The sequence below is a fragment of the Carettochelys insculpta genome, chromosome 10 (genome assembly GCF_033958435.1).
Source record: "Carettochelys insculpta isolate YL-2023 chromosome 10, ASM3395843v1, whole genome shotgun sequence".
NCBI lineage: Eukaryota > Metazoa > Chordata > Testudines > Carettochelyidae > Carettochelys > Carettochelys insculpta.
Genome location: NC_134146.1, coordinates 28,478,479 through 28,550,567, shown reverse-complemented (window position 1 = coordinate 28,550,567; position 72,089 = coordinate 28,478,479). Strand labels below are relative to the sequence as shown.

Below are 72,089 nucleotides of genomic sequence, written 5' to 3'. Positions count from 1 at the left end.
TCTCCTAAACAGCCTTCATGAATATCCTGTCAAACTGAAAATATTTTGAAGTTCATAAAATTAGGTTAGCTTTTTTCCTCCCTCAAGATTTCCATATTGTATTGGAATGAAATAGCAGAAGTGCCCAAATAGTACAAGGAATGTTATTCTCATGTTGCTTCCAACCTGACATCTCAAATCAGTTTCCATAATTCTATCATAAATTTTCAGCTTCAGTATGTGAGTATAGTTTACTGAAACTTTATATAAGCACCTCAACTACTACACTGACTGTGTGACCCAATTCTCTGAAAACGTTTGATGTTCACCTATCATTGCTTTCAATGAGTCAAGTCTGCAGGTCCTTCCTAAGGTTTCATTTAATCATCACCCAAAGAGATTCCTTTTCAAGTCTGTGGAAATGTATCTGATTATCCCATGATTTGGAGTTATATCTACAAATCAGAGAATTGTCCTTTCCCATACATTTATCCGCTAGTTACTGGGACACTAAGCAGTCAAAGGCTGAGTCATTATAGACTTTTGCAAGGAAGTAACTTTCTGCAGTAATATTTCTTTGAGCAGAAATTATTAAAAGAGAATCTGTACCTACAGCTGGAATGGGTCTCCTGGTTAGAAAACTCATTTAGAAACTGGAAAATGTGTCACCAAAATACACATGCATTAAGGAAACACAGTAGATTCACAGATTTTTAAGGCCAGAAGGGAATAAAACTGGCCATGGAATTTCACCCAGTAATTTGTGCATCAAACAATCGTTAATTCAGTTCATAATAGATAGTAGTATGGCCTGAGAGAATAAAACAGGGGAATCTCCTTGTCTTGACTACTTCCAATCTTTGCTTTGTAGTACATTCATAGCATGCTTTGGAAATACCTTAGAAAGGCATTTTAGCTAGATGTGCTTGAGAAAATTTGGAGGAAATAGTTCTGTACAGCAGTACCTGGATCCTTTTGTGTGCTTGCTTTGTCTAATTTTCTGGCAGAAGAGTTAATAAATTGCAGTACTGAAAATCTGCATATTTATTTTTCATTTTCCGTGTGTAGGACGATTCTGTGCTGGTATAGCACTATTCTAGTCTTGAAGAATGAAATCCTATTTTGGGTCACATAATGTGCCTACAGAGAATAACTACTTTTTCCAATTAAGACACTGCATCCTTTTAATAAAAAGGGGATTCCTTTCTTCTTTTATGAAACAAGCTATGGGTTCTATCAAATCTGGCTTTAATAGTGACTGTAATAACATGGACCAAGGTTGGCTGGGAACAAGTGTCAGAAAAAATACATTATATGATTTTCTTATTCCATTTTCATAAAGATTGCATATCCCGGAAGTCAGGCCTCATTGCCTGAACAAACAGCCCTCTGCCTTGTTTGAGATCTCAGAATCAACTACCGTTGAGCAATGCATTATGGTTACCCTGTGCTTATTCAGATTTATAACTTTTGTTTGAGTCATTTCATAAAACTGCTTTACTCAGATTTACGGGGGATTACTTTTTCTGATCTGTAATGCAGTAATTGTCTCGTGATTATCTCCACAGTCAGAACATTTTTATTTCTGAAACATGTAATTTCCTTGTAATAAATGCAATCACTTTTGAACTAGCAAAAGGAATTCCATTTTTTATACAATTCTCTGTAACTGCCTGTTAAGAAAGTTAGTTCTTGGAGAAATGTTTATTGTTAGTTGTGGTGCATTCACGTTAGAAGCTGTCACCAGTGTGTTTTGTGTGTCCATCCTACTTTACTACGTTCCTAAATCACATTTGCAACCATGATAGCTGAGTGCCTGAGCCTCTCTGATGAAAATAATTTCTTAGTTATTGCCTACAGGTTATGTAAGTAAAAAAATACATGGAATTGTAACCGATGTGGTGCTTTTCTTTAAAAGTACAAAACCATCATATTTTTCTATATTTGTACTGAATTTCAGGTTAAATCTCTCTTTGAGAGGCGCCTGGATCCATACGTACCATCCTAAATAAGTGGCTTGATATTTAGAAGTGCTGGGTGTCCAGCTACTACCACTGAAATCAACCCTGCTAATAAACTTGTTCTTTAGAATATTCACAGGAAGGTTATGCATTTGTTTTTCAACTAGCAAAGGGAATTCCATTTTTTATTTAAGCAAATGTTTATGGAAATGTTTTTAACATTATTTACTCATCTGTATTTGATTTGACTGAATATTCACTTAGCCCATATATTATTTTTACTATTATTTGTACTACCATACCACTTAGGAGCCCAGACATGGGCCAGGATCCCATTGTGCTAGGAAGTGGGACTGTATAAACAGAACAAAAAAATATTGTCCTTGTCCTCTTTAAGAGGTCAGTTCAGCAAAGTGCTCAAAGGGCTTAAGGATGGGCTTATCTTTGGATATGTGCTTAAAACCCATTCAAGTCAATTTAGTCCTTTACTGAATAGGGTTGAATGGCTGAGTCCATGCCTTGCAGTATTGCTCTCGTTATTTATGCTAAGACGAAATAGCTGCTTATTCAGCCTGCTCTGTATAAGTGTAATGTGCTTGTTTAACAAAAAATGAAAAGCCACAAATAATCTAGAGTAGATATTATTACATCCGCAGTGAACTACATTAAAGTTATTTAGATTCCAAAATTGAACATCCAAAAGTTAGGATATATCACATTCATGGTTTTTTATGCAACCTTAATTGTTAGGGTGACCATATTCCCCCCATCCCAAATATGGGATGGAGGAGGAGGGGTGGCTCCCTGGCTGCCAAGGGCTGCCTCCCCAGGGGACCTCCCTGGCTACCCCATGCTTCGGGGTGCCAGGAAGGAGGCAGCAGCCTCACTGGTGTTTCTCCTGGCTCCCCACGCCACAGGGAGCTAAAAAACAGGCGGCAGCCATGCCAGTGCTCCCCCTGGCTTCCCCTAGCTGCAGTGAGCCAGGAGCCAGGTGGCAGGTGTGCTGTTCTGGCTCCTGGCTCCCCCTAAGCTGTGGGGAGCCGGGGGGCTGCCATGTGAGTGCGCTCCCAGCTTCCCCAAATACAGGGCAATTAGCCTCTTTTTAAAAATAAATCCAAATACCTTCCTGGTGCCCAAAATACAGGACTGTCCCAGTGGAAAAGGGACGGATGGTCACCTTATTAATTCTGTTCTTTTGTATGTCTGAACTGTACGCTGAATAAGGCAGGGGTTCCATGAAAAAAATAATATGCTATTGTGTAATTAGAGAATGTATCATAATATGTACATAGGAAGGGACAGAATTAAGGTTGCACAGCCAACCATAAACCTCATATTTCTTATCTTTTGAGCACTTCACTTTGCCACCAAAATTTTTTATTTTTATGACATTTCCTAGAATTTTTAATAAAGGAAAGAGGTGTATTTTTTCTCTTTGCAACTGTAACAATGCCTTCACTGTGTACCAGCATCAGGGCTTGGACCCTGAGCCTGCATCACAGCTTGTTAGTGCTCTCACGTACAGAACTAACAGCATTAACTGATAACAAAAAAAAAGACTATTTCCCAGATGGGGACTGGGCCACTGATAACAGGGGTTGGTTGGGGTGGGAGACCTGAGCCCGGAACTGGGGATCTCTTGCTGAATGTGGTGTGCCAAGTGGCAAAAGGGATTTATGATGAGGAGCTCAGCCTGACTGTCTCCCTGGCACCCAGCAGGAGTGGTGGAGGGGGCATTCTGCCCACTGTGATGCCCCCAAACTAGGATATGGCCCACTGGAACTACATGGTGGGTCCAGTATTGTTACAGAATTCAGTATGGCCGTCTTCCTCTGCCCCACCACTCCACCCTTACCACTGCTTGGCAGCCCCCAGACATTCCCAGTACAGCATGTTGCTGCTGCTTTGGGGTAGCCTCATCTCGGCTTTGGAACAATCATGCTTAGCTATTGTTTTGGCAGCCTGAGGCATGGAAGAGAAAGAGTGGTTTTAAGAGTGTGCATCTCTGCAAAAGCTTGATGGAATTTCATGAGTCAAAGAAAAGACACTGCTGTATTCTGACAATATTCCCTGGACTGAGCATCAAAGACCCATTACAAACAAAAGCTAATGTGAGAACTTCTCAAAGAAAAGGTTTGAAGACTCTTTTATGGAGGGCAGTATTAGGCATTCTAAATATTGGAGTGGCAACCAGCTCCCAAATCACAAATATTTGTTTTGTACCTAAAAATAACTGTAGAATGCCACCTTGCATTCATGTCAGTCTGAATGCAACAGAAGGGACTGGCTGCTTCCTGCTACAGATAAAGCCTGGAGTCATAAGGGCCTGCCTGATCTTGAGACATGCTAAGGCCCATGAGTTCCCACTAAAGTCAGTGGAACTCAGGATGCTCTGTACGTTGATGGCCGTAAGCACTGCCATGAAGGAGGATGTTTGCAAATATTATAAAGAAAGTTCTGCAAACCTTGAGCAAGTGAGAGCCACTTAGAAGAATGTACCTCTGAAAGGTACCAGTCCGTGAAAAGACTTTTCTCTTACCCACACAAACATGCCGCCTAGTGGGGGATAATGGAAAAAGTATACCTGGCTTTTTGTCAGTCTTCAGTTCCACTTCCTTCCAATACATTAAACTTCATGAATAGTAACAGAGAGGAAGCTGTGCTAGTCTATACACTATCAAAACAAAAAGCAGTCAAGTAGCACTTTAAAGACTAGCAAAATGGTTTATTAGGTGAGCTTTCGTGGGACAGACCCACTTCTTCAGACCTGGTCTGAAGAAGTGGGTCTGTCCCACGACTGCTCGCCTAATAAACCATTTTCCTAGTCTTTAAAGTGCTACTTGACTGCTTTTTGTTTTATTAAACTTCATGAATATCCTTTCCTTTTGATGAAACACACATTTTAATAACAACTTTAGACCCATTGCTCTTTTCTTCCGCATGAATAAAAATTTCATTGGCTCTCTGCTACTTTTTTGCTGCCTTTCTCACCTTTTCTCTTGCTGCCTTTCTCAGCCCAGTCCTGCTTTACATAAGCAGAGTTAACAGATCCTTTTCCTGTCAATCAAATTAATTAGGAACCCTTTCCTTATCAATAAATACATTCCATAGACTCTGAAAAATACTCTCTTAATGCATACACAAAGGTTCTTTCAGGGAGGTGTTGAGGGAATCTATTACATTAGGATGCACAATTTTTAGTGATTTACAACACAGCTATAGCAATAACCAGCTGGCATGTAACTTTTCAGCCCAAAATAATTTTAATGCCTTCTCAAATTAAGTTAGGCTACTGAGACAAAATAGAGCTTAAAGAAATTCATTGTGTTTTCTTATAACCTTAGATTTGTCTGTTATAAAATCTAACAAATACAATCAACCTAACTTACCATGTCTCTATTTTACTTTTCTGTTTTTCTTTGAGTTGTTTCCATTTATAGTTGGCTCCTTTTTATTATATTTTAAACCTAAAACTGAGCTTATCAGAGTGAGTAAATTTCAGGGGAATATTTCCATACACAAAATTTTGATTTGTCCCCTTTTTTCCAAAGGCTTCTACTAAGGATTAAGTTTGAAAAAAAAAAAGTACAGACTGAAACAACAAGGAGTCCTGTGGTACTTTAAAGACTAAAAGATATTTTGGAGCATAAGCTTTCTTGGGCAAAGACCCAGATGTATCAAATGCATGAGTGGTAGCGGCAGGCGGGGAGCGTTCCAAGGAGGATTTAAAAAGGGAGTCTCAGTAAAGGGGAGGGCCAGAGCTGACAAGGTCTATTCAGTCAGGGTGGAAGTGGCCAGTTATTGGTAGTTAACGTGCAGTTGTGAAAATCAAGAGAGGAGAAATCAAGTCAGTTCAGTCAGGGGGGATGTGGCCCATTGTCAGTTGCTAATGTGGAGTTGTGAAGTAAACTCAGTACAGACTGATTTAGTTTTTAAAATACCAGTAACTCCAGTTAGTGTTGTGTGCAGAAGCAGAGGGGCTGAAAGGGCTCACTGGGTGTACTCTACAACAAGTAGTCACAGCAAACTCACAGCAAGTCACAGCAAAATATGGCCTATGAGAGAGGATCAAAATAATTGGGTTTGTTTTGTTTGGAAAAGAGAAAGCTGAGAGGGGACATGACATCAACTTTCAAGTACCTAAAAGGGTGCTACAAAGAGGTGGGAGAAAAATTATTCTTCGTAGCCTCTGAAAATAGGACAAGAAGCAATGGGCTTAAATTGTAGTAAGGAGGTTTAGATTGGACATTAGGAAAAATTTCCTGTCAGTGTGGTTAATTACTGGAACAAATTGCTTAGAGTAGTTATAGAATCTCCATCACTGGAGATATTTAAGAACAGGTTAAATAAATATCTGACAGGGATAATGTAGGTGGTGATTGGCCCTGCTGTGAGGGCAGGGAACTCGACTTGATGACCTCTTCTGCTCCCTTCTAGTTCTAGTATTCTAGAGTTTTAAAGGTAAAGTCAACTCAGATGGGATTTAATTTTGTGGCCTCTGGAAAATTAGGTATTCCAAAAGTGGTATTTAGATCACAAAGACCACCTCTCTCAAGGCTTTCCTACAAGTATATTTATAACATACCATTTTTCTCTCAGGAAATAGGGCACAACTGGAGGGAGGGTACTCTAAAATGGGGTGACTTTATATGAGCCTGACATGAGGATGAAGAGCTCGCCTAGCATGTCAAAGAAAGGTATATACATTCCAAACTCCCTGTATATAAAATTTGATCCCTAGAGCTTTACACAGTCCCTAGATTTTAAGCCCACTTGTTGTAAATCCTAGGCCATGTCTACACTATCCCAAAACTTCGAAATGGCCATGCAAATGGCCATTTCGAAGTTTACTAATGAAGCGCTGAAATACATATTCAGCACCTCATTAGCATGCGGGCGGCCGGGGCACTCCGAAATTGACGCGGCTTGCCACCGCACAGCTCATCCGGACGGGGCTCCTATTCGAAAGGACCCCGGCTATTTCGAAGTCCCCTTATTCCCATCTGCTCATAGGAATAAGGGGACTTCGAAGTAGCCAGGGTCCTGTTGAAAAGGAGCCCCGTCTGGATGAGCCGTGCGGCGGCGAGCCGCGTCAATTTCGAAGTGCCGCGGCCACCCGCATGCTAATGAGGCGCTGAATATGTATTTTAGCGCTTCATTAGTAAACTTCGAAATGGCCATTTGCATGGCCATTTCAAAGTTTTGCGATAGTGTAGACACGGCCCTAGAGTTTAATTCCCATCTGTACTGGTTGAGCCTTCCTTGATAGTTAACAGCTCAAAAAATTGTGAGGGGAATAAATTAAAAGACATATGAAGTGCCCACTCCCATAAAAAAGAGATGGCAGAGGACAGACGTGGTAGAGAATGTGTCAGAACTGTATGATAGTGCAATGAGCAAAGATGGTTGCATATAAGTTTAAATTTTATTACTAGTGAAGATAGTACTGCCTTTAAATTGGTTTCCCTGTTGGTTTTAGAAAAGGTCATAGCTAGGTCAGTTCCAGGCAGACAACTTTTTCTGTGGTTTTGTTTCCTCATGAAAGAAGGAATTGTTCCTTTCAAACACTCTGGGTCATTCAGTCACCCTCTCACTGCTGCATTCCACTCCATTTTCTATGCTGTGTCAGAACATCGTACTGTACCTGTGAAGTGCTGTTGTCCAGGCTAGTCTCCCAGATTGCTTGACAACTAATATGATTTTTGTCCTGTGTACCAGCTATGTTCATCAGTACCTAAATTAGGGACATTTTAAAGAGCATAGAGAACAACATAGAGCATGGTATTCCATGTACATTATATTAGTATTTATTATTTGTATTACCAAAACACCTACAAATCCTTGAGGATCTTATTGTGCTAGGTGCTGAACAATGGAATAAAAATGATCCCTGCCCCAAAGATCTTGCATTGTAATTATAGGACAGGAAACAAAGATGGATACACACAGACAAAGGAAGTTAAGGAAGCAATGAGACAACCTGATAGACCAAAATAGCTCTGTAATGTGGTTAGATATGAACTTATTAATAGAGCTGTATGCAGCAGAACTGACAGCCACTGTGGGGCCAAGGTGGGAGGGGGGCCTGGCTCCACACCACTGGAAGGGCAGACAGCCCTTGGCACCATTCTGACTGCTGTGCTGCCCTCCCACACAGTGTGTTGTAGCAGTGCTGTGGTGTCATTTCAAAGAGGCCCAGGGTAATTGCTCCTTTGTTCCCCCACCTCTGTCAGTGGGTCTGGTTGTATGAAATATGTGCAGCAAAAGTTAAAATGTTCATACTATCCTACTCTTGGAGTTAGAGGATTTCAGTTTTTTGAGGGGGGTGGGAGGTGGGTTGGAAAGAGTAGGTAATATGGCCAGGAAGGCCATCAGAAGCCATTTGGGCTCTGTCTCTTTGGAGCAGAGGTCCAGGCCCTGGTCCAAATAATACTAGTATAGATGGGAGTGAAGCCTGTGCGGGTAATTTAATTTACACCTCAATTATGGATATCAGAATAAAGCTCCTTATCAACGTGCAGGTTTCCCTCCCAATGCATCAAATTTCTAATGTATTACATGTTACCTAAGAAAACCAAGAAACGGAAGAGAAGGTGGGGGACAGGCTGTCCGCTGAGGTGATATTGATGGTGCCATATTTTGAGAGAAGGATTTCTTCCATGTGTCAATTCTTGGGAATAGAGGAGTACACATTCCTCAGACCCAGGAGCAGCACCAAGAGGGGTATCAGAAAAGTACTGAGGAGGAGTTAATGACCGTGAAGTGGGTACAATGGGAAGATGAACACTACATTGAAGGACGCAGTTGATGAATGTACCAAATTAAAATTAATCCTTTAACTTAAATAAAGAGACTCTGATTTATACGGCTGTAATTGCTCTTGATCAGTAGTCACCCTTATTCTGGCAGTCACCTTTCTTATGCAACAATACCATGCAATCCTCAGAGGAAAAATAATTAAATTTAATAGAAGTTGCCTTTGTATTAGAAGACATCCTTGATTTAAATCTTCAGGAGCATATAATTGGATTTAAGAGAAGCTGCAGCTTCTAAACATTCCATATATTCTACAGGGATGTCTGTACTCAACAGACCAAGAATAATCACTTTGTGTGACAGTTGTTTTTTTTTAAGGAAGCTTAAACACCTACACTTTTTAAACCTATTAATCCAGTAGTTAAGACTGGTAAGAAATTGTCTATCTCAGAAGTTCTCAAGGTGTGGGGCAGGACCCCAGGTGGCTAACAACCTGGTCTTGATGGGGTCACCAGGGCTGGCTTGGACTTTCTGAAGCCTAGGGCCAAAGCCAAAGTCCAAGCCCCTCACCCTGGGGCCAAAGCCTGAGGGCTTCAGCCCTGGGTGGTGGGGCTCGGGTTACAGGCAACCCACCTGGGAATAACAACGAAGGGTCCTGTGGCACCTTATAGACTAACAGAAAAGTTTTGAGCATGAGCTTTCGTGAGCACAGACTTACTTCATCAGATGCTGGTCTTAGAAATCTGCAAGGCCAGGTATAAATAAGCCAGAGCAAGGGTGGGGATAACAAGGTTAGCTCAGTCAGCAAGGATGAGGCTTACTACCAGCAGTTGATCTGGAGGTGTGAACACTAAGGGAGGGGAAGCTGCTTTTGTATTCAGCCAGCCATTCACAGTCTTTGTTTAAGCCTGAGCTGAGGGCGTTGAATTTGCAGATGAATTGTAGCTCAGAAATTTCTCTTTGGAGTCTGGTTCTGAAATTTTTTTGCTGTAGGATAGCTACTTTTAAGTCTGCTACTGTGTGCCCTGGGAGATTGAAGTGCTCTCCTACGGGTTTTTGTATATTGCCATTTCTGATATCTGATTTGTGTATGTTTATTCTTTTACGTAGAGACTGTCCAGTTTGTCCGATGTATATAGCAGAGGGGCATTGCTGGCACATGATGGCATAAATTATATTGGTAGATGTGCAGCTGAATGAACCCACAATGGTGCGGCTGATCTGGTTAGGTCCTGTAATGGTGTTGCTGGTGTAGATATGTGGGCAGAGCTGGCAACGAGGTTTGTTGCATGGATGGGTCCCTAAGTTAGAGTGACTGTGGTGCGGTGTATAGTTGCTGGTTAGGATTTGCTTCAGGTTGGCAGGATGTCTGTGGGCAAGGACTGGTCTGCCTCCCAAGGCCTGTGAAAGTAGGGGATCATTGTCCAGGATGGGTTGTAAATCCCTGATGATGCGCTGTAGAGGTTTTAGCTGAGGACTGTAGGTGATGGCTAGTGGTGTTCTGTTGGTTTCTCTCTTGGGCTTGTCCTGTAGTAAGAGGCTTTGTGGCACACGTCTGGCTCTGTTGATCTGTTTTTTCACTTCCTCAGGTGGGTATTGCAGTTTCAAGAATGCTTGGTAGAAATCCTGTAGGTGTTTGTCTCTGTCGGAGGGGTTGGAGCAAATGCGGTTATATCTTAGTGCTTGGCTGTAGACAATGGATCGTGTGGTGTGTCTGGGATGGAAGCTGGAGGCATGAAGGTAGGCGTAGCGGTCAGTGGGTTTACGGTACAGGGTGGTGTTGATGTGGCCATCGTGTATTAGCACCGTGGTGTCCAGGAAGTGGATCTCCTGTGTGGACTGTTCCAGGCTGAGGTTGATGTTGGAGTGAAAGTTGTTGAAGTCCCGGTGGAATTCCTCCAGAGTCTCCTTCCCATGGGTCCAGATGATGAAGATGTCATCAGTGTAGCGTAAGTAGAGATGGGGTGTTAGGGGGCGAGGGCTAAGGAAGCACTGTTCCAGGTCAGCCATGAAAATATTGGCATATTGAGGGGCCATGCGGGTACCCATAGCTGTGCCGCGGATTTGAAGGTATATATCGTCACCAAATCTGCAATAGTTGTGTGTGAGGATAAAGTTACAGAGCTCAGCCATCAGATGTGCTGTAGCATCATCAGGGATACTGTTCCAGACAGCATTTATTCCATCTTTGTGTGGGATGTTGGTATAGAGAGCCTCTACATCCATGGTGGCTAGGATAGTGTTTTCTGGTAGGTCATCAATGTCTTGCAGTTTTTTCAGGAAGTCAGAGGTGTCTCAGAGATAGCTGGGAGTGCTGGTGGCATAGGGTCTGAGGAGAGAGTCCACATAACCAGACAGTCCTTCAGTGAGAGTGCCAATGCCCAAGATGATGGGGCGTCCAGGATTTCCAGGTTTATGGATCTTGGGTAGTAGGTAGAATAGCCCCGGATGGGGCTCTAGAGGTATGTTGGTATAAATCTGTTCTTGTGCTTGTGTAGGGAGTGTCCTGAGCAGATGGTGTAGTTTCTTAGTGTATTCCTCAGTGGGATCTGAGGAAAGTAGCCTGTAAAATTTGGTATTGGAGAGTTGTCTAGAAGCCTCCTTCTGGTAGTCAGACCTGTTCATGAAGACAGTAGCTCCTGCTTTATCTGCCTCTTTGATTATAATGTCAGGGTTGTTTCTGAGGCTGTGGATGGCATTGCGTTCTGCACGACTGAGGTTGTGAGGCAAACGATGCTGTCTCTCCACAATTTCTGCCTGTGCGCGTCGGTGGAAGCATTCTATATATAGGTCCAGACTGTTATTTCTACCCTCAGGAGGAGTCCACGTGGAGTTATTCTTCTTGTGCTGCTGGGAGGGTGTCTGTGTAATGGTGTGCTCGTCAGTGTTTTGTTGAAAGTATTCTTTGAGTCTGAGATGGCAAAAGTAGGCTTCCAGGTCACCGCAGAACTGTATTATGTTTGTGCAGGTGGTGGGACAAAAAGAGAGTCCCCAAGAAAGAGCAGACTCTTCTGCTGAGCTGAGTGTGTAGCTGGACAGATTGACGATATTGCTGGCTGAGTTAGTGGTACCACTGCTGTGGCTCTGTGTGGCAGGCAGGAGTTTAGACAGCTTGCAGTCCTTTTTCCTCTGTAGAGGAGTGAAGCGTCTAATGTAAATCTCCTGTCTTATTTTAGTAGAGTTCAGCGGTGTGGAAGTTTGTTTGAAGGTTGTTTTTTTATGAAAGACTCCAGATTTGAGAGCTCTTTTTTGATGTTCTCCTGTCTGTTGTACAGGATGCTGATTAGGTGGTTCCTCAGTTTCTTCGAGAGTGTATGGCATAATCTCTCACTGTAGTCTGTGCAGTAGGTAGATTGCAAAGGATTTTTCACCTTTAGTCCATTTGGTATGATGTCCATTTGTTTGCATTTGGAGAGAAAGATGATGTCTGTCTGAGTTTGTGCAAGCTTCCTCGTGAGGAATGAAGCCTTTGGGCTTCGACTTTTCTCTTGCCCTCCCTCCAGCAGGGTGAGACTTAGGCCGTGTCTAAACTAGCTCCCAACTTTGAAGGGAGCATGGTAAGTAGGGTGTTGGGAGATTACTAATGAAGTGCTGCGGTGCATATGCAACATTTCATTAAGCTAATTCTCCCCCACAGCAGTTTAGAAGCGGCAAACGTTGAAGTGCCGGCTTCTGTGTAGCCAACCTGCTGGTACTTCGAAGTGCCTGGGCTACTTTGAAGTCCCTTTACTCCTCAGCTGATATGAATAAGGGGATTTTGATGTTTGCAGGGTTCTTTCAAAAAGGACCCCCATGTAGATGAGCCACACACGAGCAAAACATGGCACTTTTGGGCTACGTCTACACGTGAAGCCTACATCGAAATAGCTTATTTCGATGTAGCAACATCGAAATAGGCTATTTCGATGAGTAACGTCTACACGTCCTCCAGGGCTGGCAACGTCGATGTTCAACTTCGACGTTGCGCGGCACCACATCGAAATAGGCGCTGCGAGGGAACGTCTACATGCCAAAGTAGCACACATCGAAATAAGGGTGCCAGGCACAGCTGCAGACAGAGTCACAGGGCGGACTCAACAGCAAGCCGCTCCCTTAAAGGGCCCCTCCCAGACACAGTTGCACTAAACAACACAAGATACACAGAGCTGACAACTGGTTGCAGACCCTGTGCCTGCAGCATGGATCCCCAGCTGCCGCAGCAGCAGCCAGAAGCCCTGGGCTAAGGGCTGCTGCCCACGGTGACCATAGAGCCTCGCAGGGGCTTGAGAGAGAGCGTCTCTCAACCCCTCAGCTGATGGTCGCCATGGCGGACCCCGCTATTTCGAAGTTGCGGGACGTGCAACGACTACACGGTCCCTACTTCGACGTTGAACGTCGAAGTAGGGTGCTATTCCTATCCCCTCATGGGGTTAGCGACTTCGACGTCTCGCCGCCTAATGTCAAAGTTAACTTTGAAATAGCGCCCGGCGCGTGTAGCCGTGACGGGCGCTATTTCGAAGTTAGTGCTGCTACTTCGAAGTAGTGTGCACGTGTAGACACGGCTTTGAAGTGCCACAGCCAGTGGCATGCTAATAAGGCACTGAATGTACGTTTCAGCGCCTCATTAGTATTCTTCGCTTTGGCCATTAGCATGGCCATTTTGAAGTTTTTCCCAAGTGTAGACACGGCCTATGAGTGTTAAGTGTGAAAGAGAAACAAAATGGTAAGTCTATGACAAGAATACTGTACTGACTGAAAACAAGATGTATACATCCTGAAAAGTGATGCATTTATTTTTTGACTGTGTTTTATGAATGATTGATGAAGATCTGCTTTCCTTTATATATGTTCTTGAAATGCTACATGCTCTGTGCCTGGTAGAAATCCTATGGAGCATCAAGTGCTGCTGACTCTTTCTTTAAAGAAAGGCATTGTATCATGGTTTTGTTTATAATCAGGCTAGGGATGAGATTTCTGTGTGTAATACATCACGTCTCTGAGACCATTCGCTGAAGCCAAGTGTTTACACCATTAAAAAGAGTGTGTATAAATAATGCAGAGAGCATAGCCTCTGTAACCTGGTGGGGGGAGGGGGTCCTTGTGTGTGCTAAATTAAGCCTTATCACTCATATCCTGAGTAAAGATGTGATGCTTTTATATTCCAGGTACATATTTATAAATATGAGTTATTGTGCATTTTTATAATTGGATTAATCACAGTAAGGCCAAGAGCACTGAAAGACAGATGGATGCTGTGTTATCTGTGCAATTCTTTTTATCTTTCTTTATATTTCTGTAATTCAGGGGTTCAGCAGATATGAGGAAACAATCTTCAATTGGCCTGATGATGTTCTGCAGTCTGGCTAGTCATAGGTTCTGCATATATCTGATAATTTATAGATCTTCAGAGTGCCGCAGTATCTGTTACTACTGAGAACCTAGGATTTGATTCCTGATGCAGCATTGCTTTTACTACAGTAGTGAGCATACATTTCTGGAAAGCAGGGTTACCCTCATACCCAAACCACTATGCTCCAGCATTAAAGCTGTGGCATTGGTGCAAATGATCTCTGTTCATTCTAAACCAGCACCTGGTGCTTCCTACAATAGCCAACATCTCCCCAAAACATAGAGCAGGTGCATCATAAATAATCTTAATGGGGAGATTGGAATTTATAAACTGCCAAATGATATCCCACAAGCTGGCACATTTATAAAGAAAGGAATGCAGTTTTGGGGGAGGGGTGGAGTTAAATAATTTATGACAAATTAAATAAAATTAATAGTAAATGTCTGAAGAAATCTACAGAAACAGTCCGTGCAGCTTCAGCCCAGCCTGAATCCCCAGCATACCCAATGATGTCTTAGCAACAGGTGAATTGGCCTTCTTCTTGCAGGAAGCGTTACCTCAAAGGCTTCTCTTTGCCATAGTGTGGTGCAGAATGTCAGCAGTCCATGCAGAGGTGAGTGAAGGCTGGTTGTGTCAGCACACACACAGTGTGATTTCTCTCTCCAGCTTTGTCTTTTGGTGTCTCCCATTCAGAGCTTGACCTGAGGTGGATTCCAAAAAATCGTTTCATTGAGTGGGCTTGACACTACTCGGACCCCTCTAAGCATATGATTAGGAAATCTCCTAAGGGCCTTGTACTCTCTGATACACACAGATCCTGCCTAGGGGTTCAGAAAGAGATGTGGGTGATATGGAGATACATGTACTGTTCGTTAGAACCATAGAAGGAAGACAGGATGTGGAACAGGAGCTCTACAATGAAGCAGAGAGATCAAGAGTACAGTTCTAGGCATAATACCATTGGTGGTGGTGGTTGTGGTGGTTGTTCCAAAAAAGCTCTTTTTACTGTTAGATAAAACATAGTTCTTTCTATGAGCCTTTACTATTGTTCCATGACACAGTGTCAGAAGTTGACTCATTTTGCACTAGCATAAATAAAAGGAGAAGAAAATGCTAATGTTCAGTTTCATAAAGCCATGGAATGACCTGAGTGGAACAAGTGCTTCATTATACTTCACATTGCAATAAAGCTTAACACAGAGTGGTGAGGTGCTTATCAGATCATTTAATTTATTGAGTGGTAATTGAGGCTGCATACACTTACACATTTTTGCCTTTGCTGAGGAAGGGGATTAAGAAATACCTTGACATTGTTCTAGAAAGGTGTGATGAGCATTTCATTACAAACAGGAATAGAATATGTGAATGGGAGTACTTTTACCAAAGGGTCCAGAGGGCAGGGGACAGTGTGAAGGCCTTCTGTGAACAAACAAACCCATGTGACTTAGCTTTCAGCAAAGAAGCACATGTGTGAGATCATTTGGTAGGTGAAATTTTAAAGAAGGATCTCAGAGAAATTGAAGTTCGTAGCTGAGCTGGCTCCTGGCTGTCACTACTGTAAATGCACAAAGCAGAAGCATGATGCAAGAAGTAGCAAAGAAATTTTTCCCAAGAGAAAAAAAGGAGTGCCAACAAAAAGACCTCTTAAGAACAGTGAGGTCCCTCAGCAGAAAAGTGGTGAGAGAACAGTGCAGATGAAGTCCACCTAGCCAGCAAGAGAACATGTGCAGAGGATGTAAGTGGGTAACCCCCATTTCTTCTGATTTCATTGTAGTCCAATAAAACCCCTTAGTGTTGTAATTACAGCTGCTGTTGCTCTCGGACAAGGGGGCAGTAAATACCTTTGAACAGCTGCAAAGAAGTAGTTGTAATTTCAGCACTCTACAGGGCATGTGGGAAGTTGTTAACCAGATCCAGCAGTTGTTTTGAAGCTGACATAGAAGCTGATTAAGGACAGACTTTCCTCCATGTACAAACTTACCCCAGAGATTGGCCACTCAGTAGTGAGTTATGTTAGGGGCACAAAACAGGCAGCCATATGAGCACTGGTGGGTTGCAGAAAAAAGCTAGAGCTGCTGAGGTAACCCAGACCGAATCCTGGGTTGGAGCCCAGTGCAGTTGCTGTAATTTTAAAAGGGATTGAGACAAAGACCACAGAATAAGAGAGGAAGCCCAGGATGAAGGTCAAATGTCTTCAGCAGTGCATTGCATCATTAAATGAGACTGTGAGCTCAGCAGTGCTGGCAGCTGCCAGGAGACACAGGGCAAGGTGGGATGGGAGCCTGGCTCTGAGCTGCAGAAGGGGTGGGGCCAAGGGTGGAAGGGGCAGGGCCAAGGCAGTCAGCCCTCAGCATTGCCCAGACCTTGGTGCTGGGTCCTCTCTGATTCCCTGCTAGCCGTGCACAGCTGGAGCAAAGTCACCATGGCAATTCAAAGGGTCCTGAGGTTCCAGCTGCTGCCAAAGTAGCAGTGGTTGTGGCCAGAGCTCCAGGTCCCTTTGAAATGCCAGGTCACAGGGCAACTGCCTCCTTTACCTCCCCACCGTCAGTGAGCCTGTGTGAGCTTAAAGACTACAGTCATTGTCAATTTGTTTTCTTTCTTATTTGAAACGTTGAATGCGCCCAATATTGCAAATGCTGAGGCAACTGTTTATATAGCAAAACAAAATGTTTTATTTAATTGTCCGTGTAACACCCTGGGCGAGCCTGTGTTAAAGCAGAAGATCTCCATTGTTAGAAGCTCCTGTATTTTTAGCGTGCAGATATATTCTTCATTTTAAAGGAAAATAAATTTCTAGTTGGGCTGCATTGTTACTGCTGTGCTGTAACACAAGTGTTTATTTGAAATTATCAAATGTGTGCACGCACATAACTGTTGTAATAAAGACGGATTGGAGAGAATGAAAGTAAATCCTATTAGAATTCCACTTTTGTATTTCAAGTCTTCCTATAGGAAATCCAGTTTTGGTCTCTTACAAGGGTTGGAACTCCTGGTGTATGCAAAGATTTTTTTCTGTTAGGGAAATGCTGTAGCATAGAATTGATAAGGAAATTGACCTACCTGCCCTCTATGTATGTTACAGAAAAACGATGAATATCAAGAGTATGTCAAGTGAAAAAAAAAGTGATGGCCCATGGAAGGGTGTGTGATACCTATTTCTCTCCCTATCTCTTTGCAATAATCACAAACAGGGTTGACCTGTTAATCTCAAGATTTAGAGAACTATGGTTGACTTAGAGCTGATTCAGGGTAGAAGCAATTGTCATTTGTAAATAGACTTTAAAGAAATGAGCCCTAGATTTAAGTTGGTGCAGCCCAGGTAGGACAGATTAGTTACAGTCCTGTACTATGACAACGGCAAGGTGTATATGGGGGGAGGGAGCAGATCGAGAGCTGTCCTGACACAGCTTGGTGGAAGGGGGTGTCTGTTAGCCACTTTCTGCCGCTTTCTGATCCTTGGGATTCCAGTTCAGTCCTTAAGAGCAATTTGGGTATGTCTGTACTCCTTGTGGTGGTGTATGGAGTTTATTCACCACACTCACCTCCTAGATGGGTATTAATAGCAGTGTCAGAGGAGAAGGAACTACTCAGATAAGTAAATCCATGCCAGAACCTTAAGCTCTACGTGCCAAAGCTGTGCCTGCCTCCTGTTTTCAGCAGTGTAGCGTCCCACTCTTCATTCTGTAACCTACATACCACAGCTAGTGTAGACAAGGCCTGGGAGAAATCTCGAGGCTTTTCTGACTTGTTGTGACCCTCAGGGTGTCCTCACTATATGGAGAATCACTGGTGAGCAGCAATACCACTTTCTCCCAGCCAAGCCCTCCTACAATAAGCAGATTGTGCACTGGCCAGTTACCCCATCTTTTCATCTGTTTGGCATGGCTGGAGCAGTACAAAGCCTGCCATAGAGGGGCCAAGATCAGGCCCTCACTGGCAAACATCACAAGTGAAATGAACATGGAAGTGTCCAATCTACAGCAAGAATACAATTGAGCAGAGACTGTCTGCCATGCTATGGATACACCGAAAGCCAGTACTTGAATAGAAGCACCATTATTGGTCAGAGAGGAGAGGCAGAGCTCTGCAGAAATGTTGCGTTCCAAACAGCCAGCCAGCATAATGCCAGGCTCTTGCCAATACATTCAATATAGCCATTTGATCAGCAGCTTGTATTTACTGAAAGCAAAATGACTGTGCGTATCATAAGGCCCAGTATGTACTGGTTTGCCTATATTTAGTCAAAAGACAGGATTCATTCAGGACTTCATGCTCTTTGTATTTGAATCTTCTTCTATGGAATAAAAGTTTATGTACCCCTCGCTCCTCCAAAAAATGATGCAGAGCTAACATGCAATTGCCAATTTGTGCGGCTGAGAGCTATGTGTCTGTAACAATCTTTTGTCAATGTTGTCAATGTATAAATACGTAGAGTTACACACATACATACATACTGGAGTGAGAATAAAAAGGGAAAATCGGACACATACTTTCGCTTCTTTTATAAAAGGCTTTTGCATCTTTTCCCCAGAGTAGAGAAAATGTAGTAGGAATAAAAGCAGCTCTCCACCTTGCAATGCACAGCTGTGGAACAGCCCTGGGCTTTCAGGGATGACATTTATGGCTGACATCAAGTCTGAGTATTTGCATTGGATTTTAGTGTCAGCATTGGAGGTGGGGCTTAGCAAGGCTTCTGTTTTGTGTTTCTAATGTAGCGAAGAGGCAGCTCTGCCTGGAAAGACACTAATTTCCCCCCATTCTGCTATCCTGCTTGGATGTGACTCCTCCCTCCTGCAGCTCTGAACAGTGCACGCTGAATCCAAGCGCTCTCATTCTCTCCAATGTTTCTCCCTCAACCAGTAGGGCTTGAGTATACCTGACATTCTGCTTTCATTTCAACTGAACTCTCAAGTCAGGCACATTGCCTGCTGTTAAACGTGAATGGTATTTTATTCCCGCAAGAGCCCAACTTCATCATCCTCTTGTACTTGGAAGGATTATAAAGAAACAGCTCTACCCCAAAGTCTGTTTTAAGGAGGAATTGTTTTTGTGTCAGCATTGTGCTCCCTGTGATACATGTGTTCACGTTTCCTTTGATAGAGCCTGCTTTCTGCATTTGCGTTATCCTGGATGTGGAGGACACGCGCAGCTGAATGCATCCTGATCAAGTCTCAAAAGGACAACAGAGGAAACTTGCACTGTGGAGCAGTTATGGTTCATCTGATGATAACTTGTGGAGTCGGTGAGAAGGCAAAATAAAATTCCCAACAGCCATGTCAGTAACACCCAGCCATTCCCCACTGAATGGGACAAGCCTTTTTCCTGAAAATCGTGGCATTCTTGACGTACCCAAAGGACAAAGAACTTTGAATATCTTTCTTTTTTGCTTGATGTTTATAATGACACTCACAACCTTACTGGGCAGCATTTATTCACTAGTTTCCTTACTGAAAATTCAAAACAAAACCACAGTTTCAATGATTGTGACTTCTTTGTCCATGGATGATTTGGTAAGTGTGGTGCCAGTGACTATCTTTATGCTTATGCAGTGGTCTGGTGAGGCACTCCCCCAGCCGCTGTGCACCACATCAGCTCTGCTGTATTCATTTCAGGGCATTTCTAGCATTCTGAAAGGGACTCTGTTAGTTTCTTACAACTTCTATACAATCAACAAAACTGTGATGTGGAATCCGCGGACCTCCAAATGGCCAGTGAGCGTCATATGGGTCATTCTCACTATCTGGATCGTCAGCCTGCTGGTGTGCATTTTGCCTCTCTGCGGTTGGGGCACTTATGTCCCCACCTCCTGGGGTTGCTCCACTGACTGGACCAGTTCCTATGTCCTGTTTTTATTCATTGTCTACTCGCTGTGCTTCTGCCTCCTCACCGTGCTTTCTGTCCCTCTAACTTACCAGCTGCTGTGTTCAGATGAGCAACAGCGTCTTTATGTTGATTACCAGGAAATCACCCAAGGCTATTCCACCCCAGGGATACCCCCGGTTTGTAGCACCACCCCATCTCTTTCTCTGGAGGACCCTGTGGATAAAACACTGAAGCATTTCCGAAATGCCTGTCCCAGCTCGGAGATAATACTCAGGCAAAGCCCAGCTGAGAGCTGTGGGCTGGATCCCCATTGCACAAACAGTGTGCAGAGCAGGAGCAGCACAGTGGAGTTTGCTCAGAAACGATTCTCACTGATTCTTGCATTGACAAAAGTCATTTTCTGGCTTCCAATGATGGTAAAAAGTCAGAATTCTTTGCATATTTTAATGATTTACATTGGGAGTGGGTATGTGTGGTATTAATTGAAAGTGAGATGCATGCTAGTTATCTAGCAATTATGAACAGCATAAATCATATCTATAGAAGTCATTTCCAACAGGGCTGTGTCTGTGTATGTATCTATCTGGCTTTCATGGGGAGTGATACAAAATCAGTGCAATGTGAAAATGAAAAGCCAGATTCATCATTGTTTTTCCAGTTTTACATCACTGTAACTCAAATGACCCCAGCGTAGAGCTAAGCTAATGAAATGGCTGAATCAGGTCCCAGGTTATGTGTTTCAAGTAATCTGATAGGCATTAGGTTGACTCTCTGAGATCTGTGAGTTTTACTAAGGCAGATATTTTTCCTTCATCCTCATAGTTCTGAGTCACACCCATTACAGTCAGCTCTGGGTAAGAAACTGAATCTTGTCTAAGAAGTGATGAAGAATGTTTGTGTCTTTGTAATTATTGAAGCATTGTTGCAATTTTGATGCAATGTATGGAAAGAACAAATATAACAAAGGATACTCAAGTGAGTCCTTTGCTGGGCATGGTAACATGCTGGGAATCATTCAGTGTCATCCTTGTACTATGGATATGTTTGGACTCAGCCTCTCAGCTCCTTTCTGTAAAGAATGATAATTAATAATGCGTGTGAAGCCCAATCCTGCCTGGGACTGAGTGCTCTCAAACCCCATTAACTCTGGGAGAGGAGGGTACTCAGCATCTCACTGGAACGGCTCTGTCATCCCTAAGAATTACTTGGAATCTGAGCTGCTTCTTTGGCAGACCTCATACATCAATATTTATCATTTCATTTGCAGCATAAGGCATCCTGAGAAATAGAGAGGGGGAGAGAGAGGAACCGTATGAGCACATTTGTCTTCTAGCATCTGTCAAAGTCGCAAAGCTTAACAGGAAATGAATGAAAATCTGTGACCTCTATTTTTGTCACATTAACAATGGGATGTTGTTGTTATTCCTGGAAACACAGTATGTGACTGAAGTGATTTAATTTCTTAATGTTCTGCCTTTCAGATACAGATGGCTGTCCAGCACACTGTTGGTTTTCAAAGCCTTTCCTTTGAGACATTCAGTTTTCTGCTAACTTTATTAGCTGCCACGGTCACCCCTGTGTTTGTTTTGTCAGAACACTGGATCCACCTGCCTTGTGGTTGCATCATTAACTGCAGGAGCAATGCCTATAACATTTCTTCAGAAGAAAGAAAAAGTAAGTGCAGGAGGTTGAAGGATGGGATATTGTCTCAAGTGATGTTCCATAGAGCAACAGCCTCTCAGAATAACTTTTATAGTAGATTGCACAGAAAGTTGCCAGTAACAGTAACAATATTCTGCACTCCTGTAGTACATTTCATCTGAGGATCTGAAAGGTTTTCATGAGTGTTAATTGAGTGAGCCTTGCACCATACCTATAAGATGGGTAGGGAGCATTTTTATCCGTTTTACAGTCTGGAAAGTGAAGCACAGAGAAATTAAGTGACTGCCAAAGGCCACATAGAGAGTGATTGAATCCATGGTTTCTATTATAAAGTTTGACAAACTCTCAGACACCTGGATTAGCCTCTGGAAAACACGCCCTCCCTAAAAAAAAAACGCGCATCTGCTAAAGTCTGGTGTGAATTAATAAAATACACTGACTGCACTAAGCATCTTTTAAAGGTGGGCAAAAATGGCTCTGTCTTCGGAGTAACTTCATGCCTCAGAATTACAAGGAGAGAAAAGGCCCTTCAGGTTCTTCTGCCCACACATCCATCATCCAGACACTGAAAGGCTGAAGGTTTTGACAGGATATCACAGTCATAGCAATGAGCAGACAGCAAAGGCTGTGATGCTGAGTGCCCTGATCTCCCATTGAGTTCATTTGGAGCTGAAACTGCATGTTAAACTTGAGGATTTCAGAACACCCATTTCCCCACATATTTCACATATTTAAGGAACTCACCTCTTCTGTGTGTGAGACTGAAGTTTTTCCGGTTCCCAAGATTAAGCTTCCTGACCCCAACTTCAAATGTTTAACCCTGTAGGACCTCCATGGAGGGCTCACTGAAGAGGTTGAGCTTGACAGTTACCACATGCAGCAGAGGTGCTGACACTGCTGGGAACTAGCCATCCTCATCTGTGCCTCCCTCCCAGTCTAGCCATCCTCCCGTCTCTGCTGCTCACGTAACTTACTCCACCATGGATCCAGCCATGGTTGGCAGACAGCTTCCATCAGAGAGCATGCCTGGCAGCAAGGCAGCATGTGGAACATTCCCACTCCCTCAGGCTATGTCTAGTCTGTAGCCACAACTTGAAATAATTTACACAATTTGCGCAACACAAACTGCATAAATAATTTTGAGTTAATTTATTTCAAACTTGGTGCCATCCAAATGGCACCGAAGATTTGAAATAAGTGGCTGTTTCAAGGTTTCTGCTGCCCCTCTCACAATGAGGGTGGCGGAAACGTAATACAGGGCTTGAAATAGCCATGGTACTTCAAGCGGGGTGAGTAGTGGGGAGTTGCTATTTTGGGATACATTTGTACACACATTCCCTCTCCAGAGCCCCAGAAGGTATGCAGAGCTGGCATTCCATACTCTTCAAATTTGTGGGCCATGTGTGCACCATTGGTAAATTTCTCTAACTGGGTTAGGCCTTTTGATGCCTTATGCAGTGGGATAAGGCAAGTCACTGTCCAACCCTATATATTTAAAATATGTACTAAAAATACCTCCACAATTGCTGAATGAAAAACGTCGATTACCTGGCCCTTATATTAGTTGCTAGTGCGACTACAACTCTACCAATCTAAGTTACCAGCATGTTAACAAATAAGAATAGGGTATAGAAATGAGTTCAAGTCAGCTTGCGATTACCAGATCTCTGTACATGATGGCATACCTGTACCCTCATGATCAGTTCAGAGTTATCAGGAAATCAAAGCTTAAAATGAACTTAGATGTTTATAAATAAATGGCATCTTATAAATAGGGACCTGAGATTTCTGTGAGTTAAAGAAAAAAACAAAATTATCTGATTAAAAATGTAAAATTTCTTATATTTCTTTGATTAAACTGAAATGCTGAACTTTAGGTTCCCTAGCCATAATATGAAGTAGAACCTCATTTATCTGGTCTAACTGCAACTGGGGCCAGATCATATCATGTAAAATTCAGATAATTCCCAGAATGGGCAAAAAGCTTCAGCCTTGGGCTGTCAACCCTATGTGGGGCTATCAGTCAGAGCCACCTGGGGCTGTCAGTCCTGATTTGAATAATATGGAGAACTGGATATTGGAGGCTCAAATAAACAGCATTTGGCTGTGTGGGGGCTTTTTTCACATAAAAATTAAAATTTCTTTATAAAAATGTAAATTCTGTGTTTTCCATGGCAAATGGATTTCTATGATCTCTACTTGTAAAGAATTAAATAAGTAGAGCAAAACTGTGTTTGTTCTTTTAATACAATATCATTGTTCCCGTGATGGTCTTCAAATATGCAAGTGCAAGGTAAGGATACTGTGAATATAGCTATGAACACATCTCTGACTTCTTTTAACACCAGGAACCATTTCAGTTCTTTGCAGTTAAAGTCCTTCCATCACAATCTCCTGATATTTGTATGTAATTTTATAGCTCATAGTTCCTTGTGTAGCATCTTTGATGTCCCACACACTCAATCTAAAAAGTAGGAAGAAGTTTTGAATTAAGAAGGTTAAAAGGAAAACACAATTTTCAATTGTTTTTCTAAGAGAAGTTCTGGTTATTAAAATATTGTAATGTTATGTAAAATGTCTACAGGTTAAACCATTCTAGTCTGACACTCACTGATCTGGCACCATCCATTATTCAGCATGATTTTAATTAGCTGGATGTCCACTTAGCATGGGTGTGGCCAAGTTTCCTCTGGTCCCATAAAGTTTGTCTATAGCCACCAGTCCAGGCTCTCAGCATTGTGTGCTGTTATTTAGCTCTAATTTAGCTGTGAATTTCTTCTAAGAGCCCAGTAAGCAGTGGAAATGTGGGTAATGCTGCCAGACAATATTGATCTCCAGTGGTTCAGCAAATTCTCTGGTTCAGCTCTGGTTGGGTCCCACAGGTGCCAGACTAGAGAAGTTCAACCTGTAGTAATATCCACTCAAGAATCTTTGATTATCGTTCACTTACAATAACCATGCACACACGTGTGTGTGTGTAATACATTTAATCAATCTTAAATTGTCATGTGAACTCAGGAATATGTGTGTGTGTCTGTGTACACACACACACACACACACATATTCCTGAGTTCACATGACAATTTAAGATTGATTAAATGTATTACAAAAATACTTTGCTGTTCTACAACTTGATAATTATAGAAGATTAAGGAATAAAAATATGCTAGAAGCAATTAATTTTATCTGTACCTGTTAAAGCCTCTAAATCTATACTAAACATATGATGTAAAGCGAGCTAACACAAAAGAGGCATTCAAGGCTTTGAGTTTATCAGCATTATTATAGAAAAGAGCATTAACAGAAAAAAAAATCTCTTTCATTATCTTTAATTTAGGGCTCACAGTGTTGCAGTTACTTTTACATATAATAATTACAACATTTTTTAGTAGTTATTCAGCAGAGAGAGCTACTTGCGTAAGTAGGGCCTGGTTACCATCTCACTTGAAAGGCCTGATCCATAGAGAATTAAAGTCAGTTAGTAAGATTCTCATAGACATCAGTTGGTTTTGGATTAGACTCTTGTTCCCTGTTTATATGGTGTAACTCCATTGACTTTGGTGAGTTTATTCCTGATTATCAAGGGAGTAAACAAGAAGAGAACAAAGTCCAGTCTCTATAGAAAAGCACCTTTTGGTTTAAGTCCTTTGTTCTCTCCGACCTGGATGTTTTCTTCATATCCAAACCATGAACTTTTAACCCCTGTCCCAAGGCCAGAGTACTGATATTAGAATATAATTCTATATGAAGAGTGTATATATCATCTCTGCATAAAGGTAAACTGATTACAGAATTAGTTCACCTACATGATTGTTTTCTCATGTAGAACTTTATTTGTCTCTTGACATGGACATACCGTACTGATTGATTCCAAGAAGTAGAACCTAGAGAGTCTGTGGAATCACTGGAGGCAGTGAAGAACAGGTTAGACAAACACCTGTTAGGGATGGTTTAGGTAATGCTTAGTCCTGTCTCAGTGCAGGGGGCTGGACTAGATGACCTATAGAAATCCCTTCCTGTTCTGCATTTCTGCTATTCTAAGTATATTTTTCTCAGAGTGTGCTATATTTTCTTTTTTTGGTTTGGAGAATTTCTCAGTAGCTGAAACTGAGATATACTACAAAACGAGCCATAATATGAGTATTTACTTTCAGTATGTCTGATAAGGTTTTGCAAATTCTGTTCTTTAAAAATGATGGGTGAAACTATTCCTATTTTCTGGCAAATAACCAGCTTCAGAACATAGAAATTCTGCCATGCTTTGACAAAGGAATGAATAAGCTAATTATCAAAGTGCCTATAATGAATAAGCTAATTATCTAAGTGTATATAATGCTAAAGTTAGTATTTAATTTCCCATAATAATTCATACATTATGAATAGCAAAAAGTTTGTTGTTAGAAGTAACCAACTTGTATTTTAGTTTTAAATTTACAGACAAAATTAGGCATTTTTTAAAATATATTTTCTATTTATCTTTGTAGCATATAGCTTTCTATATTTTAATCATAGAAGTTTTTCCCTTTCTGTTTAGCGAAAAGGAGGGCTTTTGAATTCAATCTGTCATTCCAACAAGGTTATGGAATCTACAAAATATCCCATGAAAACTACCACCACCATGATGATGATGAAGATGATAACTCAATATCGTATCACAACCTGATGAGCTATGACTGTGAAAACTCTAAAGAATCTCAGAAAGATAGCAGCAAAGTCCTTAAATCAGCCAAAATTGAGTTCAGCACCATACCTCTAGGGGATAGCTCCATGTTGAAAGATTTCAACAAGAGCAAAAGGATGGAAACAAAACAAGAACTTGGCAAGGACACAAGCATGGACTCTCTTCTTGCTGACAAACTAGGAGCCTTTAAAAGAGAGGAGGTCAGAAACTTTGACAAATCAACATTTTTTGAAGCACAGGAAAGAAGGCTGTCGCATGAGGAGAGCCGCAAACCAGAACTCTCAGACTGGGAGTGGTGCAGGAGCAAATCTGAAAGGACCCCTCGTCAGGTAGAGCATGGTTTCGTTTTTCATTTCCTTTTTTTCTTCTTTTGAAGAGTTTTTAAATGGTTCATTGTATAAAGCATCTTATAATACATTTCTAATTTTTTTGAAAATTTCCCTCCAGCCCAATTATTTGTAATAGATATGCTAAACAGGTTCAAATTTCAAATACTTAAAGCCATCTATTTTGGCAGCCCCTTCACACCTCCAATCTATTTTCTACTTCTGCCTTTGGAATTGTTTCCCATTTATACCAGTAGTCGTGGATTTTCCTTATGTAAGTTACTACAGGTATTGACATAATACAATATAATAAAAAGTTCAGTGTGTAAAGCTCTAAATTATTTTCATATGCAACAGACCCAGACCAGCTGGCTGCCTCACGCTAATAGAAAGCAGATATGGGTAAACAGTTTCCTTTTCCCTGAGTACCATTTGGATTCTGGGAAGTGGGTGGGCCTAAGTACGCCCAATGTTAAGGCCCCTCCCCAGCCTAGTGGGAGTGGCTACTGGACCCAGAACCTGGCTGGTTACTTGGGACAACTAATGAGAAAACAGGGGAAGGGGTACAGGTCACAGGTTCAAAATGAGGGAACCAGAGGAGGACATCAAGCAGATAACCCTAAACAGTAGCCACTGCTCCTCAAAGCTGTCTAGGGAGCCCATGAACACTGCTCAGAGGAGCTAAGCCCAGATGTGTGAGACAAAGGAGGAGTGGAAATAGGCCAACCAGGGCTGACTCTACTGCAGCTCAATCAAGCAGGCACCTAGAGCTAATTAAGAACTTGCCAGAATTAGTAGTCTAATCAGTGTAGCTGCAGCCCATTAATGCTTGCTGGGGTTTGTTTAAAAGGTCTCCCTGCAAAGGCAGGAGTCCAAGATCTGAGAGTGAAGAGTGAAGCAAGAATACTGTGGAGGAGCAGGATGAACTTGCCAGGTACCAGAGGAAAGGTATGGGGAAGGAGGGTTCAGGGAAGTGGACCAGGGAAGGAGCTGCCAGGTTGGAAGTAGGGGAAATCCTATCAGTTGCCACTGCCTAAAAGTCTGTGGGCTGGAACCCTGAAGTAGACAGTGGGTCTGGGTCCCTTCCAACCCTCCTCATGCCACTTCAGGGTGTGCCCCTCAGAGGGGAAACCAGGACTATGAAAGGGTTTTCACCCCAAATGTGGACTAGCCTATGATGCGGATGGCTCAGTACACTGTGACTCTTGCCTCCAGCAAAGGGAAAGAGGCTGTGTGCAGGGTCACAGCTAGTCTCTGAGGCAAACACTAATCCACCAGAAGCCCAGGACCCTTGGTGCATGGCCAGAGCTTTGCCACAAATCTCACCCTGTGACAAAAACGCCCATTAAACACAGGAATTCATTTTCAAAATCAGTTTTAAAATATGTGCCGATATCCTTTGTGTGCCTAAATGTTGGATAAGCAAAAATGTGTGAGCATATAAAAATGAATATACAAAAACACAGGAGTGAATAACTTGTGTGCTGAAATTGGTATGCCTAATGTTAGGGGTTCAGTCAGGGCCCTTATAAAAGCTGATCCACAAGCTCAAAATAATATATACCTCTGATCTTAGCCAATTCGCCTCTGATGTGTTAGTTCTTTAGAAAGGACAGCAAAACCAAATAGATCTGAAAACTCTCAAATAAGCAGGAATACAGTTTGTTGTTCATAATTAAACAAAATGTCAAAGTTTTGTTACTGATTTGAGCTTATGCATGTTTAGCGTTTCCTATGAGACTCTTCTGTGAGTAAGAATGGATGTGTTAGTCACCTAGGGCAGGATTATGGCCTCTGCTGTATGTATGCTAGCACAGGAGAGTAAAAGACATAAGGAACCCATTTCTTCTCCTACCCTCACTACCCATCTTGAGGCCAGAAGCACAGAGAATGAGCAGCTGCCATTGGTCTTCTCCCACCTAGGTGAGCAGGGAATGGGTAGAGCCTTGGATTCCCCTTCCTCAACATGTCAGCCAGTCCAGCTGAGCTGGTGCAAAGAGAGAAGTAAGCTGTAGCAGGCAAGCAGCTGCCACTCTTAAACATCAGTTTTGCCTGCTCACTTTCAGATGTCATCAGGCTCCTTCAATTACACCTTGAAGAATGTGATCAGAAGATGAGCTGTCCCAGACAGAACAGGGAGCATAGGCAAAGGAATGTAATGCAAAAGATAATACCGAGCTTTCTTCATTGTTGAGTGACTGGTTAATTTAATCCTTCATTTTATTTAATTGAAACCTTGGGAATCTGATCACTTAGTTTTGTAAATAACAAATTGTTTGTCCTTTATTTTGATTATATTTGACACTAAGGAGTGTATAATTAGTTCATTGTCCATAGGAAAAACACCATTCAATAAAGGTAGTCTTCTACCGGCTTTTCTCCTGGATTGTAACCCTGAAAAAGTAAGAATCTCTCTCTGTAAATGAATGAACAAAATAGTATACATAAAATGAAAGATTAGAATGCTTAGGATAGAGGGTTACAATTTAAGAAGCTTTGTTATTGTATCAGTGACATTTTAGGACCCTCCTGGGCTGTTCAAATTCTTATAGGCCCACTGCCCTCCAATGGTGACTTTCTATCCAGCTTCAGCCAGAACAATGTCCCAAGGATAATAACAAATGGAAGACTCTTAGTTCCTGGAACACATGTCCAGGGGAGGTGATAGGGTTTAATTATCCCACAGCCAGAAAGTGGGCGGGGGAAGGGTTAATAAACTTCCTGGAAAGAGAGGAAAAGTACCTGCTATGCCCCCCCAAGGGAATATCTAAACTGCCTAAGTGTGAAGGGAGCAGATGACAGCTGAGTCTGATTAAGAACATAGTCCTTTAACAAAGACATGATTAGGTCATGGGTGTGGTCATAGCTCTCAGAGAAGTATATGCCTTTCCTATGATAATCCTGTCATAGGAGCCAGTGCTGAACAGCATGGTAGGTGAGATGCTGATCTTGGATTTTTTGGGATGCCTGGTCTTATTTGGTCTTCCCTGAAGAATGGAGAATGTGGTGTGAGTTAACTTTTACAAAGGAGTGGGGTCTAACTGAGCCCCACATTTGGGATCAGGAAGGAATATTCCCTCATGTTGGAATGGGTTTCCCCTTTCTCTGCAGCATGGGGCACAGCACTCTGGCCAGTTTGAACTAGAGCAAATAGTGGATTCTCTGTATCATGAAGTTTTTAAACCAAGATCTGACAACGTCAGTAACTCAGCCAGAGTTTATGGGCCTATTACAGGAGTATGTGGGTGAAGTTCTGTGGCTTGCAAAGTGCAAGACGATCATGTTAGACAAACATGATGGTCCCTTGTGGCCTTAATGTCAATGAGTCTGTATCCAAAGCCTTCATCGCAGCATTGCATAGGACCTACAACTGGAAAGGTGTTCCATTGTTTGACTCCTGGAGTCACCAGAAACCCTTCTGGAGCTGCTACAGTGGTCTCTAGTCAAATCAACAGGGGCACACATTTCGAGCTGGATGACTCCTTACTGTCTGTAGCATTTCACAGAAGCAATCTTCCAGATTTAAAGTTAAATAAAAACTCAGGATCTGATCCTGCACCACTGAAATCAATGGGGATTTCAACATCTTCCAAGATGACAAGATTCAGGGGAGTGGTTTGTTACATCAAGGTCATTTTATATGCAAATGCAAATATCAGACCTGTTTGCACAAGAGTAAGAACTGCAATCTTGGTTTGAATAAAGAGACCATTTGAATATGTTGGGTTTATTCTCCCTTTTGTTGAAATGCACATATTTGGTCATTTTCAGCCTGTAGCAACAAGCACTTCTGTACAAAAAGTCAATGATTGTTCAGTATTTTTCATGTATTGGTCTTTGCTGTGCCCTCACGTAGTCTGGATAATCTAGTTGACAAAGTCAGATTATGCTGTAGTAGGCTTATCACTAACTGTGACTGTCCTTACGGTTGCCTCCGGTCAGTTTTACAACAAGAACTCCTCAACTATGTTGTTCATCTGTCCTTTCAAATTGCTAGGCCTGTAACTTCTGCTTATAGCTAATGCTAGCGTCTCTTTGTGAAACAGTTAGCAGTGACTGCATGTGACTGGCTTCCTTTGCCCTGGAGACTGTTTGTCACTTCTTGGACAGACCAGTTTACCACTTGCCATTGCCCAGAATCCCAATTTGTGCTTTTCTGACATTTTCCGTACTATAACTCTGTGTCTGGTACTTAGTCTACGGTGCTTCTATGGGCGAAAGTTCAAGATGCTAATTACAGAATCTCTTTGTTTCTGACATTCCGCTTCAACTTGCAGATCTCCCGAATGCTGACATTTGCCCTGTTGGGGAAACGGGAAAGCCAGAGAGAGTCCCACAAGGACTAAAAGCAGAATCATACTGCGGGGATCTTGGGGTCACTTGGTGGATGAGTTCTGCAGCTGAAAGAATTGTACATGATCAGTTTGTTAATCATGTAGGTTAATTAATGTTTGCTAAGTGCTTTGAAAAAGTAAGATATATTATAAGAGCTAAACAGTAGTGGGCCAGATCCTCGGATTGTGTGTATCTGCATAACTCCACTGATTTCAGTGGAGCAGGATCAGCTCTCAGATCTGTAAGAGAGATTTTAGTGAACTTTAAATATTATTGCAACTAACCAAGTAAACATACATTTTTATGTCTTGAATGCCCAAATAGCAAAGGACTTGGGATACTCAGCTTAAGAACTAGTTTGGGGCTAATTTTTCAAAAAGTATGTATTCAGTATTCTGTGAGTTTTAGTAGTTGGAGCAATGGACCTGATTCACGAGGACTTGGGCAGGAGTTACCTAGTTTTAATGTGTTTGTTAAAGTAGCAGTTTCCAAATGTTCAGAAAAACAATCTTAAAACTTTCAAAACCATGTAATGTTATTTGTCAGGGGGAAAAGAAACCACCTATCTGAACATCTGTTGACTGGCTTTGGTGTACCAAATTGTTCCTGATAACCAGGGCTGAATTAAGCTTCCAAGAGGCCTAATGCTAATGAGAGGGAAGGGCAATATATATTACATGTGAAGAACATATTGCAAAAATATTTTGAAACGATGTGAAAATATTAATTCATCAAACATTGATCTATAAACATACTCATATGTTATTTATTTAAAATCAATCATCTGCTCTCATTATACTCAAGTCTTCAACCAATTTTTCCCCTTAGCTTTTGCTATGGCAAAGTCATGAAATGGCTGATGTTACGTTGACCTTCTTTTAGGCCTCTTCCCTCCTAGGTAGCTGGGTGCTCATCTGTGAGGATGAACATTAGTCATGTTCCTCATCCTGCTCACCTTTCAACCTTGTGCTTCTACCTTCAGCTGTCCACATGACTCACAGTGTAAAACCAAGCCCTACAGAAGGTGTTTCCCCCATGTTATGGACTTTACGCCACATACCCTATGTCATGCAGATTGAAGTCTGAGAGGCAGCTAGCTTTTATTACATAAAAGAAAACTACTCATGTCTAAAATCCACTGAAGTGCTAGAAGAAGTACTAGTGTGAAAATTACATTAGGCAGCATTGCTCTGAAAGCTAACTCTCTATTTCGTAATGGCTGAGGACAACGAATTACTGATTTCACATGGAACCCACATATTATTTGTGGGATGATAACCAGCTTGTGTAGTTAATCTCCAGTGGTTCAACATATCAGGCTATTCTGTCACCAAGCTCTTTCATAGTTAGAACCAAAGGTTATAATTACAGGACAGGAAGGGACCTTGAGAGGTCATCTAATCCAGTCCCCTGCACTCCTGGCAGGAGTGTCTCTTCTAGGCTGTGTGGCCAGCCCTCTGATATGACATGAAGTTTAAGCATGAGTTTTGAGCATAGTGCACCAGCTACAGTTTGCATTTATTTTAAGCTATCTGCAAGAAAAAGGAAATAGCTAGAAATGGTACCAATCTTTAGATGATTGCCCAGGTCATAATATTTCCACTTGAGACAGATGTTGGTTAGAGTTGGGGTCAGAAAAATGAGATTCAGGTTTATTTAGCTTTCAGTTTTTTAGAATGAAACTCAAAAGAAATCAAATGTAAAGTACCTTTATGATGGATTGAACTGCTAGAGACCCAGCAAACGGACAGAACTCTGTCTCAGCCCATTCAGCAAGTTTTCTATTACAGCCTGCAAAGAAGTGAATTTAAAATTCTTGAGGAAGAGCCTAAGGAGGAAGAAACCTACAATATAGTGTGTATTGAGTTTCCTCCAGTGTTTTTACAAATCTTTAAAAGTACAAAGACATGTTAGCCTGTGAACTAGGCTGGGCATAAGGCAAGAACGTGGGTAACTTACTTGTTCATCCCACTAGAGGAGAATACATCTAAGAAAAAAATGGATTTCTTTTATATTTAGTACAGTTCAGTACAATGTTGAGCATAATGCATCATAAATCTGAAGCCCCTCGGGGGAAAGTACTGTAATAGTTAGAGTACTGGTAGGCAGAATGGAGTGTTTTGGTTTTTTTCCTATATGTGGGAATTTACTCCATAAACATGGGACGAGAGGGCATGGTTCTGTCCGGAGCTGGACAGAGTGAATGCAGGTTCTGTGCAAGCTTCTCACCTGACCACCAGTATGTACTGCCTCTTCCCCTCACCACTTCCTTACCCTGTCTACCCATCAGGCACTTACCAGTAGGCCAGAAATGGAGCCAGCACACACAGAAGATGATGGTGACTAGGACCCGGGGGCAGTGCCCTGGTACTACATACCTGCCAGGCTCAGTGGAGAGGAAAACAGGCAAAATAGCAAGGAGCAAGGCTTCCTTGACAGCTAAATAGAGCTTCAGAGAAATCTGGGGAGAGGAGCTGGAGAGAGGAAACAGTATCTGTTCAAACTACAACCACAGCTGACATAGGGTCCGGGAGTAACCAGATGTGGAGTGTCTGGTCACCACCTGGCAATGTGTTCTGTAGTGTGGGGAGACACAGCCTTGAAGGAGCAGAACCAACAGGCTGCTGCTGGCAGCTGGCTGAGCTCCTTCTAAGCCACAGGGGACTGCTTTGCCTTTCCTGCTGGCAGGAGAATTGCAGGCTCCAGTCAGACTATGTGTACAAGCTCACTCCCCCTCCCTCTGCCAGGCATGGCCATGACCACAGCCTGACCAGTTAGTTGGGCCTAATCTATAGGGGGCCTAAGACTATCACTTTATTAGTCTGAGGGTTAATCTGGCCTTGCTAGTAACAATGATGTGTGAGTAATGGAATTTTGGAACATTCTAGAGATCAGGCACAGACAGAAAGTCAACAAACCTGGTAGTCTTTATTTTCATCTTAAAGAAGGGGAGATGCAAATTTAAAGTTAGAGTGAAGAAATACTAAGAAATGTGTTGAAGGGTACCTATAGTAACAGGTGACTGCTGTGTTTGTATATTGTATAGAATGCTTTAATATTTTGGGAATTGTGATCGTTTAACTTGATAGTGGCTATCTTACATTCAGGAGGTGCATTGCAGCTGGTCATTATGCTTTCAGGCTAGTGAGGAGTACAGTTGACCATGCTGACTTGTGCCTGAAAGCAGAAGGCATCACATTTCCACCTTTTAGCTAATACATGTGCTCACAACATAAGTGCATGTTATCAGACATGAATGCTATCAGTTGTGTTGTATTGTTTTCCTTACTGCCAGGTTAATGCTGTGCACTAGTTTTAAGGTCTGGATAAAAGATTAGAGAAAAGCAGCTTCGGAGAGAGAGAGGGAAGGGGGAGTATGCTCAGTCACATGCTCGGAGCAAAATAGCAGTAAGTCCATGTTGTTAGATGGCAACTCTTAGGAGCTATTAAAAAGCATTATTTAAATCCAGCATAGAAATCAAGAATGCACGTCTCTGACATAACTAACCTCCTTTTTCTGGTCTAAAGAGACCATTAACTGGTTTACCTCCCGTGTTTTCCTTCACCCAACTAGCTGCTGTCAGCCAGTTCTGGTGGCTGCACAACTGCTCTGTAACAGCACAGAAAGAAATGGTTACTAAAAGGAGCAGGGTATAAAGCATTCTGTTCGTTTCCCAGAAACTGGGTTGTATCTACAGAGTATCTTTCCCTTTTATTTTTAAAAGCCTACGCTTTCCTATAGTAAAGGTTCAGAACCCCTGCAGTCACTCCATTGTAACCTCTGTTATTTTGGGCTATACCTGTAGATTATGTACTGAAGTGCATTTTTTATCAGTTCCCATCAAAATGACAGTGGAGTAGATGGAATTGTTTGGGTCCCTTCGCTGTCAGTTGTCTCACTCTGTCTTTGAGAGTGGACCCTCACACTGCTGTACCAGTAGAGTCTAGTTCTAGGCAGAGCCTGGTCCATGTGTTACACTCCTCTCTAGTGGTTTATTGGGTGAGCTTTCATGGGACAGTACTGTTTTTGGTTCTCTGTGCCTTAAATATTGAGTCTGTTCTGGTATGGCTATGGTCTGAAGAAGTGGGTCTGTCCCATGAAAGATCTCCTGATAAATTATTTTGCTAGTCTTTAAAGTGCTACTTGACTGCTTTTTGTTTTGATAGTATATAGACTAGCACGGCTCTGTTACTCCACTCTGGTGCAACTCGTTTTATCTTCAGTGAAATTACCTCAGGGATTAATTTGGTGGGTCCATTTTACCTGTCCATTGCAACGATTTGAAATTGTTGTAACTCTGCTTATTGCTTGTTGTCACTGCTATGTTTGCTGCATACATCTCCTGTGCCATTTAGTTTGAGGATTATTCTCCTTTGAGAAATATGAGCAGAATTTTAGAATAAACAGAACACCACAAGAACTATAGCTTGCATATCTTATACTGCATATGCAGGCTATTAGCTCATAGGGCCCTAGCCTGTGATATTTTCTTTTGCATACAGGCTGAACCTCTCTAGTATGGGAGTCTTTGGTCTGGCAACATCTGTGGTCTGCCATCATCAGAAACACTGTGGATGCTGAGGTTGGAGCACCCCTGGGGGAAAACCAGTGTAGCAGGACCACAGATGTTGGACCAGAGAGCCAGGCCAGGACCTGAAGTGGAGCCCTGAAGTCAGGGGCTGGCAGCTTGGGACAGAGCTCAGTGGCTGGAACTAGGGGCATAGCCTGGTGACTGGCAGCCAGGAGAGGAGCCTGGGGACCAGGGACCAGCAGCCAGGAAGCAGGTGGCCAGGACTGGTGGCCAGGACTGGTGGCTGGGAGCAAAGCCTGGCAGGTAGGTCTGGGGGTCACCCAAGGCTGAGGTCCAGTAGCCAGCAGCCAGTAGTGGAGCCCAGTGGGTGGGAGTGATACCTGACAGCCAGGGATGGGAATGGGGCTGCTGGGGATGGGGAAAGAGCAGAATCTGGCAGCTGGGAGCAGAGCCCAGAGTCCGGCCATAGTCCAGCATCAACCTCCCCTGGTCTGGCAAACTCCCTGGTTCAGAACTCATAAAATCCTTAGGGTGCTGGACCAAGTAGGTCCAACCTGTAGTCATGGCACAAATAGCCCCAGTGAAATCAAGTAATCAGTGCTAGTATTCATGTGAGATTGATGGTTTTAGCTTACTACTGCTTGCTGGGTAGAAGGCAGCATGTCTGAGAGAACAGGGAATGAAAATGTGTGACGGAACACAAAACCTTTCTTCATACCACAAAGTATGTCTAAACTTCCTGCGTGTTCGGTCTCTCTGGGCTCAGCTGTTGACCCTAGTACTGCACGCTATTGCGCGGAGTAAGGGATGTCAGTACGAGCCCGAAGAGCCCTGATCTACACCAGGGAACAAGTGGATCCTGACACGTTGATTCTAATGGCACAGCTAGAATTGCGTATCTGGGGTCAACTTTGTTCCCTGGTGTAGACCAGGCATAAGCTTTCCAGGACAGAAAGTTTCAACTAGAAGTTAACAAATCATTGCTTATTTAAAAATCAAAAGTATAATATGCTCCCATTTTCAGTCAAAGCCACTCTTCCTCTTGGATCAGGTATATTGGGAATGAGATATGCAGGCTATCAGAGTTCCTGTGAATTTTTCTTACTTTAAATCTAATCATGAAGGTTGAGATTTTTCAAAGCTGCCTCTGGGAAGCAGATAAACAATTCCTATTGAAACTGATGGCAAGTGACTACCTAAATCCTTAGGCAGCTTTGGAAATAGTGGAATTGTGTTTTTCCTGATAGTTCTTTAAAAGCAGTATTTACGGAGTGTTTATTTTGACTATGTTGGTGTTTGCGCAAACATTTGGGAAATGGCTATTTTACCTGTAAATATATGGCTATGTATGTGAAGGAGGCAAGTCACTACTTGTTACTCATCAATCATTGTTTTCTTACATTGAAAGTTTCCTTTGGCCTATCAGAGAGCATAAACAATATCATATTAAAAGAGCCCATAGAGTCAATAACTGAGTCATCATTAAGAACCCACAATCAGGACAACTGCGTCTAGCAACAGGTGAAATCCTTATTTATTCAGGGCATGAGGAGGAGGATGCACCACACACGGAAGGAGTAGGTATGCTGTTGCCCAAGAATGCAAATGGATCCCTAATTGAGTGGACTGCAGTGTCAGCACGGATCATTACAGCCAGGTTTTACACCAAGATAAACAAGATTCTGATTATACAGTGCTATGCCCCCACAAATGATGCTGATGAAAATATTAAAACAGGGTTCTATGAGACTCTCCAAAGTATTATTAACAAGAATGGTAAGAAAGATATATTGATTTTGATGGGTGACTTCAGTGCCAAAGTCGGAAGTGACAACACAGGAAAGGAGCATTACATGGGTACAGAAGAGTTAGGAAAAGCCAATGAGAACGGCAACCTCTTCAGTGACGTCTGTGTATTTAATGGATTGGTGATTGGTGGGAGTATCTTTCCGCACAAAAGAATCCATAAAGCAACATGGGTTTCACCAGACCACTGGACGGAATATCAAATTGACCATATCTGTATCAGCAACACCTTCAGGCGTTCTATGCAAGATGTACGCGCAAGAAGAGGGGTGGATGTGGGATCCGACCACCACTGTGTCTTAGCAAAGTTCAGGCTGAAACTGAAAAAGCACCACATGCACGTAAACAAGCCAGGGCTGAGATATAACACAGAAGTCCTGAGAGATCAGATAACAAAATCACAATTCCAGTTAGAATTGTTAAATAGATATACAGTCCTTAGAGATCTAAGATCAGAAGATGTAGCAATAGAGCAAGTATGGGAAAGCTCTATATCAGCATGGAAAGAAGCTTGTGAGAAAATCCTGGGCAAAAGAACAAGACAACACAAAGAATAGATATCACCAGAGATTCTAAGGAAGATAAAGGATAGAAAAGACAAGAAGGCAGTTGTCAGCAGCAGTAAGACCAGAGCTATCAAGGCAGAAGCACTGCGATTGTATGCAGAAGCTAACAAGGAAGTGAAGAAAAGTATAAAGAGGGATAAAAAGAACTTCATGGAAGCACTAGCACAACAAGCTGAGCAAGCCGTAGGCCAGAAGAATCTAAAAGAACTGTATAATATCACAAGGAAGTTAGCAGGTGCAAGACAGACAGATCGTCCCGTGAAAGACAAGGATGGGAGAGTCTTGTCAAATCTAGCCGAACAACTTACTCAATGGAAAGAACATTTCAAGGATCTCTTAAACCGCCCAGCACCAATAGATCCGCCAGACTTACCCTCAGCTCCAGTACCACTACCAATAAATACAAACAGACCAACTAAGGAGGAGATAAGGAAGGCCATTTCTCTGCTGAAAAGTGGAAAAGCTCCAGGGCCAGACTGCATTCCCTCAGAAGCAGTGAAGGTGGACCTTGAAACCTCCACAGACATGCTGTACGAACTCTTTGGCAGAATATGGGTCACCGAGGAAATACCACAAGACTGGAAACATGGACATATAATTAAAATACCCAAGAAAGGAAGTTTGAATGAATGCAGAAACTGGAGAGGTATCACTCTGCTGTCTATTCCTGGGAAAGTCTTTAACAGGATCCTGTTGGAGAGAATGAAAACAGAGATTGACAGGCTGTTGAGGGATGAACAAGCTGGTTTTCGGAGTGAGAGATCATGTGTAGACCAGATAACGACCTTGAGGATCATCATACAACAGTCATTGGAATGGAACTCCCCACTGTATATAACTTTCATAGACCTTGAACAGGCCTTTGATAGTGTAGACAGAAATACACTGTGGAGACTGTTGCAGTATCATGGCATTCCCCAGAAGATCATTAATCTCATTCGAGCCAGTTATGAGCCCTCCACTTGCCAGGTTGTACATAATGGCACTCTGATGGAATCTTTCACTGTCCGAACAGGTGTGAGACAGGGATGTCTACTCTCACCATCCCTTTTCCTTATAGTTATGGATTGGATTATGTTAAAAACAACAAACGGACACCAGAGAGGTATTCAGTGGACCTTCTCTCGTCGATTAGAGTATATCGATTTTGCTGATGACATTGCTCTCCTGGCACATTGACATGAGCATATGGACAGCAAAGTTGCAGCACTGGATAGCACTGCCTCAAAGGCAGGCCTGAAAATCAGTAGATGTAAAATTAGAACTATGAGGGTCAACCACACTAAACAAGACAACATCACTTTAGGGGGAGAGACCCTCGAAGACGTCGAACAATTTATTTATCTAGGTAGTATTGTGAATAAAGATGGTGGTACTGACCTAGACATCAAATCCAGGATTGGCAAAGCCACAGCAGCATTTCAAACTCTATGGCCAGTATGGAGATCACACAACATCTCTGTTGAAACAAAGCTGAGAATCTTCAATTCAAATGTAAAGTCCATCCTGCTGTATGCCTGTGAATCATGGCGCACCACAAAGTCCTCAACACACAAACTGCAGACGTTTTTGAATAGGTGCCTGAGGTACATATTACAAATAAGATGGCAAGACAAAGTCACAAATGAACATCTGTGGACACGAACAGGCCAAGAGCCAGTGGAGAGCCAAATAAAAAGGAGAAAATGGGGATGGCTGGGACATACTCCGAGGAAATCCCCATCCAGCATTGTTCGACATGCCCTAAAAGGAATCCTCAGGGGAAATGCAGCTGAGGAAGACCCCGAATAACATGGAGGAGATCTACAGTAACAGAAGCACAAGAACTGGGATATTCATGGGGCCAGATTGAAGCCATTGCCCAAGATAGAACCAGATGGAGGAGCCTTGTGGATGACCTATACCCCACTTGGGGTTCACGGGTTTAACTTAACTAAGAACCCACTCTCTCTCACTGGCTGCGTCTACACGTGCATGCTACTTCGAAGTAGCGGCACCAACTTTGAAATAGCGCCTGTCGCGTCTACACGCGTCAGGCGCTATTTCGAAGTTAACTTCGACGTTAGGCGGCGAGACGTCGAAGTCGCTAACCTCATGAGGAGATAGGAATAGCGCCCTACTTCGACGTTCAACGTCGAAGTAGGGACCGTGTAGACGATCCGCGTCCCGCAACGTCGAAATTGCTGGGTCCTCCATGGCGGCCATCAGCTGGGGGGTTGAGAGATGCTCTCTCTCCAGCCCCTGCGGGGCTCTATGGTCACCGTGGGCAGCAGCCCTTAGCCCAGGGCTTCTGGCTGCTGCTGCGGCAGCTGGGGATCTATGCTGCAGGCACAGGGTCTGCAACCAGTTGTCAGCTCTGTGTATCTTGTGTTGTTTAGTGCAACTGTGTCTGGGAGGGGCCCTTTAAGGGAGCGGCTGGCTGTTGAGTCCGCCCTGTGACCCTGTCTGCAGCTGTGCCTGGCATCCCTATTTCGATGTGTGCTACTTTGACATGTAGACGTTCCCTCGCTGCGCCTATTTCGATGTTGGGCTGAGCAACGTCGAAGTTGAACATCGACGTTGCCGGCCCTGGAGGACGTGTAGACGTTATTCATCGAAATAGCCTATTTCAATGTCGCAACATCGAAATAAGCTATTTCGATGTTGGCTGCACGTGTAGACGTAGCCACTGTGTCATAATTCATTGCAATAAATTACAGTAGTTAACTTAAAAATAAAATTTGGAAATTAAGGTAGGAAGTAGTATGTGTTCCTGTCTATTTGACATTTTCTGTAGTAATTGCTTGATAGGATTTGTGAAACCATGGAATTCAGAGTCTTTGGGAGGCTGAATACAAACGTGCAGTCAGCTCCTCCGCTGGAGTAAATGGAGTTTTTAAAAAGACTTTCTACTCACTGTCTACGTCTACACCCCAGTGATCTGTTGACAAAAGTCACTGTCAGAAGAACAATGAGAAGTCCTTAGGCACCTTATAGACTAACAGATACTTAGGAACATAAACTTTCGTGGGTAAAGACCCGTTTTGTCATCAGCTTTGCTCACAAAAGCTAATGCTCCAAAATATCTGTTAGTCTATAAGGTGCCACAGGACTTCTCTTTGTTTTTGCAGATACAGACTAACATGGCTACCCTATGATACTGTCATAAGAGATCTTCTGGCAAAACTTTTGTCAACAGATCATTTCCACGCACAAAAGCAGGTCAAAAGAACAATCCACTCTGACAGAGTGGCTGGACTGCCTGGCTTCTCTCTCAACAGAACAGCCAACCGGAAGCTCAGCAAACAGGGATTCCCAGTGAACCAGAAGCCCTGTCTGTCGACAGAGGAACCCCCCAGAGCGTATACATGGCATTTTTGTTGACAGAAACTGTTGACAAAGGTGTTCTTCCTCATCTGGGAGAGGCAAAATGCTGTTGGCGGAAGTGCCAATTTTTGATGACACACTGTCAACAAAATGCATTTTGTGCGTAGATGCTCCACAAGTTTTGTCAACAAAGCCCTGGTTTTGTTGGCAATACTCTCTAGTGTAGATGTAGCCTTTGTGAATAGCTTTGATAGCTCTGTGCCAAGAATGAAGTAGTTAGCTAGCTTCTGCCAGGCAAAATCCAGGTGCTGGAATCCAAAAGGAAGCTAATGAAGGATCACCAGCTTTATAAAAATATTAGCAGTAGGGCACAGAGCTGTAGTCTCAGGCTGAAGGGGAGGATTTCTGAAGCTGTAGTGGTTACAATGTATCCTGTCTGCAGAGGGAGGCTGAGAGGAGCTATGGAACAACAGATACTTTGCCATGATCCTCTTCTGACCCATATTCTGCATGCTGGCAAGTAAGAAGCCATCCTAATTCTCAGTTCATACTGCACAGGAGATATGAAACTTCTGCTTTCCCCCACTGCACTCTCACACATCAGAACTGAACCACTTTTGGAGCTACAAAGGAGGAGTAGAATTTATCCCTAACATGAGCATCATCAAAATAATCTCCAAAAGCCTTCATATTTTCCATGCATTAGTGTAAAATAAAGTTAGAGCAACAACTTTCTCCAGCTGTGGAGCTCCTAACCCTTTCAGGAATGCAGTCTTCGAATCTGCACCTCTGCTTTTTCTGTGTTGTCTCTTACCATACAGGCATTTGCACCAGGATAGTCTTATCTGTTTGTAAAGGATCCAGCACCCTGTTGGTGCCATATAAATAAAACTAATGCAATATTTGCTTGCTCCTTTTTGGTCTAATCAGCACCAGGGGGCCTAGCCAGTCCCCTGAGAGGCAAGCAGAGGAGGATTGAGAATTAGATCTTTTGCCTGGCTCCGGTCCAGGAACCAGCAGGCTGTGGAGAGCTCTATTCATAGATTTCCATGTCAGAAGAATTTAACCACAAACTCTCTTTTTAAAAAATTAATACAGTAAAAGTGGTATTATCCTGTACTTGGATAATTGGCACATGCTGTTAACTGGCACTTGGGCCGGCTGCCCAGCCAGGGCCAGCTGCTGCAGGGTGGCACCGCAGGGTGGGCTTCCCAGCTGGTGCCAGCTTCCAATGGGTGTCTCCCACCCCCAGTTAGGGCCAACAGAGAAGAGCCAGCTGCCCCTGGGTGGTCCCCCCAGCCCTTGGGAGACGGACTGCTTCACACCACCAGTGTCAACTGAGCAGAGCCAGTGGCACTGCTCAACTAACCAGAAAATTTGGTTATCCAGCAACCCTTGTTCCCCAGGGATGCTGGATAATCCAGCTTCTACTGTAGAACAATTTCCTTGGCTATTCTCACCTCAGTTTCTTGAAATGCCATGTTTATATAGAGCTCCATTTCTGGAAATGTCCTACTCTGAACAGCCCATTAACCTGAGTGGAACAAGCTGTGGAGCAAGGAGCTGCACAGGAAGAGTGAGGGGATCAGAATGTGGCTCATTGTGATTAAGAAATGGGTGGAAGATATTGGCATGGTAAACTAAATACTAAACTGATGAACATGCACATCTGGTAACATTACACTAGTTCATATTTTATCTATCTTTAGATTTGTGCATCCTTTGCATCTGTTTATATTCTCCGAGACCTCCCTATTCTCTTCTCCCTTCCTTTCCAAGTTCCTTCCTTGCTCCTTTATCACCTTCTAGTAGATGAGCATCTTGTTGCCACAAGTGCTATATTTGTGCCAACACAAAAATAAAGCTTCTGTAATATTTTTTCCTGCAGGGCAAGCAAGGTCTCTACTGAGAAGGATGTAGGCAGAGGCTTTTAGAGGAGTGTTGTACTGAATCACAGCGTAGATGAACCAAAGCTATTGAGGGACATCTTGTTTCACCCATTAATGTTAATGGACATCATGTGGCTAAACTTATACACAGTACATTGAAAATGATCCCTTTCTGTCTTATAAAACTGTCTAGTACATTTTCTTCCAGGTCTGTTCCAAAACCCATGTGTGTTCAAAGCTCATGCTGGTGGTCATATGCAGTGTTCTCTAAGTCACCTGTTAATTCCAGTCTTATACATTTTAAAATCTTCCTTTTTGACAAGAAAATAATTCATTTACTGAGACACATTTGCTGAGACACCTTTCCCTCATCACGAAACATATAGCTGTTGGGAAGGTTAGCCTTCTCTCATCCACTGTAATCCCCAGGTCCTCTTCTGCACTTACAGATTTTCTATCTAAAACTCTATAGCAGCTGTGGGCAAATATCAGCTTGTGGGCCAGATCCGGTATGCCAAGGTTAGTTCCTGGCAGGCCTCCACCTTTATATTTTTCTATGCCTCTACAAGTATCAGGTGATCACAGCTCTCAATGGCTGTGGATCACTGTTGATAGCCAGTGGGAGTGGCATGAAGCAGTGTCCTGATTTATGCCGCTTCCTGCCACTCCCATTGAGTACAAACAGTGATCTGTGGCCAATGAGAGCTGCGATCTCCTGTTACCGCCAGAGGTGCAGGTGAATATAGCCGTGATGGCCCCCCATGAACTCCCCCTGGTGGTCTGTCACTTTTTTTATTGCCCATACCTGCACTAGAGAGAGAGTGCACCAAGATGGAAGCCAGGAAGTCTGTTCTCACTTCGGTTTCGCTTCAGGCACAGCTGAGGATGGCATCTGGGTGTCTGGTGTGATGGAACCAAGTTGGGGGTTGGACTAGATGATCTCCTGAGGTCTCTTCCAACTCTAATCTTCTGTGATTATTCATTCAGCTACACTGAGTCTCAGAATGAATGTGCTTAATCTATGGCCTTGGATATACTGAGTGTGGTCATTGTGCTACACATTAGACACTCCTTCCCAAAGACAGGGGTAAGACCCAGGATTCCTGAGCTCCAGACTACTGTTGTCCAGCAAATGGTTTTGTCATCCACTACTCAAGTTTGTGTTAAGACCCTCACTACAGCATGGTCCACTACGGGATAACTTGCTCCTTTAGCTCAGCTCGTAAAGATCTGTGCTGCAGAGCTCTCAATATGGCATTCAAACCCTGCTAGTAACCCATGTGAGGGAATTATCATTTCTGCACATGAATGAATTCTTTTTAAAAAAATTAATTTACCTAATTCACACAGTGAAACTATAAAATCCTTAAAATGGATCTTATAGTTACACACCATTACCTATCATTATGTGTGATGCAAGTGTTAAGGATATTTCAGCACTTTTTTCACATTTTGTGAGATCATAAGGGTTTGAAGGTTGAGAGTTCGACTGTCTGACCTTGTTCTAAAACACTGGGGGAGGGAAGAGAGGGGAAGCAAAACTGAAAAATAAATAGTGCTGAAAGGTAAAACTGGTTTAAGGGAATAAATGCATTAATCCAATGTAGTTTGGGACGGTGGTGGGCATTTGAAAGTCACAGATTTCTAGAGCTCCTAGGACAACATTTATAACAAGGGTGCTGAGATCCATTCAAACTGTAGAGCCTGTGTATAATGGAAACCACTTGCCACAGCTGATTCTCTACCCTGGCACTTTCAGAGCAGGTAATGGGGGCCAGCTAACCAAATAAAACACTGTTAGACCCTGTGTCTGTAGTTCTCAGAGACAGAAAAGTTATCCTGGTTTCAGTTTCCCCTGAAATCAATCACTAACTGTTACCACCAGTGTACAAAATCCCCTTTCCAGGAAAAAAAATCACTTGGACTCTTCCCTAAGGGCAACTTTTCCCCTGGGGTTGGAAAGAAACTTAAACAAGAGCACCCCACAAAACCATGCAGGGAGCTGTGAGCTCTCTGGTAATGTGTCTGTGGCTAAAGGTATAGTTTTTAAGCCCCTGTAGGACACAAAGGATCAATCAATAATTGTTAACAAAGAAAAAGCACTTTTATTATTAAAACAAAACAATCGTTGCAAGCATTGTAATTTAGATTAGTGTAAAAAACAAATATGAATTAAACCAAAACACAGAGATTTTTCCCCAAGTCAGATTCTTGGTTACAGGAGAGAACAAAAGGAACAAATAACCAGCTCGCACATAATTTCCAAACCCCCAGTCAATGAGAACAATAAACCTACACAACTAGCTAAACTTTTCCCTACACACGCTTTCTGCTGAGCCCAGTGGATCAGTTCCGGAAGGGCTCATTTCTTCCCCTCTTTTCCCTCTTTCTCTGTTTTCTAACATAAGAAGGATGCTGCTGTGATTCAGTTGCAGGTTTGAAATTTTCCTCTAGCTCCTGTTGGCTCACCCACTTTACCCAAACCCCTTCCTAGCTCTCCAGGGGCTAGTCTACACTAGCTCCCTACTTCGAAGGGAGGATGGCAAGTAGCATGTTGGAAGTTTATTAAGGAAGTGCTGCACGGCATACGCAGCACTTCATTAAGCAAATCCCCACCCCCATCCCCACCTCCCGCAGCAACTCCGAAGTGTTTTCGAAGTGCCGGCTCACGTGTAGCCACGGCTCACCCGCCGGTACATCGAAGTGCCTGGGGTACCTCAAAGTCCCCTTATTCCTCAAAATTTACTCCCAACACCCTACTTACCATCCTCCCTTTGAAGTAGGGAGCAAGTGTAGACAAGCCCCAGGTGAGTTTAGTCTTTCCTTTGCAGCTCCCATTTATAACCCCACTTCAAGCAGGGGGTGCAGCAGCACCACCTCTAGTCCCAGAGCTGCTGTTCATTTCTTATCTGCCTGTTACAGAAGTTTTGTCCCAGTGAAGGATACATCCCAAAGCTTTCACAGTTCAAACTGCTGTTGCTTACTTTATGCTTCGTCAGAGTTTGGCAAAAATTCTATTATTACTTCACGTGGACATAACTTGTAAAGAGACTGAGCATTCATCAGGGTATTTGATTGGTCCCCAAAGCAAATAATTCCAGAAGAGGAGGTGGGTTGTGTTCACCTACCTGAAGTAATTCAAGGAACTAGGAAAGACATGAATAATGCTGTTTTAAAACTGTCTCCTCACCTTATTTGATGACTCATTCTTTATAATCCAGTGATGTGTTTGCAGGGACGTCCTTTATAATATGTGTCTTAGAAAGCAGCATTGTCCTGTTTTGGAGCTGATTTAAAACACCTTAAGAAAAATAATTTAAAGTGCACCAATCATTTGCATTTAATATTTTCAAGAAACAGGTACTGGGAGGCTGTGTGTTGTTCCTCTGGATGGTAAGTTGGAGGGTTGGGCTATATCTACACCACAAAGATCTGTCAACAGAAGTTACTGTTGGAAGAGATCTTCCAGCAAAACTTCTTTAGACAGACCATGTCTACACACAAAAGTGGATCGAAAGAGCAATCTGCTCTGTTGACAGAGAGCGGCCAGCGTGCCTGGCTGCTCTCTCAAAAGAACGGCCAACTGGAAGCTCAGCAAACAGGGCTGTTTGGTGAACCGAAACCTCTGTCGGTCAACAGAGGGCCCCCCAGAGTGTATACACGGCTTTTTTGTTGACAGAAACTGTCAGCAAAGGCATTCTTTCTCATCATAGAGAGGCAGAATACTGTCCTGGAAGTGCTGAGTTTTGTCAACAGACTGTTGACAAAACACATTTTGTGTGTAGATGCTGCATGAGTTTTTGTTGACAAAACTCTCTAGTGTAGATGTAGCCTTGGATAAGTAAAAGTTTGAAGAGTCTGTTGCCTGATTGTATTCTCACTGTAAGGTGATGAACCAAAAACAATTCCAGTGACAATAAGATTTACTCCAGTATAAAACTGGCATGAGAAGGTAATGGAGCCCTCTGTCTTTCCTATTCACATCCTAATTCCTGTAGGTGGGTACTGGAAAAGAAAAATGCTCAGAGCAAAAAAGGCTTAGAAAAATTATATTTGTTGCTTGCTAACTCTTTCTCAGCTGCAATTGAAAGAAATATCTTTAGCATTTTATAAAGTGTTCTTTTTCCCCATTGTCTTAGAAAGTGTGGTACGTTGAACAGTGGATGCCAATGTGATCATGTATCAGTTTTTCCTCCAGCTAGGTGCCTTAGGCAACAGAAGTTTGTCACAACCCCTGAGAATTTAATATATTACTTTACAGGCTTTACTGATTTTTCTCTTGACTTGATATCTCATCTACTGGCTGCCTCAAGCAAACTCTTTCAGGAGACACTTACATATATAGTCCTCATTTATTTCCACTGCAAACAGAAGGAATGGAAGGATTTGTAGTTTATTTTGCTTAGCTGGACTGAATGCTATATCAGCTCACCTGTTTATAGTCGAAGATGTTTCACCCTTACTCCTGGTGATAAATACAGAACTAGATAGTGATCTATGCATAGAATCATACAAGAGTACTGGAATAATTTGTAGTGCTCAGAGTTATTGAACCAGCTGTAAACCTTGTGTATAATGGGAACTACTTCAAATCAGGAGGTGTGGCAGCATGCCTAGTTCCAGCACCTGTGGAATCATAGGACTGGAAAGGACCTCAAGAGATCATCTGCATCCAGTTGCCTGATCTATTGGGGGATGGTCTAGACGATGCTTGGTCCTGCCATGAGGGCAGGAGATTGTACTCAATGACCTCTCACGAGCCCTTCCAGTTCTAGTGTTCTGTGATTCTGTAAACTATCCTGATGCGCAGTTAAGAAAAACAAATATGGTAGGCAACCAGCTTTGCTTATCAGAGAAATCCTTGGCAAGCTTAAACTCAAAAAGGATGCATATAAGAAGTGGAAACTTGTGCAGATGACTAAGGAGGAGTCTAAATATATTGCTTGAGAATCCAGGGGAGTAATCAGGAAGGTGAAAGCACAACTGGAACTGCAGCTAGCAAACAATGTGAAAGGTAACAAGAAGGGTTTTTACGGATACGTTAATGATAAGAGAGTGATCAGGGAGGGCGTGGAACTATTACTGTGTGAGGGAGGTAACCCGGTGACAGATGATGTGGAAAAAGCTGAAGTATTCAATGCTTTTTTTGCCTCTGTCTTCAAGGACAAGGTCAGCTCCCAGACTACTGGATTAAGCAATGCAATGTAGGAAAGAACTGGGCAGCCCTCAGAGGGGAAAGAACAGGTTATGGGCTATTTAGAAAAGCTTGACATACACAAATCCATAAATTGGAGGACTGGGCCAAAACTAAGCATCTGATGTGGTTCAACAAGGAGAAGTACAGAGTCCTGCACTTGGAATAGAAGAATCCCAAGCATTGTTCTTGGCTGGGGACTGACATGTTAAGTAGCAGCGCAGCAGAAAAGGACCTGGGGATTACAGTGGATGAGATGCTGGATATGAGTCAACAGTGAGCACTTGTATCCAAGAAGACTAATGACATATTTGGGTGCATTAGGAGGAGCATTTCCAGCAGATCTAGAGAAGTTATTACTCCCCTCTAGTCAGCACTGGCGAGGCCACATCTGGAGTATTGCGGCTGGTTCTGCCCCCCGTCCCACCCCCAGTATAGAAAGGATGTGGATACATTGGAATGGGTTCAGTGGAGGGCAACAAAAATGATTAGCAATCTGGAGCACATGACCCACGAGGAGAGGCTGAGGGATTTGGGCTTAGTTAGTTTGCAGAAGAGAAGAGTGAGGGGCATTTTGATAGCAGCCTTCAACTTCCTGAAGGGGGGCCCTAAAGAGGATGGAGAGAGACTGTTCTCATTAGTGACTGATAGCAGAACAAGGAATAATGGTCTAAAGTTACAGAGGGGGACGTGTAGGTTTGATATTAGGAAAAACTATTTCACCGGGAGGGTGGTGAAGCACTGGAATGCATTACTGAGAGAGGTGCTGCCATCTCCATTCCTTGAGGTTTGAAGTCCTCACTTGACAAAGTCCTGGCTGAGATGATTTAGTTAGGGTTGATCCTGCTTTAGGCTGGGCTCTGGACTCAATTACCTCCTGAGATCCCTTCCAGCCCTAGGATTCTATGATTTTATGATTCTGTTACCTTATGGCAGATCTAAATATTATCTCGTCCATCCCTGACAAGTGTTTATCTAACTGGTTTTTAAAAATCTGCATTGGTGGAGATTCCACAACCTCCCTGGGCAACTTATTTCAGTGCTTCAGTAACCTGACAGTTAAGAAGTTTATCCTAATATCCAACCTGAAACTCTCTTGCTGCAATTTAAGCCCATTGCTTCTTGACCTATGCTCAGACTCCCTCCTCCTTATAACAGCATGTTAGCTCCTGGTATTATGTGTTGTCCCCCCACCAATTTTCTCTACTTTACACTAAACAAGCCCAGTGTTTTCAGTCATCTCTCATTGGTCATGTTTTCTAGATGTTTAATCATTTTTGTTGCTCTTCTCTGGACTCACTCCAATTTATCCACTTTCCAGAAACTGACACAGAAATGGACACAGTACTCCAGATGAGACCTCATACATCCAGAGGTGACTAGTGCAGGGATTCCAAGGGGTACTGACTATGTGCCCCTGCCCCTCCCCACCCCATGCATGCTCCACCCCCACCCATGCTCCACCATGCTTGGCCCCTTCCTGCCCCTGCTCAACCCATGTCCTGCCCTCTCCTCACCCCCATTCTGCTCTCACATGCCTCTTCCTGAAGAAGTGCCTTGCTGCATTGTGGATGAGATAGGAAGATAGCACCACTCTCAGGCCACACCACTCCAGGGGAGAGGTGGGACTGCCTCTGTAGTCACCAGAAGCATCACGGCCTTGATGGTGAGTGTGAAGAGGGCCTACTGAGGGCGTGTATGTGTGTGTGACGCCTGTGCACCCCCCCCACACACACCACCTCGGCATGCATCTCTTTTTCTGTCTCTGGCACATCTCATTAGATTGTCAATAAGTGTGCTGACAAAGGTGAATCCCAGCAGAGAGGCAAAGACATGAATACACCTGGTGACAGAACAAATATATTCCTGGACAATGTTTACACTAGAATCTCTTTTCCTTTTTGAAGCCTGGTCTACACGAGGCAAGTAAGTCGATTGTAAGTACACAATTCTAGCTATGGCAATTGCATCGCTAGAATCAACTTATCTGCAATCAGTTTACCTAGCCATCGTCACAGAGGGAGGTCAACAGGAGAAAATCTCTCATCGACCTCCCTTACTCCTCAAGATATTGAGGAGTACAGGAGTCGACTGCTCACCCCACATAGTTTGATTTCACACATCTGTACCAGGCATGCAAAATCAACTCCGTAAGATTGACCCTGTCTGGATCGATCTCCCACATAGTCTAGATGTATCCTACAGCTTCTCAGTGTTGCTACTGCCCGTGCAGTTCAAAAGGGAGCTCCCGTGTAGACTGCACGTCAGTGTCATAACTGCAGACTAAATTACATGGTCATTAAATCACCAACAGCCAATGGCAGCTCGTTTACTGGAAAGTTGTTCTCTCAACAGCCTCTGTGGAATTGCACTACTGGTAGTAACAGTGAAAAATGTGGTGAGGGGGTGGGGTAAGGCTAGGGAGCTGCATGTAGCCACATCTCCAGAGAAACTACCTCCAGGTCTGGGCTCAGTCCCATTGGTACAGTAGGGTGAGGATGCCTGACTTGCATAGTTGCTGCTTATTCTGTAGTTCTTTGGTGAGTAAAGAAGTATTCAGAGCTGTCAGTCAAGAAGTGTCTTTTTATGAACATTAAAACTCACACAAAAAAGCATTAAAATGTCAAGGATGGTAAAAACCAAGATGGGCATTTCACCTTCCCAGAGCTGTGTTTGAAGAATATATAGGAAAGCAAATCCTGCTCTAAACCACTACAGATATCAGAGAGCCTGTTCTGAGTAAACAGACAATTCCAAGACAAGCTTAGTTTTACTCTGATGAAATGACCTAGGCTCCTCTTATACTATGGTCTGTCTGTACTTTGAGCTGGGGATTTAATTTGCAGCTCAAGGAAATGTACTTAAGCTAGCTCCCATCTATCTAATGCATGAAAAATAGAGTACAGCCATAGCAACACAAGTGCTAGGAAGGACTAGCCACTCCAAGTACGTACCTATGATTTTGGATGGGTATGCACTCCCAGCAGCTGCACACTAATGATTTTGCACAAGCTTGATTGAGGTCTGATGAGTGGTTTATTATTTGAGTTACCAAAAATTGCTAACAGCATTAGGAAAGCAGATGCCCCAAAGAAGTGAAAGAGGATCAATTGCTCATTTGCTCATTTGAAAAAAAAAAAACTTATGAACATAGATCAAAATGAACAGTTCTGTGTTTCCAGTTATTTTCCACAGTAACTGTAGCAGTTAAAACACGTGTTCAGAGTGAAAGTAAATATCTGGTGAAAACTAGTCATAAAAACAAACCCTGCTAGACAAATCTATTTCTTTACTGAGTAGATTCTATACTGATAGCATGCACATGAATTTGTATCCTGACCCATCAAGTATCCAGCCAGCAGACAAACTATTTAAATGCAGTCTATGTGAGCTACAAAGATAGTTTTTGTAGCCCCATATTGGTTGCTTTATTATAATATTAGCACAAGCAATGTGTAGTGGCAGATAATGTTGTATGTTGCAGGACATCAGCAATTATAAAGCGTATGGAAAGTGAGGACCATGGTGAATGGCTCTCATAAAATTTCACAGCAGGGACAGAAACCATGTTGTCATTTCAATAATATGAAGATGGTTAAATAATTGTACCTTGCTTAGCTGGAGAGAATGAAAGAAAACTGTTGCTGAGTAGTTTTTCTGTATGTTCGGTTAAATCCCCCTGTATAAAAATGTATATCTAAATATAAGTTTGAATAAAAGCAGTCTTGTATTTTATATAAATCTTTAGCTGTCAAGAAAACTGTTGATGGATTGCAAGAGTCATCTGAAAATGCCAGGTCTGATTCTCTGTTTTGCACATACCTGCTCTAGATTTGGTTTAACTGGAGCCTGGAGAATGCCTTCTGGGATGGTGATGCTGCTGTGCATCATCTATGTTTTGCTTCCACATGGTTGGTGGCTTAGGAGGAATAGCTATGGCTTAACTAAGCTTAACTGATCTCTGGGTGGCCAGATTATTCAGTGGTAGCTGGTATTCATTACAGCAGTGGCTCCTCAATCTTTGCAGACTATTGTACCCCTGATTTGTCTTGCCTATCCCTGTTTCACTTCACTTACAAACCAATTAAAACTACTTAAAAAACCATAAAGGTCTAATTCACTTCCACAGCACACTATTACCAAACAACTGCTTACTTGCTCATTCTTACCATCTAGTTATAAAATTAATCAATTGAATATGAAATGTTGTATTTACATTTCTGTGTATAGTACATAGAGCACTATAAACAAGTCATTGTGTGAAATGTTAGTTTGTACTGACTTCACTAATGCACTTGAGTAGCCTGTTGCAAAACTAGGCAAATATCTGGGTGAGTTGATGTTCCACTAGAAGATCTCTGTGTACCCCCAAGGGTACACAAACCCAGGGATGAGAACCACTGCATTTACAATACAGTTTGTCTCACTATGATTTCTATCAGAGACCATTCTGGAACCCAAATAACACCAGAGTCAGGAGAGACACAAAGGTGCTAAGATGCATTCTGCACTTCCCAGCCATGTACAGGTTATGATTAAATGCCCCCTCATTGTGTTACCTAATTGCTGACTATTAAGGAATGTTGGCTGTTGAGCTCATTCCCTTCTCTTACAGACAACAGAACATAAAAAGCACGGGTTCCAACCTTTACATTTGCATAGCTCTTGTTTTGAATATTGTTGCTCATTTGTATATGAATTTTGCTCCAAGGAGAAATCTGGACAAATTGCCATTGTCCCATCCAAGCACTGATTTCCAAGTTACTTAGGGTGACCTCATCTCTTTCTTTCACTAGTAGACTCTATATTTACTGCTGTCAGCCTGCCAAAGGCCAAATTACTACAGTAATAAATGTTACTGCAGTTAATTTTTGTTTTTAGGAGAGTTAAAGATGGTCTATTTTAAAGTAAACAGAAAAAACATTGTCAATGAAAAGCAACAAGGAAGGCACCAATGGAAACATTCTAAAAATATGGTTCAGCTGTAGTCTGCATTCCGTTAAAGTTATTGGGCACATAAACCCCTTAAAAGTTTACTCAGTTTTAATGTTATTTAGCTATAAGGGGAAGCGGAGAGGGTCCTTGCCTGGGACACCAGAGTTCTATCCCTGGTTTTGCTGCCGGGTGACCTTGGTTGTGTCACTTCTCCTTTGTGTGCTGTCAGGGTTGCCTCCCAATTCTGGCACTCTAGCTATGTCTACACTAACCCCCGCCTTTCGAACGCTGGATGCTAATGAGGCACTGCCATGAATATGCCACTTTTGAATCACACACCGCCCATGTAGACCCGGGCCTTTCGAAAGGACCCCCCCCCCCAGTCTTCAAAAGCCCCTTATTCCTAGTCTGCAATTGTTCTCAGTTTAAAAGAATTTCTCTTCCTCCCATTGGCATACCTGACCGACTCCAGGAAAGAATTGCCTCTGTAAGGGTTAACCTTTTCCTTGTGTTCATTCATGACATGTGCCTTGGTTTTTCCATCTGTAAAATGGGGATAAGATACTTGTGTAAAGTATTCTGACATCTAGGGATGAAAAGTTCTACATAGCTTTAATTATTAATTATTAAACTCTTTGGGTTTTACTATGGACTTCAATGGAGAAAGGATTTTACTCTCTGTGTTTGAGTCTGTAACTAGCTTTTTGTTGCCAATCTATTTTTATCCATGCCTAGGGGGCAAGGCTGACAGAGTCAGAAAGCCCTGGGGCTCCAGACCAGCAAGACAAGAGTTATCCATCAGGGCTAGGCAAAAACTGTATACAAAGAGGTACAAGTCAACAACAGCTGTTCAAAGTGAGAAAGCAATTTGGGATGGCAGGCCAACCCCAGCTATTCTGGCAAGACAACAGCTTGCCTGCACTGGGTTACATGGATAATTAATCTGAATAAAATAAAGGTGTAAATTTAAAGTGGATTATGTAAATCACATTGAGTCTACATGATTGTTCTTATTCAGAATTAAAGTCACATTAAATTCAGTTAAGCCCAATTTACTTCCACAGTTAAAAGATTTTGAGTTTGGTTGTAGCATGCTTAAGGTCTTTTCTTGAAGGAGGGAGAAGGAACACCAGCAACATATCATACCACAGAAATACTAACCCTGGAACCTATCGCTGCAACAAACCCCATTGCCAGCTCTGTCCACATATCTGTACTAGAGACATCTTCACTGGACCTAACCACGTCAGCCATACACACCATCAGGGGATCATACACCTGCACATCCACTAATGTGATATATGGTGTCATGTGCCAGCAATGCCCCTCCGCCGTGTACGTTAGACAAAGTGGACAGTATCTATGACAAAAGATGAATGGACATAAATCCAACACCAGGAATGGGAACACACATTAGCTTCCATGGACATTCAATAAAAGATTTAAAAGTAGCCATTCTTCTACAAAAGAATTTTACCACAAGATTACAGAGCGAGACATCTGAATTGGAATGCATTTGCCAGTTTGACACATTTAACCTCCAGTTTAACAGAGATCTCAATTATCTTACAAGGGCAGTTTTCCCACCTTTGATATTCATAGGAATGACACCCATCCCACCTAATTTACTTCTTCCACTGGTTCTATTAATGACAGGTGATCCCCCCGTCCCCTCTTTTTTTTCCTCCTTCCTTCCTCCCCTCCCACCCCATATAAAACCTGGATTCTTATTATCTACTCCAGTCTGAAAATTTGAAGATGGTGGTGTTACCCACAAAAGCTCATTAGTTAATAAATAAACATGTTAATCTTTGAGGTGCTATAGAACTGCTTGTTTTCTGTGTTTCTAACAAGTGTGCTTCCAAGCCTGGCTTAATTTTTGTCTGACTATTCCCTAGTTACCTAATGCTGGTCAAAGGTGAAAATCTTGTTCTGTTGTTTTGATTGCGTCTGTCTCCAGGCTAGCTGCAGACTCTACTCTGTTCATGTGGCATTGAAAAGGGAGAGGAAGTGGTCTTGAGGGAAGCAAACCCTGGAGTTACTTAGCTATGAGAATAAGATGTCAAAGGATGGAGTATATCGCAAGAAACTGCACGTGTGGCCTTCTCTTCTGTAATGTGATAGGCTAACAAGAAGTCCTGTGGCATCTTATAGACTACCAGATATTTTGGAGCATGAGCTTTCATGGGCAAAGACCCACTTCTGATGATGCAGGTCTTTGCCCACGAAAGCTTATGTTCCAAAGTCTGTTAGTCTATAAGGTGCTACAGGACTTCTTCTTTTTAAAGATGCAGACTAACTCGCTTACCTCTCTGACACTTATGATAGAATAGCTTCTCATCAGCATCTGAAGTGAATAGAATTACTGTAGATTTGCATTTGTGCAACTGAGATCTTAGTTTAGTTCTACCTGGAACCTAAAGAAGCCACTTCTAAATAGCATCTGTTCAGTAGCATCATAGTCTCATTGTATGATTCTCCCGTCAGAAATATGTATTCACACCCAAGCTGATAAACAGGTATGGGTATGGCACAGAGCGCTCTCATCTCTCTTGAGGTGAGAATTTTGAGACTAGCAGTGCTCCTGCTTTCTGAAGGAATAAGAAACACTGGATTGGTGAACTGTGATGTGATCTCTGCTCCAGCGTGAAGCAGAGTTTACACTTGTATGAATAAATATTTATGATAGCCAAGTCTTATCACTTCCCATTGTGTGTAGATGTGCAAATTTCCTCAAAATGGGGATGAAAAAATACAGACTACAGATAAACAAAATACACAATGAGGATAAAATCAAATTTCATTCTTATGCTGAATAATTTTGCCTTTAATATTTTAATGTCTTCTATTATTTTTGAAGAAATAGCCATTTCTAGCCCTTAGATCATGGCAAAAAAGCTTGAAAACGTGAACCTAGACTGCCAAACCAGAGCAGAAATAAAAAGAACCCAAAATGTATTTTTTTAATCCCTGTTTCTTATGCAAACATCATGATTGACGGAGGCAGGGACATAATTCATACTTTTTTGAATGCTTGGGGCTGGGGTGGCAATATTGCTGCATTTTTATCTCACTCATCCAACTGAGTCGAAATTATTTAAATCCTCATTCAACCCCTGTTGTGTTGCAGAACACTTTTTCTCTGCCTTTAGCGCAAGGCGGATGCTCACACAAGCATTAGCTGGCTAAAGGTACACTCTTGGAGTTGATTTGCCTTTATTCTCTGGACACAGTGTATTTGTAATCCATAAGGACATTCAGGATTTTTTTCTTTGCCGCTGTGTGGTTCCTACTAGCAAATCTTTCCCAAAATGCTTTTTTGTAGGAGTTAAGCATGTGCTTAAATGACTGCATATAGTGCAAGTCAGCAGAGTTTCAGATCCACAGAGTTTCAGGTCTCATGCATGAGCACAGTACAGTTCAATACCAAATGTCAAATATGCATAGGAAAATTTCCCAGCTGAAATTAAGGTATAATACATTTTTTTAAACCTCTCTTCTTAGGTTGCCTCTAGGGAAATAAATATGTCATCTCCTCTCAATCCACACTTCTAAACAGAAATATTTTGCACATGAAACCTAATTCTTACAAGAAGCCCAGTAGATAGTTGATTATAGTGGGATCTAGCTGAGGAACACTAACTGCTTCACTATGAGGGCCCAATCCTCCAATGGGCTCAGGGACACCCATTTAAATTAATGGGTGTTAAGGGCATACAGAACCTTTTTGGTGGTGCCTGACACTTTGCAGAAACAGCCTTATTTCAGGGGGTGTGGTGATATGTCAATGTCCCTTAACTATATATTTGCAAGTTAAAATCCCTTTATTACTCTTTCATGGGTGCATAACCAATATTTCTGGATAAACTGAATCAGTTTGCTTTCTGCCAATTTGCAAAGGGAAATACAACAGAAGATGCCAATATCCCCTGCCCCCAAACACTTTTATTATGGATCTGATTCATTAGCTCCTATTCAGGCAAATCTTCTACAGGTTGAAACTCCCTAGTCTAGCACTCTCTCATCTGGCAACATCCATGGTCTGGCATGATTTCTGTTAGCCAGATGTCCACTTATCATGGCTGTGGCCAAATTTCCTATGGTCCTGGCTCTCAGTGTCCTATGCTTTTCAGCTTTCATTTACCCCTAAGTGTCTGTTAAGAGCCCTGTAAGCAGAGAAAGAATTGGCAATGCTGCTAGACAATATTGACCCCTCATGGTTTGGCAAATTTTCTGGTTCAGCACTAGTCAGGTCCCAACAGTGCCGGACTACAAAGGTTCGACCTCTAGTGAATTCAGACTACAGAGAGAATGTCAGATTACGTTCCATAAATAGAGCTTCACTGCAGTGAGACTTGCAGTTCACACAGCAGGATGCATGCAAACAATTTAAGACTCAGGGGTTTCTTCTGCAGCTGGGGGTTCTCTTGGGAGTAATCCCATTGACTTCAATTAATTTACTCACACTTTAGGGAGCAGGACTCACCATTTCATTTTAGCTCCACTGTAAGTGAGCTACGTACCTCACACAGCTAGCATGCTTTCACTCTTGGCTTTCTTTGTGTATGGTAGGTGGATAAGACTCGGCCCTAGACTCTTTCCTTCACTGTGATCTGCTCAACACAGGAGCAAGAGGAAGCCAGCAGAGAGTGTTTCTCACAGTGAATCTGAAGCAGTCCTAGAGTATTAGTGTTAGAGCAGTTCTAACTTATATCAACAGCTTGGACATGTGCCAGCTGAATATATTGGTGGACCACCACTGCACCTCGTCCAAGGCTTCATGGGGTGGTGGGTTTAGAGCTGTCTATGACTCTCTGAGCCTGTCTGAGAGCTCTACAACTTGCAAGAATTCAGCTGGTGAGCTAAGATCAGCTCCTGCCTGAGTAGCACAAAGTAGCTGGAAGAGAAGGGAGAATTTAGCTCACTCTGTTTGTGAGCGGGAGTTGGGGGGGGATCCCACCTGCCTTGTGCAGGGAGGAGTGTTTCCACAAACATAATAGACTACACTGTGTGACTTATAGTAACAACAAAGGATTTGTTGCAATGATTCTGCAGTGCTTCTTTTGTTCAGAGTGACTCACACACAATAGTATGTGAGGTATGAATATGTCTGTTATTTACTCCACTGTAACTTCCCATTTCTTCTGCTTAAAAAGAATGTACTGGTACATGTAGTCCTCCAGTGAAAAGGCTGCCCTAGATTCTAACAGACAAGACTGCCTACGGCTATTGCAGACAGGAATTCACACAGATGAAAAGCCCTGCAGTGAGACATGATGGAAAAGTACACCATTCATGGAGTAAAAACAGGAAATAATGGCCTGATTCTATATGCCAGGAAATCCTGGAGAAGTTAATGTGACTTGTGCTGATGGATTTGGGCCCAAAATCTTTAATTTTGACTAAATTGAATGTTTCACAGATGCAGAAATAATACATTTAAAATATTAACAACTTTTGGGTTTCTTTTTTTAGATTAAATCACTTACACTGCAGTAGAAAACAAACTTGACTGAGGTAATGTGCAGTGTACATACTGCTAGTCAAATTCTTCTTTGTGAAGCAAAGACCAGGTCTCTTGCCCTGTTTTACAGCCCTCATGAGATACTGCACTGTATGTGTCTGATCCTCAAAGGCCAGAGCATCCTTCCCTCCCATCAGTTACAGTGGGAGTTGAAAGTGATGAGAAACTTTTGAAAGAGACACTTGTTACCACACGGGACTAGGTCATCTTAAATTAATTCAAGTATCCATTTGGCCTCAAGAGTTACAATAAAAAAAGACTGGTAGTGACAGCATGTTGTTATGTACACATGAAGATTAGGCTTCTGTAGCCCACCTCTATTATATTATACCAACTCATGGTATATCCAACACAGAGTTAGACCTAAAGAACTGGTACTCAATATTCTAAACGTTACTCTAGCAGAATATGCTACTTTCATATGAATCTAATATGCTGTTATATGTCTCATATACCATGGATACGAAAAAGCGTTTTCACTTGCAACAGAGGGCTTTTTAATTTCTATTTGCTGTTCACCCCAATGCAAACGCATAATTCCGTGATGCATTCACACAGATGATGCATTAAGTCAAGACATCTTCAAAATGCTGGCTCACTGAGGATGATCAAGGCAATCAGACTATCAGTAGCAAAACAAAAAGCAGTCAAGTAGCACTTTAAAGACTAGCATGGTTTACTATTCCTTAGTTAAGGAACCTTTATAATTATGCTCTTAAAAGTGGAGGTATAGTATGTACTGTGTGGGAGGAATCTGAATTTTAAATTTATTTTAGAAACCATACTCTTTATTTTTAAGTGTAGTATTGCAGTGTAAGAAGGAGGGAGGAAGGAATGTTGAAAGAGATGAAATGAGGCAATGTTCCTCCAAAAACATTTTAGGCTTGTGAAGAATGCCTTTGCAGATTATTCAGAAAAACAATAATGAATCACTTTCAATTTTAATTGTATTAAAAATGAATCATATCCCTGGTATAGTTGCAGATACTATTGTTTCACTCAGATAACACAGTGAAGGTGGTAAACGAACCTGACTAGAATAAATGGGAGTCCATTCCTGAGTTACTCAGACAGCCTTCTGCTCCTAATGTTTTAAATTAAAATTGCATTAAAAGACATAATCAAAATGTAAAAAAACATACATTTGGGGTTTACAAAGCTGTAGAAGGCAAAATTCTGCCACAGAATGTACCAGAATCTGTCATGTTTTGGGAGAGAAGTCATATTCCAAGTACTGTACTTAATATTGGAATAGTTAGAGGTGCTGAAGGAGAAGAAATGGACACATTTAGATCAATAAAATTAGCAGCCAGTGATGGAATACCACCTTCATGTAGACAAACAACGACAAGATACACTATTTAATGTTACATCCTTGTAGGGAAAGGATACCTTAAAGAATTAAGCTTAATAGAAAATACGGTCATATTTTGCTCTTATTCACACCAGTTTATATCCAAAGTAGCTCCACACAAGTCAGTGGAGTTATTTCAGGTTTACAGGGTGTAGACAAGACCTATATGTGATCTTCTGTTTTGCAGAACTAACAAAGTTCTTCCTATTCCAAGTCCTTTCTTATATTAAATATGGTATGTGACATATAATGCTTACTGTGGTGTATCAGTCATGCATGAAGTGTGCAACACAAGCTAACCAGCCTGTGTAAGAGATGCGAATGCACAATAAACTTTAACCAGGAGCTCACACTGTTCAGTGCATTTCCAGTTACCAGCAAGTCTACATGAACGAGTGTCAGATCTTATTTGCATTACTGAGACCTAAATAGAAGATGAATGGCCTTGTGCTAACTCAGGAGGTTAATTGGGTACTAGATTCTACAAGCGTTCAAAGATCATCTGCTTAGAGGGTTTTCATCGTCTGTGGCTAGTCAGGGAGCTGCGGTCACTCTAGGTGACCTTTTAGTTCTCCTTTGTGGCCCTGTCACTTCCAGGCAAGACTACAGTAATACACCCTACACTTGCTGACCAAGTTTCACTAGTGTAGAGCCCAGAAGCACAACTCTTTAATGTGGTCAGTCAGTATGAACATGGAATCCCAATGCCCAAATCTTCTTGTGCAGTTTACAGGTGTTGCTTTTATATGTATACTAGCAGGTGTACCCGGCATTGCTCAGGTCTTTAAATGAAGTATTTTTCTGCAAATAAATGAAAAATGTATGGTTTTGTCAATGATAGTATTTTTCAAAAATGAAGAACAATGAAGGCAGGAGTGAGGGGTCAGATATGAGGAGGGGCAAGGGTAGGTAGCTTAGGGCAGAGGGTTGATGGGAGCTCAAGGCAGCGGGTGGGAAGTGCAGAAGGGCCTCCATGGGGCTGCCTTGTCTGTGGCGGCGGGGGCAGGTTTCAGTGGGATGCTCCCCTATAGCTGCTCCCACATGGTCTGCAGGCTGTCTGGGTGGAGTGCAGTTCCTGGGGCTGCATCTGGCCTCCATCACCCCCTCCCACGGCCTGCAGGGTGTTGGGGGCTGCCCTCCCTCCAAAAGGCCCCTCCGTGTCCTGTAGGCTCTCCGTGGGGGAAAGGGGTAGGCTCTAGGTTTGAGCAGGGCAGACTTTGTGGCCAGCAAGATGGTGGAACTCTAGCTCTGCTGGCCTCTCTCTTGGTGCTACATATGCCCCCAGTGACTACTCTAAGTATCATGTTCCTCCTGTCTGTTTTCCTCACATTTTTCCTTCCTCCTTCTTCTGCCCCCTCCCTTTCCATGTTCTGAGAAATCCTGGGAGATTTCATTAATTTCCCACTTTCCAGGCACAACAAAGCCTTGACCTTGGTTTAAGTTACGGTAAGAAGAAGCTGCATACCAAATTTGTGGTAATTGCTCTTATGATTTAAGAGGAGTCATTGGTACAACTGTAACACAGACAGACACAGTAAAATATTTATATAGCTTGTCATAGCCCAGAATGTTCTGGGATGTGGTTAATAACTAGAGCAGGTGAAGAATTTTTGTGTGTTTTGGTTGAAAAAAAAAAGGTAATTTATCAAAAGTGAAACTTCAGGCGAGGACCAGTTTTGATAAATTTCCTTTTTGAAAACAAATGCAAACAAGTTTTGAAACAGTCAAACCATCCCCCTTCAGCATTTCAGAATAAATTCTGGATTTTGGCTCACAATGGCATTTCATTTTGAAATCTGAATGGCTTACAGTTAATTTTGGAATGTCTACATTCAATGTTATCAAAATGAACTCTTTCAATTGACTGCCAGACCAATTTATTTTAATGTTTTTTCACTTGACAACATATTTTGAGATTTCAACGTTGCATCCTGATTGGGAAGGGGAAAAATGTTTGAAATCTCAAAAATGTTACTGGGATAGGGGAAGCATTTTCTCCCCCAGCTTTATTAGCACACACCTAATAATAGTTTACGGGACAATGGGGGGCCTATTAACTTTATTTAGTATTAGGTTGATTTGGGTTTTTTTTCATAATAGTTTGCATTGTTTAACATGTTTGTTTAATTAATATTGGCTCTGTTGTAGCAGGCAGGGGATAGGTATCAGCTGTTCAAGTGGCAATTTTTGAGTTTATGCTTTAAATTTCTGTGTGTGACTAAGAAAATTAACAGTATATATGAGCCATTAATACATGGCTAAATTATGATGTAACTATCTAAATTATGTTGTTCACTGAACAACAGGAAGAGTATAAATTTGGCATAAACAAATTGGCTACTTAATATGAATGTTGATCTCTTACTCAAAAATGAACTATGCAGAAAGAGCTGTGAGAGCTATGGCAGCAGCCATTACTCATTCTGTTCAAGAAAGAACTTAAACGGATGGCCTCGGATATACTCTGTCTTTTAGACATCCAATTTTATAAATCCGAAATATCTAAAATTAGACTCTAACCTTGCATTTCCTAGGTGCTAGAATGTTCAGTCCTTATTGATCTTGTTTTCTCATACACTCCAGATGTCCTTCACAGCCTAAGTGGGTTTTTTCAGAAAGTACTACAGATACTGAACCAGATTAGCTTCCAGACACTAACTGACCATTGAACAGAGAACTTTAAATGGGGCAGCCCCAGAACCTGCACAGCATGAAGAAAGCAGCTGGAACCAGGACTGAGAACTGAGTCCTAAGTCTTATCAGTTATTTGAAAATGAATTTCTGAATCATTTCACTCTCTAGCCCCCTATCCTCTACTGCTTGCTGCAGGGCACACCTTTTCTGCCCTCTGTGTGGTTTCAGGTTTACACTGAGAACTTAATCTGGCTTTTACTCACTTATAGATAGAATGAAAAACTGGACCCAGGCACAGAACATCAGCTGCCTCTTCAACAGGGATAGTTCTTAATAGTTCTTTCTCTTGCAAACCTATTAAAAAGTCAGATATTATTTTTATTTCCTTCCAGCAGGGCATGCCAATGTCTAGTAGGGCAAATCATCTTTTCAGGCTACTGTCTTTGTCCAAGCATGGAAGAGACCTGAGTCTAGTAAGAGTCGCTTTCAGAATATGAGCCCATTTTTCTTTTCTTTTCTTTTCTTTTCTTTTCTTTTCCTTTCTTGTGAAGCCTTTTCATATCTGTGCTAAGGATTCATAGAACTTGATTAGCAACATGGCAGCTCTATAATGCTCCTGACTCACTCTAAAACGTTCCATCACAAGATCTTTCCCTTAATAATCTGAAAATAATTGCCTTCCTTACTGTCTAATGAGCAAATTTACCCTTCACATCCATCCACTAAATCAATGATACTAAAGATTTGCTAAGTGCAACTGGTAAAGGAGATGAAAATCAGGACCAATCAAAATAGAGCAGTCCTCTTTCAGTTCCCAAGTAATCCCAATACAGGTCCATGCTGCCAGGTATTTTATTTTAGCTAACGTCAGTCTTTCATTCCTTGTTTTCTGTTTGCTGTATAACTCTCTGTGTGACTGCGACTACACTGCATTCCGCTTTCGGAAGCAGAATGCAAATAAGCGAGATCGAAAATGCAGATGAAACATGGATTTACATATCTCATATGTCATTTGCATATTCTCATGTGATCATCTTCTGCAAGAGGCTTTTCCAGAAGCAAAAATAGCCATATTGATGGGGTTGCTCTGAAAACAAGACCTATTTTTGAAAGAACCCTTCTGATTTTGTTTCAGGAAGAAGGGTTCTTTCAGAAACGGGCTTTGTTTCTGAAGGAACCCCATCTACACGGCTGTTTTTGCTTCCAGAAAAGCCTCTTCTGGAAGTGCAATTGCACAAGAATATGAAAATGAGATGCAAGATATGTAAATCCGTGCTTCATTTGCATTTTCAATCTTACTCATTTGCATTCCCCTACCGAAGCGGAATGCTGTGTAGACATAGCCAGTTGCATGTGTGTGAGACAGAGAGAGAGAGAAGTTAGTAGTTAGCTTTGAGAGAGAATATTACCCCTCTGCTAGCATGTGCTGAGAGAGTGTCCCTCTAACTGATGCAGTGAAGGCCTGTATTTTTTCAAACTGAGGAACTAGAGTGCTACTCTGAGCAAAATACTGCTGGCCTTACATCCTTTCCATCCAGCCCCATGTTGAAACCCTCTCTTGGAAAGGCATAGTGGGAAAGAGTCCTCTCCCCACTCCACCTGCCTTACAAACTTGTACTGCAGCTTTACAAATTTGCTGCTGTTTTCTTTTTTTCTATCCATTTCCTTTCTCCATTCCTGGTTTTCTGTTTGGGCTTTTTTCCCCTTCTTTGTCAGGCTTTTTCTTTTCTGTTTATTTCTAGCTGCCTTTTGGCTGATTCTTCTCCTCTTGCTTCCTCCTCTGGTTACCTTCATTCCCTTCCCATGCCTCAGTTTACCAGAAAGCTAAGACTACTGCACTGGAGTGGCGGGAGAGGAAGGGGTACAGAGGAGAGGAGCTGGGGCTGGTGGTTTGCTTCATGAACCTTCAGGTCCTGTATACAGTGGCTGTTCCTGTAGCTAGCTACCTTAGACCCACAACATGAGCAGAGAGGAAAGCTGGGTGACTCTCAAAGAAGTACCTGAGGCCTCACCTGTAGACATGGCAGACACTGGAGTTCTGTCAGCCCTGCAACTCAACAGTGTCATTTCCAGCCCAAGTAGAAATACCCACATTAGTTCTGACTGAGCTGGCATGTAAAAATAGAAGTGTAGCCATTGCGGCAAGAGAGACAAGCCCCCATCCCAAGTATACTCCACTCAGGACCTTAGATCCATACTCTGGGTGACTAGCTCCTCCCACAGCTTGTGCCACCAGGGTCGTACTTCTGTTTTTAGGTTGCTAGCTCAAAGCTGATGCAGGTACATCAGCTCAGCCTGGAAGTTATACCTTCCAACTCCAGTTAGGACACTTAGGTGCCCTATTGAAGGGCACTTAGACCTCTTACACAGAGAAAGAATGAGTGTCTTCTGCAGTCTTAGATGAGAGCCAGCTGACTTTTAGCTCAAACTGTAGAGGCTTATGCACTAAGCTTCCCAGGTTCCAGTCTGCCTGTGGGCAGCTACACAGGCATAGCCTAAGGCTACGTCAACACTGGAGAATTTTGTTGACAAAATTGGGGTTTTATCAATGAAACTCGTGGAGCATCTACACACAAAATGTAGTTTGTCGACAGTCTGTCAACAAAACTCAGCACTTCCGTGACAGTGTTCTGCCTCTCTGAGATGAGGGATAATGCCTTTGTCGACAGTTTCTGTTGACATAAAAGCAGTAACACTCGGGGGGGGCCCTCTGTTGATGGACAGAGCTTTCGGTTCACCGGTCAGCCCTGTTTGCTGAGCTTCCGGTCGGCCATTCTGTTGAGAGAGTAGCTGAGCAGTCTGGCCGCTCTCTGTGAACAGAGTGGATTGCTCTTTTGACCTACTTTTGTGTGTGGATGCAGTCTGTTGCCAGAAGGTTTGCTGGACTCTCTCTTTCAACATTAAGTTCTGTTGACAGGTCACTGTAGTTTAGACATAGGCAGAGTGTCTGGGGGTGTGGATTTGGGCTCTGCAGCTCTCCAGGGTGTCACTGATCTTCTCTGCCCCACATCCTAATCTATTCTTCTACCTGGGTGGCCCACCACAAAGTTGGTAAGCATTCTACTGCCTTAGACCAGGGGTTTTCAACCAGTGTGCCATGAGAACTATCCAAGAGTGCCATGAAATTTCATCAGTTCCTGCCCCCCTCTGTGGTAGCTCTTTGCAGAGTCACCGTGAGGGGAAATGCCAACTCCACAGGACCCCATTTGTTCTGGGAGGCAGCTGAAATGCTGCTTCCAAGCCGAAATGAGCAGGCAGGGAGCCCAGCCTCCCACCCTGCTGGGGCAAGAGGGAGGGAAGGCAGGAGCATATTGGAGCTGAGATGCAGTTTACATGCCACGTCCTGGTTCCAATGGGCTGGTGGGGAGGGGATCCTGCTTTCAGTAGTTACTCGTTTACTCAACATCCCTAGCATGGCATTGAGCAGATTTTGAAAATGTGTCTGTGCTCGCTGTCTAAGATAGAGTAGTCTGTGGTGGGTTTGAAACATTAATGAATTGGATCCTTGTTTAGCTTGTTGTATGTGTTACTAGCCGTGTCTACACGTGCACGCTACTTCGAAGTAGCGGCACTAACTTTGAAATAGCGCCTGTCAGGGCTACACGCGCCGGGCGCTATTTTGAAGTTAACTTCGATGTTAGGCGGCGAGACGTCGAAGTCGCTAACCCCATGAGGGGATAGGAATAGCGCCCTACTTCGACGTTCAACGTCGAAGTAGGGACCATGTAGTCGTTGCGCGTCCCGCAACTTCGAAATAGCGGGGTCGGCCATGGCGACCATCAGCTGAGGGGTTGAGAGACGCTCTCTCTCCAGCCCCTGCGGGGCTCTATGGTCACCGTGGGCAGCAGCCCTTAGCCCAGGGCTTCTGGCTGCTGCTGCGGCAGCTGGGGATCCATGCTGCAGGCACAGGGTCTGCAACCAGTTGTCAGCTCTGTGTATTTTGTGTTGTTTAGTGCAACTGTGTCTGGGAGGGGCCCTTTAAGGGAGCGGCTTGCTGTTTAGTCCGCCCTGTGACCCTGTCTGCAGCTGTGCCTGGCACCCTTATTTCGATGTGTGCTACTGTGGCATGTAGACGTTCCCTCGCAGCGCCTATTTCAATGTGGTGCCGCGCAACATCGAAGTTGAACATCGAAGTTGCCAGCCCTGGAGGACGTGTAGACGTTATTCATCGAAATAGCCTATTTTGATGTTGCTACATCGAAATAAGCTATTTCGATGTAGGCTTCACGTGTAGACGTAGCCACTATGTTGCAAACCTCTCTAGTAAGACCACAGTCATAGTAAATGTGATGTTTATGAGCCATCAATTCAGCTGAAAAAAGTGGGTGTACTGTGGAATTGTTTGTCACATTGAAGTGTGCTGTGGTACTGAAAAGGTAGGGAACCACTGCCTTTGCAGTCTGCCCTTGGGTACAGCTCCTCCAGCCTTGGCAGGCAGCTAATTAGGGGTGCTGACCACTGTCCCTCAGGAGACATGCAAGGCCCAAATTTTGCAGATCTGCTGGGGAGCAGGAGGCAGAGAAGCCTTTCAGGGAAAACTGGCCTTTATAGCTCAGCCATTTGTAGTTTTTCTGGGACTGAAGCTACTGCTGTGACCACTGCCAGGACTATGCTCCTACCACCCATATAACAGTGCTGAAATTCTTATTCTAGTCCTTTTCACGCAGACCTTTTCAGTTAATTCTCTTTGCAATGCCTGCAATAACACATTCTTGGCAGGTGTGTAACTTTTGGAGAGGCTTTTTTCTGTAGGAACTAAAATACAAATGCTAAGACTTCGAAGCTGCAGCATTACATATGGTAGGTCAGGGCTGCAATGGAGTTTACGTTCAAATGGTTTTAGTGTTCTGACTGTGCCTCTGGTGTGTGTGGGGAGGGAGTGAGAGTGGATTGTCGGAGCAGAACAGTTTTTACTATTGTACAACCATGCTGAAGCAGGGTATTTGCTAGCAGGGTTCTAATACAATTTCTCTGTAAACAAGTTAGTTCTGTTATAAATCTGTGTGAGGGAGTGCCAGTTAGCATAGTTTATCTAGTACCCTTCCCACCATTATTGCTCATTTTCTCCCCCTCAATCCCAAATCACTGGTCATACTAGCTTGGGAAACTGACAGAACCTCCCATTGTCAAGGGTGTTTAAATGTGTTCAGAGCTAGCACAGTCCTGATCCTCATGTGGACCAGGCTTTGATGAAATTTGAATCCTACAGGAATCTTATAATGAAATCACTTTGTGTCCGTGCACATAACTGAGTCAATCACTCTTGTGATAATGGCCTTGCCTTTTTATATTAAAATGTATCATAAAGCGCTTTGCTCACTTTAAAGCATCTGTTGTTTTCACCTTTTAAACAATCCTACTGTTGATTGAAATACCAGGCTTCTAAAGTGTTTCTAGAGCAAATGTACAGCAGTAAAAACAGGCTGATCAACTAGGCATAATTGGCTTATTTGAAATGGAATGTGTCTTCAGGAATGAACATTAAATAATGGCAATTCTGTTTCTTTCCAGCGCTCAGGTGGGGCCTTAGCTATTCCTCTGTGTGCATTTCAAGGGACTGTATCTCTCCATGCACCCACAGGGAAAACTCTCTCATTATCTACCTACGAGGTAAGCACTGAAGGGCAAAAAATAACACCCATGTCAAAGAAAATTGAAGTATATCGATCAAAGAGTGTTGGCCATGAGCCAAACCCTGAAGAGTCTCCGACAACATTTGCAGACACAAATGTTAAAATTCATTTGGAAGTTCTTGAAATTTGCGACAATGAAGAGGCCATGGATACTGTATCAATCATCAGTAATATCAGCCAGTCCTCCACTCAGGTCAGGTCCCCATCCTTGCGTTATTCACGGAAGGAAAACAGGTTTGTTTCTTGTGATTTAGGAGAAACTGCTTCTTACTCTCTCTTTATACCATCAAACAATCCTGACAGCGATATTAACATATCAATTCCAGACACTGTTGAAGCTCATAGGCAGAATAGTAAAAAGCAGCATATGGAGAGAGATGGTTATCAGGAAGAAATACAATTGTTAAATAAAGCATACAGAAAAAGGGAAGAAGATGGGAACAGCAATTAAAAGACACTTAGTGTAGTAAATGTGATTTGACTGACACTCCTCCTCTGACTCAGTTGATCCATGAAACACAATGACTTTTCTGTAACATGTAATTTTCTTTTGTTTGGCTATACCAATTAGTAGTTTTTTTTAAAAAATATATGGATGGGAAAATATCAAATAGTGAATTGATTTTATAGTGTTCATTGCAGAATTGCAACACTCGTGGTTGTGTTTTGGGGTTTTTTAACTATAATTTTTTAAACCTTTTCTGCATAGATACTTAGAAATTGCTTTGGTTGTTTTTTGGCACTGGGCAATCTACCCATGGAGATCTGTGAAAAGTGAATGATCAAACCATTCACATCCCAAGGAAAGATTTTTAATAATTTTGGCCTTCTGTCACAATTCTGCTATGCATCATATCGGCTACGTCTACACGTGTACACTACATCGAAATAGCTTATTTCGATGTAGCGACATCGAAATAGTCTATTTCGATGAATAATGTCTACACGTCCTCCAGGGCTGGCAACGTCGACGTTCAACTTCGACGTTGGGCAGCACCACATCAAAATAGGCGCTGCGAGGGAACGTCTACACGCCAAAGTAGCACACATCGAAATAAGGGTGCCAGGAACAGCTGCAGACAGGGTCACAGGGCGGACTCAACAGCAAGCCGGTCCCTTAAAGGGCCCCTCCCAGACACAGTTGCACTAAACAACACAAGATCCACAGAGCCGACAACTGGTTGCAGACCCTGTGCATGCAGCATGGATCCCCAGCTGCTTCAGCAGCAGCCAAAAGCCCTGGGCTAAGGGCTGCTGCACACAGTGACCATAGAGCCCCGCAGGGGCTGGAGAGAGAGCATCTCTCAACCCCTCAGCTGATGGCCGCCATGGCGGACCCCGCTATTTCGATGTTGCGGGACGCAGATTGTCTACACGTGCCCGACTTCGACGTTCAACTTCGAAGTAGGGCGCTATTCCCATCCCCTCATGGGGTTAGTGACTTCGACGTCTCGCCGCCTAACGTCGATTTCAACTTCAAATAGCACCCAACACGTGTAGCCGTGACGGGCGCTATTTCAAAGTAGTGTGCACGTGTAGACGTGGCCATCCTGTGCTTGAAATATTTATCAGAAAAAAAAATAGGTAAAGACAGAAGCTGAATGCAAGATTTGGTTAAATACAGGATTAAGAGAGGCCTAAATGCTTTAAGTTTCCACTGTTGTGTGCACAATTCCTGTGTATCATATAAATAACTAACCAGTATAGGGTAGCTGAAATGCTAGCATGCACATTCTGTAAATATGGTAACGTGTATTTCAAAAAGTTCCAATTGCTCAACATTCCTTTAGATGAGTGTACCAGTGTTTATCCCACAGAATATAAGGAATCTCCTTCCTGCCCCCACCATCCATTCCATGTAATAAAAAGTTTTCCAACGTTGCAGGTGTGTATACATGATTCGAACACAGGTCATGTTGGCAATATGCCAGGAGACACACCATCATGCTTAATTTGCATAAACTGCATCTGCCTTCATCTTTAAAGGTTATCAAGGCCAGAGTCACACCATGCCAATAGTCAGATAGCAAATGTAGGTGACATGCACCACAGCACTTCAGAGGTGGCCAGTGATGATGGAATGCATGGCACAATCCTGAGAGATTCCCTAACTTGCACCTTTGTTGCCATAGTCTCTACAGGCCATTGCAGGGTCACACTGTGACTGAGATGAAGGCCTGTCCCAGCCAAACACCCTCCTTCAAGGGTTCTGTTAACTTGCTCCTCCATTGCCCAAGAAGGGTTAGAAGGAGAAGCCTGCTGCTGTGTGGGTAAAGCCAGGAGGGTGAGATTACACTGGTTCTTCGACCCCTTTGTATCAGTCTAGCAAATGGACTATAGCAAAATGATGCATCAAGCCCTTGGGTTTAGCTGAAGGAACTGGGAGGGTACAGAGGAAAGTCTTTTAACAAAAGAGCTTTTCTTCCAACTGTTTGTCAGGCATTTGAGTTAAATAGGCAGTGCTTCTTTTGTGCCGGTACTTGCCGGTACTGAGTACCGGCACCTTGGCAGCCCCAGCCGCAGGATTAGTTGGGGACAAGGGGTGGGGAGCTGGCTGAGTACCAACTCCTCCTTCTTTTACAAAAAAAAAAAAAAAAAAAACCACACTGTAAATAGGGATGAACAAAACTTAGAGTTTTAAATAGTCTGAATCAAAATCACATTATTTCTCATCAACTTTCATGTGCATGGTATATGTGTTGCCCTAATCACATGTAGAGCTATCATGAACCCACATTTTTCAGAAGTCTAGAAAAGACCAGAATTTCTAAGGTAAGGGAGGAATAAGCTTAAACCCCTTCAGACCTTCTTTAGAGACCACAAAGAAGCAAAACAAAAACCAAGACCTATTTTATTTTTCTTTGCCGTTAACCCTCGATATGGAGGTGAGAACACCAGTGATCTGGTTCCATTCTCACCTATACCGGTTTAAATCAGAAATAGCTCCATTGAAATCATGGGAGTTACACTGGTCTAATTCTGAAGAGAATCAGTCCCAAATGCTGAAGGTTGCTGAGATGCAGAAGGGTCATGCTGTGCTATGAGATATAGTTCAGTGTGCTCCCCACTTCCATATGAAATTGAGGGTAGTAACAGCAGAGCTCCATCTGCATTTCGGATTCAACTAGAAACTATATTGTTAGGGACAATTCATTGTAACGTCTAGTCCATAAAAATAGTTAAGTATATTTTTCCAACAAATTGGAAAAGCCCTGCTATTTCTGAAGATACTGCTTCCTGATGTTTTCCGCAGAAAATAAGTAGACGGCAGTAGAGGAGCACAAAGGTTGATAGGATGAGATTGTCACAGTTCAATTCCAATCTCAAGCACCATATCATAGGACTGTAAACATCTTGCTAGATACATGTGTCCAGGCCCAACAAGAAAACTGAGCCCAGCAAGAAAATTTACTTGACTTGTTTTAAACTGTTGTACTCCGTGTGGAGTGCTTCGCTCAAAATGAGGTGGCAATCTTTCTCATAGCCTTATTCAGCTCAGGGAAAAATCCCAACTAAGGTTAAGCAAGTTCTTTCCCCAGAGCAGTGATGTATTAATCTTTGGGCCACATCACTCCAAACCAAAGGCAAGAGGAAATGAAGGGTGAAATTCAGTCACCAAAACTGACGAGCAGTACATAGATTGAGTCCTTTTAAAGTGGATGCACGTTCCGTTTGCTTTGACTTGGTGGTATATTTTGCTGTTGTTCATTGACTGCTTGATTATTACTTGAACATGTCTCCAGGGCGTTCCTGAATATATTTTAAAATGTTGTTTATTTGCCAAATTCAGCACCAACACCCCCAGACAGAATCCAGATTGTGGCAGTATGTCCACTGGGGCATGGGCTAACGAGGCAACATTTT

General features: G+C 42.7%; 1 protein-coding gene across 1 annotated transcript; it reads left to right on the top strand.

Annotated features, from left to right (window-relative positions):
* Positions 1–19,298: 19,298 nt before the first annotated feature.
* GPR149 (G protein-coupled receptor 149) lies at positions 19,299–68,676 on the top strand. The gene is made up of 4 exons (XM_075004628.1): positions 19,299–20,264; positions 21,330–21,522; positions 26,045–26,520; positions 68,104–68,676. Exons 1-4 carry the CDS (start codon positions 19,299–19,301, stop codon positions 68,674–68,676), a joined length of 2,208 nt encoding a protein of 735 aa, XP_074860729.1.
* The last annotated feature ends 3,413 nt before the right edge of the window (positions 68,677–72,089 follow it).

Bases quoted from the DNA above. Each gene is read 5' to 3' on its own strand.
- GPR149 (XM_075004628.1), top strand. From the start codon at position 19,299: ATGTCAGTAACACCCAGCCATTCCCCACTGAATGGGACAAGCCTTTTT. The intron at 20,265-21,329 runs GTAAAAAGTCAG...TCTGCCTTTCAG, and splicing joins TTTTCTGGCTTCCAATGATG to ATACAGATGGCTGTCCAGCA. The intron at 21,523-26,044 runs GTAAGTGCAGGA...CTTTCTGTTTAG, and splicing joins TTCTTCAGAAGAAAGAAAAA to CGAAAAGGAGGGCTTTTGAA.